The 61,413-nt window shown below is 35.3% G+C and overlaps 4 protein-coding genes and 1 long non-coding RNA gene across 6 annotated transcripts; 1 reads left to right on the plus strand and 4 right to left on the minus strand.

The window, feature by feature from the left end:
- Positions 1-6,958: 6,958 nt before the first annotated feature.
- LOC131801940 (GATA zinc finger domain-containing protein 15-like) lies at positions 6,959-7,612 on the minus strand. The gene has a single exon (XM_059121074.1). The coding sequence runs from the start codon at positions 7,610-7,612 to the stop codon at positions 6,959-6,961; it is 654 nt and encodes a 217-aa protein (XP_058977057.1).
- Positions 7,613-17,082: 9,470 nt separating this feature from the next.
- On the plus strand, positions 17,083-27,335 carry LOC109613383 (uncharacterized). 2 transcript variants are annotated; one of them, XR_002194946.2, is made up of 4 exons: positions 17,083-17,187; positions 17,236-17,396; positions 17,458-18,606; positions 26,989-27,335. It is a non-coding gene; the product is annotated as an uncharacterized LOC109613383 (long non-coding RNA). The 2 variants fall into 2 exon arrangements; XR_002194945.2 differs by having other exon boundaries at positions 17,290-17,396; positions 26,989-27,334.
- LOC101899075 (flagellar attachment zone protein 1) lies at positions 19,441-35,253 on the minus strand. The gene is made up of 5 exons (XM_059121064.1): positions 35,121-35,253; positions 34,629-35,060; positions 34,424-34,569; positions 19,840-20,103; positions 19,441-19,782 (listed from the first exon to the last, which is right to left on the minus strand). Exons 1-5 carry the CDS (start codon positions 35,167-35,169, stop codon positions 19,675-19,677), a joined length of 999 nt encoding a protein of 332 aa, XP_058977047.1. The 5' UTR covers positions 35,170-35,253; the 3' UTR covers positions 19,441-19,674.
- Positions 35,254-38,285: 3,032 nt separating this feature from the next.
- LOC131801942 (uncharacterized) lies at positions 38,286-39,395 on the minus strand. The gene is made up of 3 exons (XM_059121076.1): positions 39,263-39,395; positions 38,771-39,202; positions 38,286-38,711 (listed from the first exon to the last, which is right to left on the minus strand). Exons 1-3 carry the CDS (start codon positions 39,309-39,311, stop codon positions 38,548-38,550), a joined length of 645 nt encoding a protein of 214 aa, XP_058977059.1. The 5' UTR covers positions 39,312-39,395; the 3' UTR covers positions 38,286-38,547.
- Positions 39,396-45,504: 6,109 nt separating this feature from the next.
- LOC131800478 (solute carrier organic anion transporter family member 4A1-like) lies at positions 45,505-60,702 on the minus strand. The gene is given in 11 exon segments (XM_059121065.1): positions 45,505-48,863; positions 49,219-49,345; positions 49,417-49,568; positions 49,631-50,045; positions 50,102-50,647; positions 50,722-50,914; positions 55,340-55,440; positions 55,504-55,968; positions 56,033-56,641; positions 56,644-56,660; positions 60,403-60,702. Coding segments are annotated over 11 exon segments (3,813 nt in total). The 5' UTR covers positions 60,639-60,702; the 3' UTR covers positions 45,505-47,911.
- Positions 60,703-61,413: the final 711 nt, after the last annotated feature.

The following is a 61,413-nucleotide window of genomic DNA, read 5'->3' on the forward strand; positions in this document are numbered from 1 at the left end:
AAAGCATCAAAATACCGGATACAGGGATGTACCATTATATGGGGACCATACCAAAACGTGGACCTATATATACAATGTTTCGCCACACGAACTAGGACCCATTATGACCTACAAGTACCAATTTTCAGACAAATCCGTGAAAAAAAGTGGTAAAAATCATCAAAATACCGAATATCGGGGGTACCGTTATATGGGGGCTATACGATATCCTGCACCGATATAGCCCATCTTTGAACTTGACCTGCCTGCAGACAAAAGAAAAAGATATGTGCAAAATTTTAGCTTCCTGTTTTAATTCGCTTTGATTGTAGCGTGATTACGACAGACGGAAGGATGGACGGACGGACGGACGGACGGACGGACAGGGCTAAATCGTCTTAGAATTTTACGCTGATCAAGAATATATATACTTTGTTGGGTCTAAAATTATTATTTCGATGAGTTACAAACGGAATGACGAACTTAATATACCCTCCATATTATGTATGGTGGAGGGTATAAGAATTTAAAAGTTTGTGTCTTCGTAAGAGGGGTACGATATTCGTTGCGTTCGTTTTCGTTTGCTGCTCCTAATTCGCTCCCTTTTGCGGAACCTTTGTGTTAGCAGACGATGTCGCAAAGACAAATTGTGGTATTTTGACAATCAATTCATGAACTATTTTGTACTGCATTTTGTAAACGCAGGGCAAGCAATTGTTTAAACTTGTTTCTTCATTTTAAATAGAAAGGTATATAAAACAACGGCTATAGTCGTGTGGGGCCGACCTGTATATAATACCCTCAACGCATAGTGTTTTCGGGGTGTAGAAAAACTTCAGAAAGTGTACAATTCAAAATTGTAAGGCAAATTGAAAAAATCACATGCGTTAAAAAATATGACAAAAATTGAAAAAATATAGCAAAAAATATTCACTTTTATATGGGCATATTTCTACGTGATTTTCTTAGATTTCATCCTTTTCTGGCAATGAGATTGATGAGACTTGTGAAAATCAGTCCAACGGTTCTTGACTTATAAGCGGAATAACTAAGATATATTTCTTTTACTGTTATTATAAATAAACATGGACAGACGGACGGACATATATAACTAGATAGACTCAGCACCGCGAGATAGGAAGATCCATATGTAGTTTCCTATGTGCAGAACCAATATTTCGAGGTGTTACATAATTTTTGGCCCAACAAACTTATAACACCTTCAACACGTAATGTTGTAGAGTATACAAATCATACATGCCGTAGAATTTTCTTTTGACTCACAATCAAAGCTAGTTTTTTTCCTAAAAAATTATTTTAAATCATTTTTAAGTTATTTAAGTTATTTTTTTTCTTTTTTTTTTTTTTTTGAACCTAGTGAGTTATTACTGGGAGTGGTATTTTTTTCCTTTTGCAATGAGGAAGAATTGTCCTTTTCCGAAAATACTAATACCATTAAGTGTCTATTTCTTTATTACATTCTGTCTGCCATTCCAGTCTGCCTCCCTCCATCCCACGATGTCTGGCATATGGACTGGGTGGGCCAGAATGCTAGCATTGTAACTTATCAATTCAATAATTCATTTCGTACGCAGATTTACGCATTGCTGCACTCTTCGACCGATCGATAGACGAGTGGACTCGATATCAAAGCATATTGCAGCGTAAGTGGATTTTCTAGTTCTAGTGCATAGCTTGTCGGACGGTTCTCGAAAACTAGGCTAAATGAAAATGGAAGCAGCCAAACGAAAACAGCCCGCCGATCAAAATCCAAAATAAATAATCGAACGAATTAAAATATTTTAGGTTCAATTTAAATAAAAGCTAATCATGTCACACGCCAAGAATGTGCTAAAGCCAACCGACAACATCCATGGAGTGCAGACGCACGTACTGGCTTCTGAACTAGTTGTCTGTAAAAGCGTTTTGACATTTTTGTAATTACAAAATTTGTTTGCTTTAATGCTTTTTTCCATATTTATTTTAATTTGATTTATTTCACATCGAGACATATGTCCTTCGGTGGATCTTTTTTTTGGAAAATTCTTTAGATATAACCCTATTGCACTGTAGAGTTTGTCGAAATGAAAAGCGAGTTTATGGTGGAGTGGAAGGAGTGGAATGGGGTTCCTTCTATTTTTTTATTCGACCTTCTTTCGCCGAAACTTAAAATTTGCGTTTTAAATATTTAGTAAATAAATTGTGTTTTGAGACATATATTACGGAACATCACTAGATAAATGGTATGTTCAAACAAGAGGAACGGAAACATAATATAAAATGATACTCAAAACAAGTTAAAAAGCATCAGTCGGTTTTGCCGACAATGTATACCCTCTGCCAATGTTCGATCATTTAAATATATTTTGACTAGTATTATGATTATTCAAATTGTTGACCCGCTACGGTGTAGGTGGCGAAGGAATGGGCCAATATTGTCCATTTCATAACGGACCTAAGTAAATATGATAAACATATTGCGACGAGTCAGGTTTAGACTATATCAACTACTTCCTTGACTATATATGATATGTGCGATAATTTTAGAAAATGCTTAAATGTGTGTAATGCGCCAGAAGTGTTCCATTTTCACACTTCATCTAATACAGATAAAAATATTAGTATGGGTAAGTTATGCGAAATCATATGTTCCATATTCATCTCAGGTTTTTGGTTGAGAGAAATATTTCGATATAGCAAGTTGTAAAGAATCGCAGGCTTGTTTCGCAAGTTATGTCAGATAAAAGTATTAAAAAATTTGACCCTTTGTGGGTGAGGTGCCAGAAGGGATTCGCAGATATATATCATCTGGACAAGAGATCTCGTGTTAGGAGAAAAAATGGGATGTGTGAAATATGAAGAGAGCCGGATGCTTATTTCGGATTTTATAATCGACTTGGTTTTTCAAATTTTTGACCTTTTGTGGGAGAGGTACCAGAAGGAATGGTTCAATATGTACCATCTTTGTAACAGATTTTGTGCTGAGAGAAATATTGAGATGTAACAAGTCTGGATGGAATCGGATGTTAATTTCGCGTTTTATGAGATTCATAGGTATTGGAAATTTTGAACCTGTAATGTTGGCCTGCAACCTGTTGATGTTTTTGTGTAGACATGTATGTGTGTGTGGAAAATTGGGCCCTGCCTCAATTTGTTTGCCGGCGCCTACAAACGCCACTTGGCAGAAATGTGTATGTGAATATGTTTTTTTAAATTTTCGAAGGCACAACTAGTTGCCAGCGATTTCCAGCTCAATAAAAAGAGCTTTTTGATTTTTTAATTTTACTAAAGTTTTAAAGCCGGTTTAGGCTCTTTCTAACTTCTGAACTTTATTTTCAATTTCATCGTCCTTATATATAAAACATAACGGTACTTAATCCTAGATTTTGTTTTCTTAATATATCCTTAAAAATAACAATAACAATCCTTAAAACTACAGCTGATCTACTTAGCCTAGTTACAGGTGATCAATACAAGGGTAGTTCACATGTATTAATTTATCGTAACATTACACCCTTACCCTAAAAAAAATAATTTTTGCTTTAGTAAAAATTATTTTGCATTATTCTTTTTAATATAAATTAATTAACTAAAACTCCATTTTTTTAAAACATTATTGTGGTATTTCTTGAATTTGCCATTTATATATATTACAGTATTGACTCCATCAGTACTAATGACGTTATATGGGCCTAAATACGGTGATTGATTTTTTTCTATTCATTAATCTTAATAAAACTAAATCATCTTTATTTACTTTTAGTGGATTAGAAGTTTCGGTTTTAGCAATTCTTTTAATTTTAGATTTTTCCAAATATTCCTTAGATTTACAGAGACAAAACCTAAGTCTTTGCTTAATTTCATTTGAATATTCTTCAATATTGTAAAATTTCGATTCTTTTATAATTTCATCATTGGGTAAGTATGGCAGTTTTCCAAAAACTAACTCATAAGGAGAATAGTTAGTATCAACATGTGGTGTGGTATTGTATGCAAAGGCAAAATATGGTATCCAAATGTCCCAGTCTGCACTATTTGAAAAATTTAGTGGAAATTCATTAAGAACCCTATGAGTTCTCTCTACCGAACCCAATGTTTCATGGTGATAAGGAGTGCTAAATATTTGTTTTATTTCCAATAAACGACATACCTCAGATATTAACTGATTAGAGAACTCTGTACCATTATTAGACTTTAGTATTTTGAAATTTCCATATATCAAAATAAACCTCTCTACAAGAGTCTTTGCTACAGTCCTTGCATCTTTTGTTTCCATAGGACATGCTACTATGTATTTGGTTAAATCACATTGTATTGTTAGAATGTATCTGTAACCATTTGATATTCTCAGTGGACCTACTGTATCTATTGATACTACCTCAAAACTAGTTCCTGGTGTATCTGTTAATGTCATTGTTTCTTTTGTGTGTGTAGTTTGTTTATTGATTCTACATTGTGGACAGTTTAAAACTTATCCTTTTATCATTTTCGACATATTTTTCCAAATGTAACGCTGCTTGAGTTTTAAAGTTGTCTTTCTGACACCTAAATGTCCTCCATGCTCTGATATTAATTTTAATTGTGTATTTTTGCAGTTAATCCTTTGAAGATCTCGGTATATAATTATTTGTAAATTTGTGTTTCGTTCTTTCTGTAATTTGTTCAGTAATGTTTTGAACTCTTCCATGGCCATGGATTTGAATATTTCATCATTTTTGTTCATTGCTAGCTCTTTTATTCCTTTTTTATTGGTTTTTGTTAACAGTTTCTCCAAAGACAAATCTATGTTCATTGGATTATCGCTGTAACTCACAGTTATTATGTCTTTTCCAATCTCAATTGCTGGTTTCTTCTTTTCTTTGAGTAGTGTAAACTTAAGTTTTCTTATATTTTTTTATATCTGTGAGTGATGTACATTCCCAAATCAAAAGTTGATCAGGCTTTGGATGAGGGCTGTCATCATCTATAATTTTATTGTTTGAGTTTTTGTTGCTTAAAAGTTTTTGTTTGCCCTCTGGTAATAGCAAGAATTATATGGTCTCGTTCGGGTGTCGTGGGAATTAAAGCCTTTAAAGAATCGCTGTTAAGTTTTATTCTGGACAATGCGTAAGCATTTGTGTTCATCTTCCCTTTTTTATAAGCGATCTCAAAATCGTAATCACTGAGATCCATGCGAATCCCTGTCATCTTTGAGGATGGATTCCGATGTGAAAAAAGTAATACTAATGGTCTGTGGTCAGTAACAACAATAAACTTTCTTCCATATAAATATGGTCTAAAGAAATTAATTCCCCAGTGTATAGCAAGTAATTCTTTTTCGATAACTGGTTTCTTCAAATCGTGTGGAGGTTGTAGCGCTGGCGTAGGAAATAGGCAAGTCGTTTCCCATTTCTCCTTGGGATAACACTGCTCCCAACGCATAATTAGATGCGTCCATTGTTAGCACGAAAGGCTTTGAAAAATCTGGATATTGTAATATTGGTGGTTTCAGTAAACAATTTTTTAAAGTTTCAAAGCTTTTTGGCACTCAGGTCTCCATTCAAATTTGTTGTTCTTTTTCAGAAGTGCATTCAAACTCCTTGCTTTGTCTGCAAAATTAGGTATAAATCGACGATAATAATTGCAAAATGCTACATATCTCCTCACTTCATCTGCGTTTGTAGGTACGGGATAGTTTTTTATCGCACTATATTTGGCTGGATCAGTTCTTAACCTTTATCGGTTATGAGATGTCCCAGGGAAACCACTTCAGGTTGTAGAAAACTGCACTTCATAGCATTTAACTTTAAGTTAAATTTTCGCAATCTTTTAAAAACGTTGCACAAATTGTCGTTGTGATCTCTCAGTCCAGAGCCAAAAACGATTATGTCGTCCACATATAAAAATGCAGATGCGTCCAATCCACTGAGAGCTATTGTAAGCATTCTCTGAAAACTGTTTGACGATATCTTCAAACCAAAAGGCAAACGTTTAAATTGATAGTGACCATTCGTTGTTGAAAATGCCGTCACCGGGCGCGAATCCGTGTGTAAATTAATCTGATGGAAAGAAATCGTCATATCCAATGTGGAAAAATACTTTGCTCTTCCTAGTCGATCTAATATATCTTCAATTCTAGTTAACGGAAACTTATCATTCACAATTTTGTTATTCAGCTTACGGAAATCCACTACTAATCGCCATTTTTTCTTATCATCCTTTGACTTTTTTGGTACTACTTAAAGTGGTGAATTATATGGACTAACCGATGGTTCGATTACATCATCTCGTAGTAACTGATCGACTTGTTTATTTATTTCTTCCAACTGCGTCTGCGGAAGTCTATAATTTTTTATGTATACTGGTAAGGAATCTGTTATTTGTATTTTTTGAGTGTAAAAATTGTTCACACTTAACGGCTCCCCAGGCAAATGAAAAATATCTTGAAATTCTTCAAGAATTGAACGAATTGATTGTATAGCGTATGGATTATTTGTGCCGATGTCTAACCCATCAAGTAATGTCGAAAGAGTTTTATAATTTTTTTCTTTTGTAGCTTTAGAGTAGTATATATGGTAATTTTTTAATGAGTTGAATTGGCAATTCAGTTCTTTTAACTTTACGTCTTCATCAGTAGTATTTAACACCTTAACATGCACTTTACCATTGGCAGGAACTAAACAATTTGCTAAAAAAGACTCCTTCAGATATTTCCTTATTGAGTATACGCTATTACGTATGGGAAAATCATCCGCTACTACGTAAAAATCATGACACAATGTCTCTCCTTCAATTTCTAGCATAAGTTCTGAAGTCCCAATACATTGAATAGCTTCTTTAGTTATGCCAGTTAATCTTGCAGCATTTGTTTTGTTCACGTATGAAAATGTGTGTTTGCATATGGAGATATCAGCTCCGGTATCTATTAAGAACGTTAAACGCTTTTCCTTAGAATTCAACGAAATAAAAGCGTTTGTCATCAAAGTTACATTAAATATCCTTAATTTTGGGCCTCCTGGATAAATTCTTCCATCATCCGGCCGTCTGAGTTTCCCTGTTGACATGAACATGGAAAATCCTTATAATTTCTGTCTTCCGTATGCTTGATTCTGCCATTTTTACCATTATTGTATTCCACATTGCCGTGTATATTTTTATATTCTGCATTCTTATTGTTGTTTCCTTGATAGTTATTGCGATTATTGCTATGACTATTGCTGAATTTTTTGCGGTCACCTGGATTTCCATAATTATCACTGCATCGATTACCGATATTGTATCGTGTATTGTAATTGTTTCTGTACGAGTTATTGTAATCGTCATAATTGTATCTATAACTTTGTCTATAAGGTTTACTTTGTTCATTTGATATATTTGTTCTATTTACAAAGAATACATCCTTCGTATCCAGACCTAAACTTCTCTCAGCTGTAATACATCTTTGGGTCGCCTCATTTAAGCTTGAAGGCATATTAGCCAATAAAATTGGCTGATATTCAGCGTTAACCCCTCTCATAAAAACATTTAATGCCATACTCTCATTAACTTTGTATATCGCATCCTTGGTTTCTTGAGACGGGTTCTTTAAATTTCCTATTTCAAAACGATTCAACTCATCACAAAGTTCAGATATCTTTTCCTTAAATGAAGTCATTGTTATAAATGTCCTTGCTTGGTTGTTCCTAATTCAGTTAATAGCTGTTGTAGCGTTCTTGGGTTTGGATAAGCATCTTCCAATGCCTTTTTTAATTGTACAAATGTCGTTGGCTTGTTTGAACGACCTAAAATACTCCTTACTTGGGCTGATAACTTGAAATTATAGATGTACTTAATGAATAATTATTTATCTTGCTCTTGTAGCAAATCATGCAGCAATTCTGCTTGAGATATAAAGTCTTCTAAATATTTGAATTCGCCTTTAAATACATGAAAATTTTTGCTAACCATTGACATGTCGAATTGTGCCATATTTACGTTATTATTTACTATTTCTTCTTTTATATTCAATTCATTAATTAAAACCGAAATTTCTATTTTCAATTCATTAAATCTCGCTTTTAAAAGATAATCATTCTCATCATCACATTGGTAATCATTCACCGCATTGACCAATTCTTCTAATCTTCCTAATTTTTCTTCAACGTATATTTTTGTAAAAATCTTATTTTTACTTTTCTTTAAATTCAATTTTAATTTTTCAAATTCATTAATGCCTGCTTCTATCTCCATTTATATTATTATGCAACTAATATTAATACTTAAAATAAATTGAACAGTGTAAACGATCCTTAATAAAAATTTCAAATTTAACGGTCGCTTAATATTGAACTAATGAGTACAGGGTTGCAAAAGTAGTATTTTTACAATGATGGTTACCAATTACTTTTAAACTAATTATTTATCAATCGGTTAACAATAATCATCATTTCATTTTGTTTTGATCGACATTTTGTAAATTCGTGGTGTAATCTTGTGTTTTTTTTTTTTTTTTAATTAATAAAAATGTGAAATTTAAATATTTTATAGTGCTTTGTGTGTGAAATAAATTTTTATTTTATATTTTTATGATAAAATTTTACATTATTCGCATTTCTTGTGTACATTTTATGTTTTGCTTTTTGTAATTATTCCTGTGATGTTTCATCTGTTGTATTCTTCTTCTTCTTAAAAAGGAATAATGTTTGCATACCAAATAAAATAAAAAGAAATTTGGAAAAATTTTTATTTATGTAATTTTATTTTTCAATGTGGGTGTTTTGTGAACTTTTAGATCTCATTTGAGCTTCCACAGCATCTATTTGTAGCCAAATTTGTGTGGCTTTTTGCCAAGATGGTGGAGGATCTGCATTAACAGCTTCTTTGAGGGCTGCCAATTGTCGACGCAGGCGTACAATTCTGCCTCCTCTGCGGTGTTTAGGCTTTTCAGTAGGGTGAATCCGCGTCAGCTTTTCTTCTTTAATTTGCTGTTGGCGCTTGAAATATTCCTCCAGTGTCAACCTCTTAGGACCTTGGGGTAATGTGTCATGACAGGATTTGCTGCTCGATGCCGTGTTTGGCAGGATCGCCATGTAATGTTGGCCTGCAACCTGTTGATGTTTTTGTGTAGACATGTATGTGTGTGTGGAAAATTGGGCCCTGCCTCAATTTGTTTGCCGGCGCTTACAAACGCCACTTGGCAGAAAAATATGTTTTTTAAAATTTTCGAAGGCACAACTAGTTGCCAGCGATTTCCAGCTCAATAAAAAGAGCTTTTTGATTTTTTAATTTTACTAAAGTTTTAAATACCAACTATTTCCCTGGTAAAAAATAGTTTTTAATGGTCAAAATATCCTGCAGTACCTAAGAATACCAGAACATTGCAACATAACATTGTTGTCAAGTGCTCAGGCCTTAGAAGTCACACAGTGCATGCAGCGGATCCTGAGGAAATTTGAAATTTATTTTTCCCGACTTCACGCGAACTGGCGCTTTCCTTGCAGCGTGTACTAAAAATGAAAAATCGAAGCCATGAAGCCCTTCAACCAACCTGCAGAAGGTGTTCATCTAGCAAAGAAAGGAAAACAACACATATATGCTTAATATTTAAGACACCAATATGTTTGCAATGCACTGAAGGAATTTGTAAGGAATGCGCAAGTTGAATTTTTAACCAAATTCACCTTTGCAGGTTTTTTTTTATTTCTGTATCGGAATATATTATATTTTAAGTTTCCAAAATAAAATGAATTTGTGTTTTGCTTAAATATTTTGTATTGTCGTTATTTCACAACCTTAAATAAAATACTGAAAAAGATAACTGAATATATTTAGCTTTAAAAAACTTGTGTTGTTTTATTAAAGTTAATAGTTTTAAAACTTTTTCAAGATCTTGATATACAAGAAATATACAACAGTTATATATTAAATCAAATTTTCAATTGTTTTATAGAAATTTTATGTATTTTATATAACCGGTAAAAATTATCGGTGGTCTGTACTAACGTTCGTATAATTTGACGTCTGTAGTTAAAGGTTAGGTACGTGGTACGGGAGGTACGTGACCTAGCACTGATGGAAATATTAGTATTTGCAAAGTTGGAGTAAAATCGGATGATCCTTTCTCTTGATGACGGACGGACATAGTTAGATCGACTCTAAATGTCCTGAAACGGATTTGGTCCAAAGAGGCTAAGGGCCTAAAATCGTTATTTCGATGATGCACATTTTGGTCGTATCAAATGATATATACCCTCTCTAGCCTGAGGGTATAAAAATAACAAAAGAATTGAAAAAGAATATCCATGGACCAAATATTGGAGAGTAAAAAAATGGAGGGTATATTAACTTTGTCATTCCGATTGTAATTCCTCGAAATACTCATGTCATACTCAACAAAGTGTATATATTCTTGATCAGAGTAAACTTTTTAGTCGATTTAGCGATGTCCGTCTGTCTGTCTGCCTGTCTGTTGTAATCACGCTATATTTCGAACAAATTGATATAGAAGGCAAAATTTTGCACACATGAGCATTTTGAATTTGCCAAGGGAAGATCGACGGTAACTAGTTTATTCGAACTTATGTGCTAAATGCCAAACTGGCCGCATTTATACTGATTTCAGTACCGGGCCTTAAAATGTTATTGTAGTAAAAACTTTTATATTCATGCAGTTGTGGAACAGAGCAAGTCCTGGCTCTGAATATACCAGTCAATAGCTGTTTCTAAATTATCCCTGGTGTTTATCTGCCATTTTATTCCTAACTAATGCGGCGTTGTAATGTGCTTCCCAGCTAACATTCGAAAACGAACTCTTCAAAAGTTTCCGATTCTGATGTCGAATTCGGAAGGAACGTGGAAAAAATTGTGTGACACTGTCCAAGATTCTGATTTTTTTTTAAGAAAAAAGAAAAAAAATCGGAACATTTTGTATGTTTGATACGAAATTGTACAGATGTACAAAGGCTAAAGAAGCTGTACATAGAAGCATTTTTTCAGGCTTAAGTCTTTGGCTTGCTTTTAAAGGAGTTTTAGGCTGTCTTAGTTAAATTTTGGTCATAATTTATACTTACGCATCCAACGCTCACTTGATCTTTCACTAAAAGACCCAGCCGATGACTCTTGGCAAAACAATAGAGGTAAATCGAATATGGCAATCCTTTTCTAAAGTACTCGAACATGACATTTTTATACCCTCAGGCATATGGCTTCAGAGGGTATATATGATTTGATACGTCCAAAACGTGTCTCATCGAAAACGTCTGTCTGTCTGGCTGGCTGGCTAGTGCGCACGATAACTCTCGCATGGAGTATCCGATTTGGTCCAAACTTGGTACATCGTAATATTATTATCAAACTTAGGTTGAGTTCGCAGATGGACAATATCGGTCTTTGTATTCTTCTTATGCCAGAAAAAATCTCCTTATATGTAACTCTCTTTTCTACAAGAACATCCAACTTATTTTCTGTTATTATGGGAAGCTTGAGATAGATCATCTTACAATAAATACAAGGTAGACAGAATGCTTAAATTTTAAAAAGCTGAAGCTAGAGTTTTATTACTTTATTACGATAACTCTCGCATGGAGTATCCGATTTGGTCCAAACTTGGTACATCGTAATATTATTATCAAACTTAGGTTGAGTTCGCAGATGGACAATATCGGTCTTTGTATTCTTCTTATGCCAGAAAAAATCTCCTTATATGTAACTCTCTTTTCTACAAGAACATCCAACTTATTTTCTGTTATTATGGGAAGCTTGAGATAGATCATCTTACAATAAATACAAGGTAGACAGAATGCTTAAATTTTAAAAAGCTGAAGCTAGAGTTTTATTACTTCAAATTTAATGATAACAATTAAAAAAATACCCTCCACCATTTGGAACGAATTAGAAAATTTTCAAAAATATAAAATCCATTAAAAAATCTTTTAAAATCTTTAAAATAAATTTATCTTTAAAATATCCATCCCCCGATATATGGGGGGATATATGATATTGTGGACCTATTAAGACAAATCTATGTCTGGATGTAAAGTACTCACAAGGAACTCCTTGTGTGGATTTTCAGATAATTCCGTTGAAAAATGTGGGTAAAATCATCAAAACGGGGTACCGTTATATGGGTGATATATGATATCGTTAACCTATGTAGAATATTCTCTGTCGGTGAGTAAAGTGCTCACAAAGAACCCCTTGTGTAGAATTTTAGACAATTCCCTTGAAAAATGTGGCTAAAATCATCAAAATACCAAATATCGTGGACTTATATAGATAATTCTCTGCCGTGGTATAAAGTACCCACAAGAAACTCCTTGTGTGGATTTTCAGACTATTATATTAGAAAATGTGGCTAAAATCATCAAAATACAGAATATCGGGAGGTACCGTTATATGGGGGATATTCGATATCGTGGACCTATATAGACAATTCTCTTTCAGGGGTAAAGTACTCACAAGGAACTACTTGTGTGGATTTTAAGACAATTCCATTGAAAAATGTGGCTAACATCGTCAAAATACCGAATATCGGGGGGTACAGTTATATGGGGGATTTACGATATCATGGACCTATATAGACAACTCTTTTTTAGGGGGTAAAATGCTCACAAGGGACTCCTTTTGTGGAATTTCAGACACTTCCATTGAAAAATGTGGCTAAAATCATCAAAATACCGAATACCGGGGGGTACCGTTATATGGGGGCTATACGATATGGTGGACCTATATAGATAATTCTCTGTCGAGGTATAAAGTACCCACAAGAAACTCCTTGTGTGGATTTTCAAACAATTCCGTTGAAAAATGTGGGTAAAGTTATCAAAATACCGAATATCGGGGGTACCGTTATATGGGGGATATACGATATCGTGTACCGATATAGCCCATCCTCGAACTTGGCCTGCCTGCAGACAAAAGTGAGATCTGTGCAAAATTTTAGCTTCCTATCTTAATTCGTTTAGACTGTAGCGTGATTACAAGAGACGGACAGACGGACGGACGGACAGGGCTAAATCGTCGTAGAATTTTACGCTGATCAAGAATATATACACTTTGTAACAAGGGTATAAAAACCTCCACCATACTATGGAGGGTATATTAAATTTGTCATTCCGTTTGTAACTCGTCGAAATACTCATGTCAGACCCAACAAAGTATATATATTCTTGATCAGCGTACAATTCTAAGTCGATATGTCTGTCTGTCTGTCCGTCCGTCTTTCTGTCCGTCTGTCTGTCTGTTGTAATAAAATCTTTTGAACGAATTGAGATAGAAGGCTAAAATTTTGCACACGTGGTACCTCCCAATTTTCGGAATTTTGATGATTTTAGCGTCATTATTCACCAGAATTGTTTGAAATTACGTTTTTAGAGTTCATAATGGGAACTTCAGTCTGTGACAGAAAATTGTCTATACAGGTCCAGGTATTCGTATAGGCCCCATATATCAGTACCTCCCTATATTCGGTATTTGACGATTTTAGGTACAATACTCACCGAAATTGTTTTAGATGTCGTATTTGAAGTTCGTAATGGATGCTACAGCCTGTGACAGACAATTGTCTATGTTGGTTCAGATCTTCTCACAGCTGCGATATAACGGTACCTCCTTATATACGATATTTTGATGATCTTAGCTACATTATTGACCGTTTAATTAAAGTTTCGAATTTGAATATTGTAATGGCTTATGACAAACAATGCATATGCAGGTCCACGTCGTATACACTCCAATATAACTACTATCTTCGGTATTTTTTAAAATTGTAATAGAATTTTTTAAGGATTTTATTTTTTGAAAATTTCTAAATTCGTTCCAAATGGTGGAGGGTATTCAAAGTTCGGTCCGGCCGAACTTACTGTTTTTAACTTGTTTTATTTTCGCATTACAAACATTCACAAATCCCAATATTTTCACCAACCCAAGGTCTGGAGGTAAGATGGAATATATCGGTCCACTCCTTCTGGTACCTCCCCCACAAATGCTCAAAATTTCGAATATTTCAGGGATCTCATAAACAGCGAAAGTAATATCCGATTCCATTAAAGACTTGGTACATACCAAGATGGTAGAGATCGGACCATTTCTTTTGCTACCTGTCCCACAAAGGATTTAAGATTTTGAAAAACAACACGTTCAAAAAAGCGAAATAGGCATTCAACACTCTTCAAATTTCACACATACAAACATTTTCTCAACTTGCTATATCTCTTTGCCAGAAACCGGAGATGAATACGGAATTTATGATTTTCCATAAATTGAGTATAAATGTTCGTCGATTCTCTTGTAATATTGCCCACACCAATATTTTTATATGTATTAGATGAAGTATGAAAATGGAATACTTCGGTCGACTATATTTGGTAACTCACGCACATGTTACCATTTTCTAAAAATTATCATATATGTCATATAAAGTGAAGTCGATATAGTCCAAACCTGGCACGTCGCAATATATATTTCATATTTATTTAGGTCCGATACGAAATGGCCAATATTGGCCCATTAAAAATTTAAATAATCATAACAGAAGTAAAAATATTTTTTAAAAATCGTACATTGGTTGAGGGTATACGTCTGTCGGCAAAATCGACAGATACTTTTTGAATTGTCCTTTATGGTATTGAGAAAAATATGCATAATGAGTAGACTCTAGCAGTTCTGGAGCAGAGCTTGACAACTGCTCTGCTATATATTTTTTTTAATGGTAGACATATCGTTTCACGAGTTGATCTCTTAGTTTTACCATGGTCATATTTTTTTTTGCTAGGAGATGGGCACCAGCGAAGGTGCGCCACGGAAATATATATTTGTTATAAGAATGTTATGCTAAATAGTAACTTTTTTATGATTTCGCATGAAATGTTTAAGGATTTGAGGGATATAAATGAGTTGAAGATTACGAATCAATGATAATATGCAAATATGTATAAACATTGAACTCCCATCATAAAGGAAAAATCGTTTATCGTGGTAACCACTTTTACATTCTTGCAATTATGTCTGTCTGTTGAAATCACGATACAGTCCACATTTTTTGCCGTAGAGCGTCAAAATTTAGCTAAACAATTAGTATTGTGCACAGAATGGTTGGTATTGAAAATGAGATGCATCGGTCCAGGTTCTGGTATAGCTCCATATAACGGTACCTTTCGATATTCGCCATTTTGTTGATTTTTTCCACATTTGTTCACGGATTTGTATAAAAATTGGTATTTGTAGGTCATAATGGGTTCCTACTCATGTGGCGAAACATTGTATTTATAGGTCCAGGTTTTGGTATAACCCCTATATAACGGTACCTCCCGATATTCGGTATTTTGATGATTTTTGCCACATTTTCTCACGGATTCATCTAAAAATCGTTATTTGTAGGTTAAGACGGGTTCTAGCTTATGTGGCGAAACATTGTATGTATAGGTCCACGTTTTGGTATAGCCCCCATACAAGGGTAAATGCCGATATTCGGTATTTTGATGATTTTTGTCACATTTTTTACGGATTTTTCTAAAAATCGGTATTTGTGGGTCATAATGGGTTCAAGCTCCGCGAAACATTGTATGTATAGGTCCACGTTGTTGTATTGTCCCATATAATTGTACCTCCCGATATTCGGTATTTTGATGATTTTTGCCACACTTCCCACTAATTTGTCTAAAAATTGGAATTTGTTGACCATGATGGGTTCTAGCTCCGGTGGGGAAACATTGTATGTATAGGTCCACGTTTGGCATTTGTGGGTCATAACGGGTTCTAGCTCCGGTGGCAAAACATTGAATATTTAGGTTCATGTTTTTCTATAGCGAACATAAACCGATTCCCACCGATATTCAGAATTTTGATAATTCTAGTCACATTTACCCATAGAATTGTTTCAAATTTGGTATTCTAGAAAATTTGATAGATGACAATCCCTGAAGTATAAAATTGTCTGCAGAGGTTCACGTTTTAGTATGGCCCCATATAACGGCTTTACTCACTTTATGGTTTTTGATAAGTTTAAATGCATTATGCAAAAGATCTTACTGGTATTTGTAGTTTAAAAATAAAAATGTTTCCTTTACCTTAAGGTGGAGGATATTAAAAATTCGGCCCGGCCGAACTTAATGTTTATACCCTACACCACAAGGTGGTCAGGGTATTATGTCTTTGTTCATTTGTTTGTAACAGAGACCCATAATTCCTTTTGATGATCTGCATAGAATCACATTCTGAGTCGATTTATGCATGTCCGTCCATCCGTCTGGTCGTCCGTCCGTCTGTCCATGTATTTTTGTAAACAAAGTACAGTTCGCATTTATTTCCCTATCCAGATGAAATTTGCACAAATCATTTATTTTTTGCCCAAGGACGAGCCCTATTGAAATTGGAGATAATCGGTAAAAATTTAGATATAGCTCCCATATATATCTTCGTCCGATTTGCCTTTTATTGTGCACCAAATGTGTAATATCAGCCCAAATAGTATGAAATTTTGCACGTACGATCAGATTGGACCTGAAAATAAGTATGCCAAATTTGATCGAAATCGGTTCAGATATAGCTATAGCTCCCATATATACTGTTCATCCGATTTGTTAGATTTGTTATCCACAGCTGTAATATGCACTTCGTAACACCGATATTCAGGGAAATATGTCAAATACAGCTCAGAAATATCTTTGCCAAATTTTATCGAGATCGGTTCCGATTTGGATATAGCTCCCATACATATTTTTTATCCGATTTCAAATTAATTGTGCACCAAATGGGCAATACAAGTCCGAATTTAAAAGATACAATGCTTCGGCATATTTAGTCCTTTGAACTTTAAATTATAATTATAATCATGGCGTGTATGATTGAATTCTCCCATTAAAACGTTTAATTGTTACGCGGAGCTCTACTAAATTAGCAAAGTAGTGTAGGGTAGAGTGGATTACCCGATGATGACCGTCGAAAAGGTTTGAAATATGTGAACAACTAAATACGATACAAAACAACTAACAGAATAATCTTAAAGTTTTGTCCTGTTTTCACAACCAAAGCCTATGTTTTATTATTTACTTTAAACATTTAATTTTTATTTCATCAAGTTGGCTTTGATCTCATCAAGTTAGCCCTGATTTACCATTTGTCCATTTACTTACAATCATGGTAGAAATTCCAGGTAGCAACATAGGCGAAACTCACAACAAAGTATTTATTTGAAGTATAGAATTTGGGGCAAATTGGTTTGCACCAATCAGAACATTGGATTTTTGAAACATGGTAAATTGAGTTTTTTATTAAAATTTTAAACATTTTAAATTTGCATAGAACGTGTGCGTTGTTGTGAATTTTAATTTTTCCCTGGCTCCCTAATTGCTACAGAAGATTTCGTGAACTCGATGGACTCGCAGTGCGCATAATGTTTATCCAAAATCAATCTCTAAATCGGATATAAATGAGGGATTTAAATTGGATTAAAACTTCCCCAGGTATTAACGTTTTTGATATTTTGAGATCATTGTAAAATAATTGTCTATGCCTCTGTTGTAGACTAGTTATCAATCGTATTAATGTTGTGAACTTTGATTTAGACTGTGACAAAATTATGGTCTCTCGTGCAAATTCAGATCCAATTTGGGCTAGCTACTTTCCGAATAAGGTATTTTTGGTGCAGTCACAATTTCGGCGAGCTCCCCAAAGCGAAAGTATATCACTGACGGTTCTGAGTCTATTACCTAAACATTAAAGTAAATTCTTTTGAGGATTCGAGGATGTTTGTATCTCTGGAAACAGGATATTTCTTAAAATGTGATGTTAACATAGAAGCTTGTTAGATTTAATAAATATTGAAACGGTTAACAATTCCATTAGGGCATCTATATTGAGCAAATATTCGGTTTAAAAATTTCCAATTGTGATTGTTTCCAACTGTATTGGCATTTACACACAACTAGAGCCCAAATAAAATTGTATTCCCATTGCATTCCAGTTTATTATATAAGAGATTCAAGAAGCATAATGTTAAGGGTTTTAAGCACATCTGAGAGTTCGTTTTTTGCGCCTTAGAATAATGTCAATCATGTTCACATTGGTGTAACTACTTAAAGAATATTTCTAATGTTTCACAGTCGCATTTTCAGCAGACTCATGCAGTGTTTATCGTGGTCTCATAGTGCAAATCGTTCAAACATTTTTTTATGGGCATAGGTGTGGCGAATTCAAATTACAACAATTTTTTTGACATATCAAATTGATACCAGCTGGCGTGAAAGGGTTACCTTGTAATTCTACCATGCTTACAATAAAAATAATTCATTCATTTCTAAATTTTCTTCAGAAAAATAAACCACAAACTTTTTTAAAAACTTAATTGTTGGGATTTTATTTAACCCATGAACTCAAACAACTGCTGACTCCAGACAAAGAATACCGATAGCTGTTCAAATTGGTTACATTCGACACAAGAACTATTCATGGCAACGGGCGCTACGAATGCAACATCACCAATTGAAGTTCTGCGCTGTGAAAGCAAATCGAATCACAATTCATTATGGCTGGCGTTACACAGGATTCAACAAAATGCCGCACAATTGTCGCGTCAATTGAAAGCAATATTTTGAAGGAGGCATCAGACATAAGCGTCTGAAAAAAATATTGACGAACAAGGACGAGCTCGGCGACAAAAGGCCTTTAAAATTGGTAAGGTTTATAACGACATTTAGAAGCAGCTGTGGACGCAAAGACGCCCTAGGCAAATGAAACCAATATTGTCCGTAAGTGAAGACAGCCTTGAAAAATTATTGGTATCATTTCAAATTTGGCGAAAAGCCAGAAAATATATTGCCCCATGCAATTTTATGTCTCCAACTTCAGAAAGCTAAATGGTGCGCAGTCTTTGGTGATGGAGAGTGTACCCAAGAAGTATGTCGACTGTTTGTTCGAAACATTAAATCGAAAACCAGATATTTAGTGGATACCGAAGTAACACATAAGCCCAACCCCTAGGAATTCCGCAGACTATTGACACATTGAATTGGAATGACAATACAAAACTTACTGCCATCAATACCCCACCGCGACAGCAAACCTAAAGCTGTATTGTCGGGGTATTGATCTCCATTTGTTTTTTTTTATTGTTTACAATTTTACTACTTGACACAGGCAATTATTTATTAATATTTTGCATATTCAGCACAACGTCAACGACGACTTGAATTTCGACCTATTCCAAAAATAAGTTTAGTCTGATAGGCAGAATTGACTGGATTGCAGCACACACCACCTAATTGAATATGTGGGCCTGTGTGTTGCTATTCAGTATTTTACTTTTTTTTTTACTTTTGACGGGTAGGTCTAAATGTTTGGCCTCGTTTCAGCTACTGAACAAACAGGCTTCATTTAACATAAATTAGGCCACTCTGTACGAAGTAGTGCTGATTTAAGCTTCGCTTAATGTGGAGCATTTTAATGCTGACACACGGCAATAGATATGAAATAATACAACCACCACTAATACAAACATCAAAACAGAGCTCCAATTCCACTTTTTTATTAAAATGAGCGATTGCGGTTTCTTTGGCTTAATTGCAACATTATAAACGACTTACTATCGATTGGCACTGCGGCTATAAATATGTAAAGCAATAATGGTGCGATACTATCGAACTTGATTGAGTTCAAGTTGGAGATGATGACGGTGATGGTCCGCAATGGTGTTGGTATGACATCTTGAAAGTGAAAACACCAACCAGATTTGTCCAGTGTCGACTAGGCATCGCTGCTGGTGGGTCTGGGTGCCTGAACCGTCCTCCGTAAACGTGATCGCAACAGCTCGCGACGTAGACAATTGCTTTCGGCTTGGGCCATTTGTATAAGCTGAAAGGAAAAATGTTGATTAAATTATTGAAAGATTCTGGATTAAAAGTGGCGTACACTATCCGTAAGGGCCGCTCTCTCCATTGTCTCGGGATCCATGTCGCCCGCAATAGATTCGGCCGGCGATGAAGCTATTGACGATCTGGCTGGACATCGTTCGGTATCGTCTAATTCACTGTAGCTTGGCGGAGCATCAAATTCCTCCGAATTGTCTCGTTCGTCGGGATAAAGGTTTGCTGTCGTCCTTAGTTTAAGCTTGGCTTTCTTGTAGGCAGCCAATTCGTCCTTTAGACGTTGATTTTCCATTTCGAGTATATCAATCTGAAAGAATGAAGGTGCAGATTATGAGGAGGCTTGAAATAAATATATATCTGTAAAATCGACGAGAAAATTTGAACATTAAAATATGTTGTTAGGAACCTTCTTTTTAACCTGGAAGTTAGCCATTTTTTTGCCAACCAATAAATTCGTTCTACCGAAATAAAATTAGAATTGTATCATTTCAATTATGACTGATGAACGCCCAGACGCAATGGCTGGGGCAAGAATCTTGAAATTGTGGTTGAGGGTCACTCTTGGTCCGAAGAGTTCACATAAGGCTGGGGCCGAAATTCTTACTAGAACGGTACGAAAAGTATTAAAAGGTACTAAATATAGTAGACTTTGTATTTGAGAAAACAGAAGAGCTAGAATTCTTAAATTTGGAATGAGGTTCACCGATGGAGTGTATGTTAATGTACCAAAGGGATTTTGGAAATTCGCACTATAAGTTTACGAAAAGGTAAAAAAAGATGTTAATAGGTTTGGAAATTTGTACGTATGTGTACTAAATGTGGTACAATTGAAATTTTTGACAGAACCAATAGAATTGGAATCCTGAAACTTGGAAATAAGATTACCATTGCATTGTAGGACACAGGTATGTAGATAGTTTGGGAAATTCATACTTATGTGTACGAAGTAATACGAAATTTGGTACAACTTAAATTTTGTGAGTTGGAATCCTGAAATTTATTTGGTCTGTATGGCATGGGCAGTTATGAAAATTTTTACTTATATGTAGTAAATTTGGATTTGGGCGAACCAATGGAGCTGATATCCTGAACATTGGAAATAAGATTAGTATAGAATTGGGACAAGTAAGTAGTTTTGAAATTTGTACTTATATGAACTACAATGTACTAAATTTGGAACAATTTGTATTTACAGGGTGAGATAAAGATACAAAAAAAAAACTGCAACAAAGTCAAACGCCATAATTTTTTATGTATTGGTCATCTTTGGCACGAATTATGACCTTCAAACAGCCAATGAAACCGCCACACGCTGCCCGAATGTTGTTCTGAGGGATTTTGGCCCATTTCCGGCGAGGCGCTTGCCTGAGGTGATGTACACTTTGGTATTTTTTAGTGCCAACCTTGCTTTCCAAAATACTCCAGACACAATAGTCCAACGGATTGGTATCCGGAGATTTTAGTGGGCAATGTGCGCTGGAAATGAAGCGAGGAACCTTATTTTGTAACCATTCTTGGAAGCTGCAATTCTAAAATTTGGGATGTGAGTCACTGATGGAGTGCAGAGTAGATGCTCCAAAGTGTTATTGAAAGTTCGAACTTTAGAAATTTAGAAAATGCTCTAAAACCTTTTGGTATTGTTTGAACGAATAACGATAAAACCTTGAAGCTTTGTGTGATAATTAATGTTGGGAAATAAGGGGTTGTGGAAATTTCTACTAAGTGAGGGAACTCTACTAAATGGTACTAAATTTAGAACAGTTTGGTTTAGTGTGCACGCATGAAAATTAAATTTTGTATTGGGGCACCTGTTGGGGTAGTAGGTTCGTAATAAAGAGGTGGATTTAGATATGTGTACTATAATTTTACGAAAAGTACTAAATAGTACTATATTTGGGATTGGGTAACGTTAAAGAGCTGAAAACCTGAAATTTGAAATGGATGTTGCTGTTGTCGTAAGATCCACCTACAAATATAGAGGTAGATTTGAAAATGCGTAGTATAGTTTTTTGAACTTCTAAATATGGCAACGGGGGGAACTTAAAGAGCTGAAATCCTGAAGTTTGAAATAATTGCCGCTGTTGGTGTCTATGGTTGAGAGGGATTGAGATATAGAGGTGATTTTGAGAATGTATATTAAATGTTATTAAATTTGGTATTGAGTGAATGAATAGAGATGGAATCTCGAATTTCGATATTGAGGTCTCTTTTGGTATCTGGTGTTGAGATACGGGGGTACTTTTGGAATTGCGCACTTTTTGTCGAAAAGTACTAAATGTTTCTAATTTTGGAGAGTACAAAATGCCGGGTGTGGGAATAGAGATGGAATTTAGTACGATGTATGAAGCTACGATTAGAAAATTTTGTTAAAAAAATATGTATTTGGAGTATTAAAAAGGCCTAACACAAACTCTTGGAACGAATCTAAAATTTGAAGGTGGACTTTTCGCTGATGAAGTAGCGGGCGCTTGCTAGTTTATATATACAAATTGAAATAGATCCAGTCTCCATATGTCGGCACCGCCACTACCATTTTTAGCTACACACATACCACTTCAATGGAGTTGCTGTTATACACAATGCTTTCGGTTTTGTAATCACGCAATCTTTCGAAATTTCTACACATGTATGTATCCTTCGTCTAAATGCAAGTCAAATTTAAGTGATGTATTATTGGGCTTTTTTAGTCATATTTTCTTCGCGAATCGCCTGTCATTTGACAGAAGGATACCTATTGCATAGATCCCATAATGAAGAAGCTTCAACTCGGAAAGATCAAAGGTTTTTGTTCCTCATTACAGAGGGTATAAAAAGTTCGGACCCGTCGGTAATTGAAATATGTAGTGGGAATTTAAAAAAAAAAAAGAACAATTAAAATTTTATGTAGTTTTTTAGTTGATCAAACCAAAAACTTATTCTTATGCAAGCCACACACGACGCGACCTTAGAATGACAAGGTTCTAACTTGCATTTTTCAAAATTGAGTGTTTCATTCAATATCGTCTAGAGTATCGAATAAAATTCAATCTGAACTGGTTAAGTGTATTTGAAGCATTTTTTTTTTAAATAACAAAGTTCTATCGTACCCAATTTCTGTTATCATAGACTGAACAAGGTTCTATGTTTTATATTTAGAGCCTTGTCTCATTAAAATAAGACAAATTTGTTTTATAGAACCTTGTCATTACAAATAATGGATTTGTTCGGTTCTCTTCTTGTCCGACTGCATGTTTTTATAACAACAGTTAGAACCACTTGTTTTAAATTTTAGTTTTATCGTGATTGTTGATTGAATAGAACCGTAAATTGTGCATATAGTTCGTTATAAAAAATTATAAGCAAATCATGAGTACTGGTGCCAACATCTACAAATAAGATGTGGAAAGAATGGTAAGTAACAGTTATAATGAAAGATTGTCCTGACATTAGGACATGAAATTAAATCAGGCTCAACAGATAAAGATTCTGATAATCCCGATGCAATTTTTAATTCACTGCTGGCTTCCGTGGAAAATGAATCGATTGAAAACGGGGCAGAAAATGGAAATAATACGGCGAAAAACAAAATCAAAATGAAAACCTAAGAAAAGCGTTTCCTGGTTGCTCAAAATGTCCTCATTAATGTAACACAACGATTACAAGAAACGAAAGATGTGTTATATACTTAAATATAACACATCTTTCGTATACTTAAATATAACACATCTTTCGTTTCTTGTAATCGTTGTGTTACATTTATGAGGACATTTTGAGTAGCCAGGAAACGCTTTTCTTAGGTTTTCATTTTGATTTTTTTTTTGCCGTAATATTTCCATTTTCTGCCCCATTTTCAATCGATTCATTTTCCATGGAAGCCAGCAGTGAATTAAAAATTGCATCGGGATTATCAGAATCTTTATCTGTTGAGCCTGATTTAATTTCATGTCCTAATGCCAGGACAATCTTTCATTATAACTGTTACTTACCATTGTTTCCACATCTTATTGTAGATGTTGGCACCAGTACTCATGATTTGCTTATAATTTTTTATAACGAACTATATGCACAATTTACGGTTCTATTCAATCAACAATCACGATAAAACTAAAATTTAAAACAAGACTTAACTTTTTATAGTCTTGCACAAAACGAAAAAAAAAAACAATTTCTTCCTCAGCAAACAGAGAGAGAGAGTTATTTGTGCCAGAAAAATAAATAAAGATAATGCAGGGCCATCAAGAAGAAACTTTACAATAAAATATTTTCTAACAATCAAAAATTAGAAAGCTTCATAATCAGAAGACGGACGCTAATTCAGCTAAGCCAGAGGGCAGAGGAAAGGCAAGCAGGAGCAGCCGTTTGCTAAGTGTTTCTAAAATTTATAGTTTGTATACAGATTGGTGTAAAGAGAATGACATACAACCCGCAAAAATCAACATACCGTTGGGTTTTTAACACAGAATTTTATATTGGCTTTCACGTTCCAAAAAGTGACCGATGTGACTTGTGTGAGGCGGTTGCAAACTGCAAAAAACACAATTTAGCTATAGATGAAAGTCAAATGAGTGAATACGATATACATATTGCCAATAGATGGTCTGTTCCAGTACCTGCAAGAATCTACTAGTTTTGCCATTTTCTTCGATATCATAAAGGGAAAATCGGTTATCGTAGTAAAAACTTTTACAATCTTGCAGTTCTGGAACAGACCAAAAGATTCAATGCGGAAATAAAGAGAAGAAGACAAAAATGACAATAGGCATGTCTGGTTACCCTAAAATTTGTATCAAATGTTACAATGTGTTCTGGTAGTCATCTATTAACCCGAAAGTTCTGCAAAAAGAGCGGTCGGAGAGAGAAATTTTGACAGTTCTTTCAGTGAGAGTTAGCAAATTCTTGCTGGAAAAATTTCTTCTTGCAATCACTTGCAACTCTTCTTCTTATCATTCATCGACATTCAATCAGATGTTCTCTATTGTTTGTTTATTTCTTTTTGTGCTTTCAATTTGAAAATATTTTCTGGAACAAGCAAGACTAATTGTTTTTGGAGAACAACTTTAAAAAATTTGAAAAACGTAATAATCAATATGTAATTGGAAAATAAAAGACAATTTCCAACATTTTTAGACAAACACCATTAGCAACACGTTTAAAAGATTCCGAAGAACACATCAAATCTATCTTTCTTTCATTGCTCATATTTTCATTTTATTCCTAATTTCCTTTTTATTTATAAAACTTGTAAAATTAGTGGTGCTTCCTTTCTTTTAATTCTTTGAATAGGGGTCAAATTGGTTTGTTTTGACAAAACAGCTGATTAGTTGCAAGCTTCTGCAGGAATACCTTTTCGCATTTTCCTTGCAAAAGTGAATAAAACTGGCTTACTCTCGCAGAAAAATGTTGCTGGACAAGTCCTGCAGGAAAAGTAACCAGACACACCTATTATTCCGATACTAAGCTTTGATTTGCAAATTCCCATTAACTGTCCCAGACAGGAATTAGTTCGTTTTCTATAGACGTAAGCTAAATATTTATAATCTAACAGCTAAACTCTCATTTACTAATCAAGTATATTGTGCTATATGGAATGAATCCTTATCTGGTAGAGCTGCAAATGATATTGCTAGCGCATTGAATAAAATACTAGACTGTGCGGTCGAGGAAAACATTTTGACAGAACTTAGACTGTGGAGTGATTCTGCCTCAGAACCGAAATTCACACATGTCTAAATGCTTGATGGAGTTTATGCAAGACCATAAAGACATGGATCAAATTCTAATGAAGTTCTCAGTAGCGGGACATGCATGTATCCCGGAAATAGACACTGTGACACTTCATGTATCGAGAAAGCAATGCGCAGCGCAGAAATATATTCACCTGTTGGATTAATCCGTTTATTAAAACTGGTAAAGAGAAAAGAACCTTACAAAATTATTCAAATGCTAGCCACAGATTTCAGGGACTATAGCACAGCTTCAAAGTTTTTTTAATTATAAGGAGGTGCCATTTTCAAAAGTAACCACATAAGATTTGCACAAAGTTTACCTGAAATTCAGTACAAGCTTTCCCATCGAAAATCTGCCTTGGTAACCGTAAATATAAGGATTTCGGAACGTGCTAAACGCAACTCTTAAGACATATAAGACAGTAATGCTTCCGTTTTTATAACCAGTAGGTCAAAAGTTGTGACAACAACACCAGTATTATCAGCAGAAAAAATAGAAGATTTTTAATATAACATAAGTATAAATAGATTGAAGAAAAACAACTTTTTTATTATACAAAGAAGTTAAGTTCATTTGCAATTTGCAATTTTTTCTAATTCATTTGCAATTTTTTGTAATTGATTTTTTTTTATTGCTTTGAAGGCTTGATTTATGTTTTTCTAAATAAATTTTTCATTAGAAAATGTTTTTTATTCAGAATGAGATGGTTCTAACATACCATAGCACCAGACAATTGAATATTTATTGATTTTTCAGAAGGCCAAAGTTCTAACTGCTAAACCTTAACTGCTAAAACTCGGAGTATCTGATCAAAATCGATTTTTTTCAATCAAGCATCATATAAATAACGAGAATGTAATGGTCTGTATAAAAGTTAAATTATTTTGTACCAGAAATAAAACTGTACTCAGTTCACTTAGAGCCTTGTCATTCTAAGGTCGCGACGAAGCAACTAGTTGTACAACTTGGAGAGGTTGTATTCAAGATTGTATCGTTTGTGGCCCGGTTGTACGAAGTTGTGTCTCGGTTGTACAAAAAATCAAAATTTTTTTGATATTTGGCATGTTGTACCAACCGTTAGTGGGCATGTCGCATACAATTTCATTTTGTGTTTATTTTCGAAGAGGCAACACCATTGTTTCGCACATCAAAACAACACGAAATCCAATCAATGAAAATATAAAAAATAAAAATATATATAAAACGGAATTTCAGCAATTAATAATGAATAAAGGCTATTAAGTAAATTATAGAGCACGAAATTATTTCCCGTCTCATCTTAACTCAAATGAACTCTTCGTAAAGTGAAGTTGTACAAAGAGGTTGTATACAAAGTTGTATCGATTGTGGCCGAAGCATACAACTTGACAACCCTCCAGGTTGTACCAACGGTTGTATCGTGTGTGGCTTGCATAAAAGCTCGATTCAAATGTTTTTGTTCTAATTTGTGTATTTTTATAAAAACATGTTTTTTTTTTAATTTCAGATTTTGCTGCTTTGATACGTCAGTGTTTCCATAACCATCATTTTGTTAATTTTTTATGTAATGTCATTAGAAGGCAACACCAACAAATTTAAAATTTATCAAAAAATTGTCAAATAAAATAGATGAATGTCCAGAAAACATTTGTAGAATGTGGTCCTTTCAAACAATTCACATTTCACATCACACACGGCATTTTGGCAACCTCTTTGTACAACTTCACTTTTCGTAGAGTTTATTTGAATTATTTATTTGAGTTTAAGATGATACCGGAAATCATTTCATGCTCTATAATTGACTAAATAGCTTTTATTTATACAGGGTGAGATGAAAAAACTGCAACCAACTTCATACTGCTGTCATTTCTAAGCAACTCGTCCGACAGCTGTTAATATTATTCCAGTTACAGCTCATTATATTATTTACATGCGCACAAATGCATTTTGGCGAGAATTTTCCAGAAAAATAGTTATTCGTGATGGAATTCAAGCGTGATATTGTGATTTCTTTATATTTGGCTGGAAAACCACAAGTGGCTATCGTTAGGGCACTCTAGCATTTAAATGCGAATAAATCTTTTGTGTCTCGTACTATCGCTCGTTATCATGATACTGGTAGCGTAGCCCGACGTCAAGGAAGTGGACGGAAGAAAACAGCAACATCAGCAGAAATGGTTCAAAAAGTAAAGAAGCGACTTGATCTAAGCCCGTAGTGGCCGAAAAATGGCTCCTGAACTGAATATATCGCAATATTCCATTCGGCAAATATTGAAAAATGAGCTCGGGGTAAAGCCATTAAAATTCCAAAAAGTGCAAGAATTTACACCGCAACAGAAAGAAAATAGACTGAAAAGAGCTAAAGAGTTGCTTCACTTAGCCGAAAGTGGTGAACTGCCGAATTTGGGTTTCTCCGATGTTTGTCAACAAACAAAATGATCGTGTTTACTTGCCAAAGAGGTCAGCTGAAAAAGTGCACCTTCGGTTGGCCACCAGAACTCAAGCGCCGGCCATGGTGATGGGTCGCCATAACATAACAGCCGATGGTCGCTCTCCGCTCGTATTAATCGACCGTGGCATCAGAGTAAATACCCATTAACTTAACGGCAGTTAGGACAATAATGCTACTCTTTTACTCTCAAAGACTCAACACGTATGCAAAAATACCTATATTGCAAGTCAATACCTACTCAATTTCTTGTTGTAACATACCTTCTAACATATTGCCTTACCAAAATAGTAGTTAAGTTCTAGACAATGTAATGATTTAACTTATGCTTAGCTGGTCATAGACATGATAATGCATCTTTTTATTCTGTTGATAATGCATCTTTCTAATTTCATCTAGGTCCGGCTATCAATACGACCTGCACTTTGTTTACAGAAATACAGGGACACAATATGTTTCTATACAGATCATGAAGAGGAACTACGATTAAGTTCGGCCGGACCGAATATACAATACCTTCCACCATTAGAAATTTATTTTTAATAATTGAATATGAACTAGAACGTATCCCACTTTAAACCGCAAATTCCAGCGAGATCGGTTGGAGAATACAGTTAAAGTTTTCAAACAACCATAAAGTGGGTAGAACTGTTGTAAACATCCCATGCCAAAAGGACACCGATATAGACAATTTTCTACTACAAGGATTGTTATCTGTTCCGATATTTTTGAATACCACATTTGAAACTATTCCGTAGAAAAATTTGGCAAGATGGAAAACATGACCAATACATAAAAAGTACTTGAAATCGGAGTTATCCTTAGGAGACTATTCCGAAAAGTAAGCAGATATGACCCAATGAATCTGGATGCAATCCTAAGATCTCTATCAAACGTCATAGCTCTATCTTAAATATTGTGAAATAGAAGTCATCAAATTATGGGGGTTCCTTTGCACATTGTCAAAACTATATAAGAGCCGTATGAACATGTGCCCTAAGAATGCAGAATTTCTTTGGGGGTTTTGATCTAAAACAAGAGTACTATGAAGTCAACTTGACATCTTCCACAACTCAAACTTACCATTGTACGAGGGCAGTTCGAATACTCCTTAGCCTAGCACAAAAGGGCGGTATAAACAGAAAAAAGTTAAGTATGTTGGAAACTTCCATCTCTGTTATGAACACATGTTAAATTTTGTTTCGCTCTGGCAACTCCTTCATATAGAAACAAGTGTTCAAAAAAGACACATCCGCAATTTGTTTACAATGGAAAAATTAGAAATGCGTGCTGTAATTAAATATTTACATAAAGATGCTTTATCGGGGCGCGAAATTCATAATGATATGGTGTATGTGCTCCTTCATATGCAACAGTAAACCAGTAAAGAAAGTCCTAAAGTCGGGCTGGGCCGACTTTATGAAACCCTACACCACTTTGCAAATTTAGTAGAGCTCCGCATAACAATTAAAAGATTTTTTTGGGAGAATTAAATCATACACGCTATGATTATAATTATTATCTAAAGTTCAAAGGAGTTAAAATGCCGAAGCATTTGTATCTTTTAAATTCGGACTTGTATTGCCCATTTGATGCAAAATTAATTTGAAATCAAATATTGATATATATGGGAGCTATATCCAAATCTGAACCGATCTATTTGATATATTTCCCTGAATATCGTTGAATATTACGACTGTGGGTAACAAATACAACAAATCGGATGAACAATATATATGGGAGCTATAGCTATATCTGAGCCGATCTTTACCAAATTTGGCATGCTAGCTTCTAGACTCAATTGAGTCGCATGTGCCAAATTACATCCCATTTGGGAAAATATTAGACGTTTGGTGCACAATAAAGGGTTAATCGGACGAAGATATATATGGGAGCTATATCTAAATTTTTACCGATTATCTCCAATTTCAATAGGGTTCGTCCTTGGGCCAAACAAATGTTGTTTGGAAAATTTCATCTCAATCGGATAATAAATGCGACCTGCATTTTGTTCACAAGAATGCATGGACAGACGGACGGACAGACGGACTGACATGCATAAATCAACTCAGAAAGTGATTCTATGGAGATCCTCCATGTTACAAACAAATCCACAAAGACATAATACCCTTACCACTATGTGGTGTAGGGTATAAATACAGGGTTGCCCATATTCGACGGACCCATCTGGCAATGCCATAGCTTTTGACAGAGATGTCACATCGCTTAATGACATACCGCGTTTGAAGCGTCAGTCCAAGCAGATTTTTACCATGAACCAATACACGCCACGCGAGCGCTCTGAAATAGTTGAAATTTACATTCAACAGAAGAAGTCAATTGTGAAAACTCAACGTGCCTTTAAAACATTAAAAAATGTGAGAAGTGCGCCTTCTAAGAACACCATTAAGCGTTTATACGAACAATTTTCGACTGGTAAGGCTCTTTCTAATCCGAAGAGACCATATTAAAGTCGACCAAGGTGATCGGCCGAGAATATCGCTGCCGTACGAGCCAGTGTTGAGAGGTCCCCAAGAACATCCCAAAAACGCCGTTCTCAGCAGTTGGGCATGGCTCGGTCCACTTTACAACGGATTATTCGCATTGATTTGCATTTGTTCCCGTACAAAATTCAATTGACGCAAAGAATGTTGCCTGCGGATAAGCCTTGTCGATTGGAATGGGCGCAAAGGTCCGTCGAATATGGGCAACCCTGTATTGGTTTGCTGAATTTAAACGTGGTCGTACAAGAATTGAATATGAACCACGTAGTGGACGTCCAAAAACAACAACAAAGCTAGGATTGCAGCCAAAGTACATGATATGGTATTAAATGATCGACGAATAAAAGTGCCTGAAATTGCTAATACTCGTATCATGGGCATCTCATATGATTGAGTCCATTTAATTTAGCATGAAGAACTACAGATGAAAAAGATTTCTGCAAGATGGGTGCCGCATTTAATAACAGTCGATCAAAAACGCATAACAATGAACATGTCTCAAGCTTGTTTGGATCGATTTAAGCGAAATAAAGTGGATTTTAGGCGCCGTTTCATAAATGTTGATGAGACATGGAACCTGGATGGATCATGGATCTCGACTTACAAAACAAAAAAAAATAATAATTCTCCATCAAGACAACGCACCAGCTCGCAAGAGTGTTTTAACAAAGGCTAAAATCAACGAATTACGAGATGCTTGACCACCCACCTTATTCTTCTGATTTAGTTCCCCGTGACTTTTACTTGTTCCCAAATCTAAAAAAAATCCTTGCTGGCAAGGGTTTTACCTCAAATAAAGATGTAATTACAGTTGTAAACCAGCATTGGGAGTTTTAGGAGATTATATTGAAAAATAATAATAATTTTGAAAAACTGACTATTCTCTTTCATTGATAGGCTAAGAAGATTCCGAACCGCCCTCGTACAGTGAAATTATAAGAAATTTTGCACCGAATTGGATAAAAGGGCAAACATTTTCAGAAATAAACAAGGTTTTTTTATTAACAAAGATTGATTATATTTTTCCACGGTACATATTGAATATAAAAAATTCTTTTGTCCCGAAACACATATTGAAATTCGATCTAGAGTAATACGTTTAAAGTCTAAAGAAAAATGTTGACTTGGATTGGATACATGTTAAATTAACAGTAAAAAGCAAGGTCATAATTTTCAATTGTAGTACATACATTTTTGAGTGTATTTTTCGTAAAAGGTATGTTCCTAAATATATGGTTTATTCTGAGATTTATAGTGCAATTTTGTGTAAAATATTTCTTTTTTTGGCACCTATCGCCTGGAATTTAATTTTAAACTGATTTTAAATTGATGTAAATATTTTTTGATATAAAGTGGAAACAGAGAATTTGATTAAATAAGGATGACGCCAATCCTTGCAAAATGATGCTTTATTGGAGATTTTTGTACAAACTCCCACAATGTACGGTTTTACCTCTAAAATGTATTTTTAACACATATGAATTCTTGACGTTTATGTAAGATTTAAACTTTTGACGTCTTCTAAGACCTATGGTAGATAGTTGAAATCTTAATCCGAAAGTTTGGAATAAGAAATTTCCCCCTCTATTTTGGTTATTTTTCGATGTAAACATTCAAATCTTCTTCACCGTAATTATTGAAAATAATATCATTTGAACAAAAATGTGTATACCCTACACACACCACACTGTGGTCGTGGTATTATTTCCGAGTGCATTTGTTTGTAACATGGAGAAGGAAACGGGATAGACCCATAGTTACCGTTGGCATAACTTTCTGAGACGAATTATGGATGTCCGTACGTCAATTGCGATGATATTGATGATAATCGGTGCGATTTTAGATATAGCTTCGGCTGCGATATATACATATTTTTTTAACAAGATCCTTCTCGAAATCCTATAGCAATGTTATTTGGTATGAGGGATAAATATGCCTTTGTCAAACTTGGTGAAAATCAATTCAGAATTAGATATAACTCCCATAGGGTAAGTGCGCCTAAGGTCGGCATGTCCCAGTAGTCGGCAGTTTTGAAATTAAAACTTAAATAACTAAGAATAGAATTGACCAAATAATGAAATAATTGCAAAAAAACGCCAACAGTGTTCTCTGCACTCTTTCTGTAAAAAAAAAACAATGAGCTCCGATCATTTATTACGAGAGAATAACGGTTTTCGTCAGTGAGTGTCTTCCAACGCGTGCGATAGTGCTTGTTTGTAAAGAAAAAATTAGTGGTGGTGTCAACTTAAAAATCGATTTAAGTAAATTAAATTTAATACTTTTGGAATCAGAAATATTTTATTAAAGTAAATAACAGTCTGAAGATCATTTTATAACTTAAAAAAATTACAAATTATTATTATTTAATGCCGACATTAGGAACAGAAAAAAAGAGATTTGCCAGTAGTCGGCAGGGGGTGCCGATTACTAGAAAAATATAATTTTTGACCCATTTTACCAAAACTTGAGAAAACTATTAAAAAATTATCCAAAAACTACACAAATAAAAAAATATTTTTGTGTCGGCTGTTGTTTTTATTTGTGCTTTCTGACCAACTTTTCTGAGTTAAGTAGGTTTTATAAATCAGCTATTTGACGTTTTAGATAGCGGTGGCATTTTTGAAGAAAGGAAAGAGATCAATTCACAAATTTCAAATATAAGAAAGGTACTTTTTTCTTTTTTATTTAATCTCATTTTTATTTTAACTGAAAATCCATACTATTCTTGATTTTCCACCTATATTTGGTTTCGAATGATAATTAAATAAAACACTATTTAAAAACGAAATTAATTAATTGAACTGTGAATTAGTAATATAGCATTGTTTTATACTATTAGAAATAAAAAAATACAAAATAATACATTTTTTTACTGAAATACTATATGCCGACTACTGGCAAATAGACATGCCGAGCATTAGAAAATGATGCCGACTACTGGCAAAAAACTACGATTTTAGTAAAATTGCAAATTTTGCCAATTTAATAAAAACAAATTCAATTGTTGTTTATTATTTCGAAAACTAAACAAAATTTGGAATCTGAACAACTTTATTTTTCTGCAATTGAAAGATTTCACTCAGAATGTTGAAAGATTGAAACATTGAAAATTCTAAAAATGCCGACTACTGGTACACTTACCCTATATTAATTCCCTCTAAATTCAAATTATAACTGCTCTAAAGCCATGATACGCATTCAAATGAGGTTCATAGTTGGTATTATCTATTAGCTCTACTAAATATGCATAGTGATTTAGGGTATCATATAGTCGGCCCACCCAACTTTTGACCTTTCCCTATTTTTTATATTAAAGAACAGTAGACGAGATTAATGTCCACTTTTGGTTTTTTCGTGCTCTGTCCCAAACGAAAAATACAATTAATGACAAGTAAAAAAGGAATTAAGTTCTCGGCTGGACGAACTTTTGATACCCTCCACCATTAGGGGAAAAATATTTTTTTCTTAGGAAAAATGTCAAATTATAAAAATATATAATCCAATTAGATCCATTATTGCATGATGAATATTGTTTATTAAGACTACCGTTTAATATTAGAAACAGGTCCATGAAAATGTCTGGCCGAATGCATAGAGATGAGGTAATACGCGAACTTAGACATGAGGTAATACGTGAACTTAAGGGAAGAAAATTCCACAGAAAAATGGACCAAAATTGACAAATATCTGGGGGGTAGTTTTAAATTCGTAGGCCTATTTACACAATTGTTTCACATATCGAATTCTAGACAAAAATGTGGCTATAATTATTTAAATACCGAATATCGGGGGCTATACGATATCGTAGACCCATCTTCGAATTGGACCTGCCTACTGGCAAAAGACTAATCTGTTTTTATGTGTTGTATTTCTTAATTCTTTTCGACTTTAGCGTGATTACAACAGACGGCCAGGGCTAAATCGCCTTAGAATTTTACGCTGATTAAGAGTATATATATACTTGGTAGGGTCTACAATTTAATACTCACACTTTCTAACTCAAATTCTAGTTCGTCGATTATATCGCGGGCCTCATCCAGTTCGTTTTGCAGCTTTGCAACATGCTCCTGCAAATTGGCAACTGTCGCATTATTCTCCTTCGGTGAAGCTCTCTTTGCCGATTTTATATTTTGTTCTAGAAAATATCGAAGGTTATTGGAATCTCGCACACCCGTAGATAGCCTAATGAAATACCCTTGTCCTTTTGGACTATTGCCGACTTAATGACTAATCCGTTTAGTGTTTTCTGCCGATTGAAGACATCTTCGAGTGCCTTGCAACGTTGGACTTTGGCCACAAATGCCGCATGCAGCTGGTTGTATTTGCGTTTTATTTTCTCAAGTTGTTCGAACAGATTGTCACGTTCATTTTCCATTTGGAATGCCTTCAGTCTCGTCTCCACATTCACGATAGATTTCGATTTATCGTCATTGGTCAAACGCTGGAGATCTTGTCGCAGCTGAGCATTTTCATCGACCAAAAGGGCTCGTTCGCTTTCCAGTTGGAGCGTCTTCATTTTCAGCTCCGCATTGAGGGTCGATTTTGATCGCTCCTCGTCAGCTAAACGCTGCAGTTCCCGTCGCAATTGTGCATTTTCCTCAATCAGACGTTCATTTTGGGCATTGGCTGAAAAGAGAGCAGATTTCTTGAAGAAGCAAATTTAAAGACTACAATATTCGAAGTTACCTGCATTTAATTCGGTTTGTAAGAAATTCAATTCGGATGACCTTTCCATTGGATGGGGGTTTGAGTGAGCAACGCTGTATTCTATGTTTCAACAAATCTACTACTTCGCCGCAAGGTTCAAGAAACAAATGACAAAAAGAGTTAAGCATTAATATTAAATAACAACAACAATCGAACGAGCGAAGATATGACTGTTGGCCAGCTATTTAATAAAGTAGTCTAATTAACAAAAACAACGCAAACCTGCTATATTACACATTGACGTGGAGAATTTTAGTAAGTCCCATTTGAATGGTACCAGCGAATCAAATATCGAAATGAAATACAGATAAGACTTTGTTTGTTTATTGATCATTCATGCGTTGTTCAAGTTTCAGATATTTTTATACCCTCCACCATTCTATGGAGGGTACATATTAACTTTGTCATTTCGTTTGTAACTCCTCGTAATACTCATATCAGGCCCAACAACGTATATATATTCTTGATCAGCGTAAAATTCTAAGTCGATTTAGCAATGTCCGCCTGTCTGTCTGTTGTAATCACGCTATCTTTCGAACGAATTGAGATTGAAGGCTACAATTTTGCATACATGTTTATTTTGCCAGTATGTAGGTTAAGTTCGTAAATGAGTCATGTAGGTCCACGTTTTCATATAGGCCCCATATAACGGTACCTCCCGATATTCGGCATTTTGAAGATGCTACATTATACCCGTTTATAATATGGTATTGGTTTATAACAAACAATGCCTATGTAGGTCCACGTCGTTAGACCCCAATATAACGGCTATGTTCGGTATTTTTAAGATTTTAACAAAAATTTTACGGGTTTTATTTTTTGAAAATTTCCAAATTCGTTCCAAATGGTGGAGGGAATTCAAAGTTCGGCCCGGCCGAACTTACTGCTTTTCAACATGTTATATGTGAGTGCGTACAACCACGTACATGCATGCATTCAATACACACTAAATTACCATCTACCTACCCAGCGAACCAAATGTCGTATGTCCGACACTCCCGCTCAAAGTCTGAAGTTTTGTCCAGCGTATGTCCGAATGTTAAGAGATTTTATTCGTTTTGTTGCATTTTTTTCTCTTCTGCATTTGTCGTAAGCAAGTGAAAAAGAGACAAGTAAAACTATGTAAAGTGGTTTCTCGTCGGCTGAGGTAAGCTCAGCTGTTGCCAGGGTAAGATTAGATTTCTCCCATTTAATTATTAGTACTAAATTTCAATCTACTCGGGTTGAAATACGATAAGATATGGAATGGATGGAATATATGATGACGAATGGACTCCGGAGATGTTTGGAAATTCAAAGTAGTGTTGTTCAATTCATGATCGGGAATTCACAATGGATACTCTGGTGGTTGCTGTGAAGTGTGATTAGCCGAGGATCCGGGGGTGATCGGGTACTTGTGAATGACTATCGGATGGTGATTGGTGATGCTACGGTGACGCTGGCGTTGACGATTTGAAAGTAATCGAGAACTTGTAGTCGTCTGTTGTCGACAGTTTGACTGTTGTCAGGAATTACGATGTTTGTGTTCGGGTGATGCGGGATGTTGATGATTTGAAGGTTATCAGGAACTTCATTAGGTTGACGAGCGACGAAAGATCGAGGTAGGCGATGTAGGTGGTTGGGATATTGATTTGCAGGTCTTCGGAGACGTGGACTCGGGTTATTAACAATAGAGAACGGCGGTTCACTGTGGAGGTACCTGGGAAGAAGATGTCTAGGTTTTCTAAGATATATCGGGATACGTTCGGTTTCAACAGCACTTTGAGAGTAGATTCGACCACACATGGCTAGGTCTTTGTAGATAGATAGAGACTCATTTGGGATCGGCAGCTCGTTGCGGGTAGGTTCGGCAACCGATGTCTAGATCTTTGTAGATGGATCGGAATTCGTTAGGGATTTGCAGTTCACTGTGGGAATGTACGGGTTTAGCTAGCGCTACGTTTTATACCCAGCAAGCATTTGGAAGTGAGTCAGTTACTCCCTTTTTAAGATGCCACTTCTGCGACGCTTCTAATCCTAATAAATGCGATAGTATGCACATTTACAATAACAAAACTACTGTTGTCTACTTTCTATCGTCACGTAGTTACTACTTAGTGGCGCAAGAAAATTAAAAGAAGGTGTCTCGTGTGCAGACACTATCTAGTGACTGCCATCGGATAAAACAGTGATAGCTTGCCATCATTTACGAATTGAATATAAATAAGACTTTATTCTAATACACTGTGGTACAGTGGTAAGCATGCCGGCTTTGCTCTCTGAACACGTCTGTTCGATTCCCAATCCAGACATAACATTTTTAAAACGAAAAAAAATGTTTGAGTATTTCACCTAATAAGTAAGAGTTCTATCCAAATGAACATTGGAAAAAGTAACAATAACAATAAAAAATAAATGCTTAAGTCTGAAGTAAAAAGAAAATTGTTTTTTTTTCTCTTCCAATAACTAACGAGGAAGTGACTTCCACGATTATTAGAAAACTATCGCGGGCGTGGTTCATCTCTTCACGAAGGATGCTCCTTCCGGGATGAGAAAGCGATATCAAACGCGATGATTTATATCGCTGGTACACTTACCCTATATTAATTCCCTCTAAATTCAAATTATAACTGCTCTAAAGCCATGATACGCATTCAAATGAGGTTCATAGTTGGTATTATCTATTAGCTCTACTAAATATGCATAGTGATTTAGGGTATCATATAGTCGGCCCACCCAACTTTTGACCTTTCCCTATTTTTTATATTAAAGAACAGTAGACGAGATTAATGTCCACTTTTGGTTTTTTCGTGCTCTGTCCCAAACGAAAAATACAATTAATGACAAGTAAAAAAGGAATTAAGTTCTCGGCTGGACGAACTTTTGATACCCTCCACCATTAGGGGAAAAATATTTTTTTCTTAGGAAAAATGTCAAATTATAAAAATATATAATCCAATTAGATCCATTATTGCATGATGAATATTGTTTATTAAGACTACCGTTTAATATTAGAAACAGGTCCATGAAAATGTCTGGCCGAATGCATAGAGATGAGGTAATACGCGAACTTAGACATGAGGTAATACGTGAACTTAAGGGAAGAAAATTCCACAGAAAAATGGACCAAAATTGACAAATATCTGGGGGGTAGTTTTAAATTCGTAGGCCTATTTACACAATTGTTTCACATATCGAATTCTAGACAAAAATGTGGCTATAATTATTTAAATACCGAATATCGGGGGCTATACGATATCGTAGACCCATCTTCGAATTGGACCTGCCTACTGGCAAAAGACTAATCTGTTTTTATGTGTTGTATTTCTTAATTCTTTTCGACTTTAGCGTGATTACAACAGACGGCCAGGGCTAAATCGCCTTAGAATTTTACGCTGATTAAGAGTATATATATACTTGGTAGGGTCTACAATTTAATACTCACACTTTCTAACTCAAATTCTAGTTCGTCGATTATATCGCGGGCCTCATCCAGTTCGTTTTGCAGCTTTGCAACATGCTCCTGCAAATTGGCAACTGTCGCATTATTCTCCTTCGGTGAAGCTCTCTTTGCCGATTTTATATTTTGTTCTAGAAAATATCGAAGGTTATTGGAATCTCGCACACCCGTAGATAGCCTAATGAAATACCCTTGTCCTTTTGGACTATTGCCGACTTAATGACTAATCCGTTTAGTGTTTTCTGCCGATTGAAGACATCTTCGAGTGCCTTGCAACGTTGGACTTTGGCCACAAATGCCGCATGCAGCTGGTTGTATTTGCGTTTTATTTTCTCAAGTTGTTCGAACAGATTGTCACGTTCATTTTCCATTTGGAATGCCTTCAGTCTCGTCTCCACATTCACGATAGATTTCGATTTATCGTCATTGGTCAAACGCTGGAGATCTTGTCGCAGCTGAGCATTTTCATCGACCAAAAGGGCTCGTTCGCTTTCCAGTTGGAGCGTCTTCATTTTCAGCTCCGCATTGAGGGTCGATTTTGATCGCTCCTCGTCAGCTAAACGCTGCAGTTCCCGTCGCAATTGTGCATTTTCCTCAATCAGACGTTCATTTTGGGCATTGGCTGAAAAGAGAGCAGATTTCTTGAAGAAGCAAATTTAAAGACTACAATATTCGAAGTTACCTGCATTTAATTCGGTTTGTAAGAAATTCAATTCGGATGACCTTTCCATTGGATGGGGGTTTGAGTGAGCAACGCTGTATTCTATGTTTCAACAAATCTACTACTTCGCCGCAAGGTTCAAGAAACAAATGACAAAAAGAGTTAAGCATTAATATTAAATAACAACAACAATCGAACGAGCGAAGATATGACTGTTGGCCAGCTATTTAATAAAGTAGTCTAATTAACAAAAACAACGCAAACCTGCTATATTACACATTGACGTGGAGAATTTTAGTAAGTCCCATTTGAATGGTACCAGCGAATCAAATATCGAAATGAAATACAGATAAGACTTTGTTTGTTTATTGATCATTCATGCGTTGTTCAAGTTTCAGATATTTTTATACCCTCCACCATTCTATGGAGGGTACATATTAACTTTGTCATTTCGTTTGTAACTCCTCGTAATACTCATATCAGGCCCAACAACGTATATATATTCTTGATCAGCGTAAAATTCTAAGTCGATTTAGCAATGTCCGCCTGTCTGTCTGTTGTAATCACGCTATCTTTCGAACGAATTGAGATTGAAGGCTACAATTTTGCATACATGGTTATTTTGCCAGTATGTAGGTTAAGTTCGTAAATGAGTCATGTAGGTCCACGTTTTCATATAGGCCCCATATAACGGTACCTCCCGATATTCGGCATTTTGAAGATGCTACATTATACCCGTTTATAATATGGTATTGGTTTATAACAAACAATGCCTATGTAGGTCCACGTCGTTAGACCCCAATATAACGGCTATGTTCGGTATTTTTAAGATTTTAACAAAAATTTTACGGGTTTTTATTTTTTGAAAATTTCCAAATTCGTTCCAAATGGTGGAGGGAATTCAAAGTTCGGCCCGGCCGAACTTACTGCTTTTCAACATGTTATATGTGAGTGCGTACAACCACGTACATGCATGCATTCAATACACACTAAATTACCATCTACCTACCCAGCGAACCAAATGTCGTATGTCCGACACTCCCGCTCAAAGTCTGAAGTTTTGTCCAGCGTATGTCCGAATGTTAAGAGATTTTATTCGTTTTGTTGCATTTTTTTCTCTTCTGCATTTGTCGTAAGCAAGTGAAAAAGAGACAAGTAAAACTATGTAAAGTGGTTTCTCGTCGGCTGAGGTAAGCTCAGCTGTTGCCAGGGTAAGATTAGATTTCTCCCATTTAATTATTAGTACTAAATTTCAATCTACTCGGGTTGAAATACGATAAGATATGGAATGGATGGAATATATGATGACGAATGGACTCCGGAGATGTTTGGAAATTCAAAGTAGTGTTGTTCAATTCATGATCGGGAATTCACAATGGATACTCTGGTGGTTGCTGTGAAGTGTGATTAGCCGAGGATCCGGGGGTGATCGGGTACTTGTGAATGACTATCGGATGGTGATTGGTGATGCTACGGTGACGCTGGCGTTGACGATTTGAAAGTAATCGAGAACTTGTAGTCGTCTGTTGTCGACAGTTTGACTGTTGTCAGGAATTACGATGTTTGTGTTCGGGTGATGCGGGATGTTGATGATTTGAAGGTTATCAGGAACTTCATTAGGTTGACGAGCGATGAAAGATCGAGGTAGGCGATGTAGGTGGTTGGGATATTGATTTGCAGGTCTTCGGAGACGTGGACTCGGGTTATTAACAATAGAGAACGGCGGTTCACTGTGGAGGTACCTGGGAAGAAGATGTCTAGGTTTTCTAAGATATATCGGGATACGTTCGGTTTCAACAGCACTTTGAGAGTAGATTCGACCACACATGGCTAGGTCTTTGTAGATAGATAGAGACTCATTTGGGATCGGCAGCTCGTTGCGGGTAGGTTCGGCAACCGATGTCTAGATCTTTGTAGATGGATCGGAATTCGTTAGGGATTTGCAGTTCACTGTGGGAATGTACGGGTTTAGCTAGCGCTACGGTTTATACCCAGCAAGCATTTGGAAGTGAGTCAGTTACTCCCTTTTTAAGATGCCACTTCTGCGACGCTTCTAATCCTAATAAATGCGATAGTATGCACATTTACAATAACAAAACTACTGTTGTCTACTTTCTATCGTCACGTAGTTACTACTTAGTGGCGCAAGAAAATTAAAAGAAGGTGTCTCGTGTGCAGACACTATCTAGTGACTGCCATCGGATAAAACAGTGATAGCTTGCCATCATTTACGAATTGAATATAAATAAGACTTTATTCTAATACACTGTGGTACAGTGGTAAGCATGCCGGCTTTGCTCTCTGAACACGTCTGTTCGATTCCCAATCCAGACATAACATTTTTAAAACGAAAAAAAATGTTTGAGTATTTCACCTAATAAGTAAGAGTTCTATCCAAATGAACATTGGAAAAAGTAACAATAACAATAAAAAATAAATGCTTAAGTCTGAAGTAAAAAGAAAATTGTTTTTTTTTCTCTTCCAATAACTAACGAGGAAGTGACTTCCACGATTATTAGAAAACTATCGCGGGCGTGGTTCATCTCTTCACGAAGGATGCTCCTTCCGGGATGAGAAAGCGATATCAAACGCGATGATTTATATCGCTTAGGCGTGACTTCTAAGTGATTCGGGGGATAGTTTTTGTTTGCTGGGAAGTTCTATGTAAACGTACATTGGAAAAAGTACCACCCAGCAAGCAAAAACTATCCCCCAAATCAATAAGAAGTCACGCCTAAGCGATAGAAATCATCGCGTTTGGTATCGCTTTCTCACCCCGGAAGGAGCATCCTTTGGGAAGAGATGAACCACGCCCGCGATAGTTTTCTAATAATCGTGGAAGTCACTTCCTCGTTAGTTATTGGAAGAGAAAAAAAAAACAATTTTCTTTTTACTTAAGACTTAAGCATTTATTTTTTTATTGTTATTGTTACTTTTTCCTATGTTCATTTGTATAGAACTCTTACTTATTAGATGAAATTTTCAAACATTTCGTTTTAAAAACGTGATGTCTGGATTGGGAATCGAACCGAGGTGTTCAGAGAGCAAAGCTGGCATGCTTACCACTGCGCCACAGCGTCTTATATTCCTCAGATAGAATATAGTCTTATTTATGTTCAATTCGTGAATGATTGCAAACTATCACTGTTTTATCCGATGGCAATCACTAGATAGTGTCTGCACACGAGACACCTTCTTTTAACTTTCTTGCGCCACTAAGTAGTAACTACGTGAGGATAGAAAGTAGACAACAGTAGTTTTGTTATTGTAAATGTGCATACTATCGCATTTATTAGGATTAGAAGCGTCACAGAAGTGGCATCTTAAAATGGAAGTGAGTTACTCACATCCAAATGCTTGCAGGGCAATAACAAGAAAAATAATTGCTTAAGTCTTGAATAAAAAAAATATTTTTTTTCACTTCCAACAACTGTCAGGGAAATGACTTCCACGATTTTCAGAAGTGACGCTGTAAACGCTATTTAGACATGCTTAAAACTATCGCGGGCGTGGTTCATTTATTTCGAAGAATGCTCCCTCTGGGTTAAGAAAGCGATATCAAACGCGATGATTTCTATCGCTTAGGCGTGACTACCAATGTAAAATTAATTTGCGGGATATTTTTTGCTTGCTGGGCAACTACCTATACTCCACTGTCAATGTATTTTCAGCTACCAGTGGAAGAACTCGTTTCAAACTCTCAATACCAAATTTGGAAAAATGTGACTAAATTATCAATATACCAAATGTCAGGAGGCACGTGGACCGATATGTCTCAATACCAACCATCCAACCTTAATTTCAAAGCTCTACGTTAAAAAATGTGGACTGTGTCGTGATTTCAGACGGGCATCTTTACATCGATTTAGAATTTTATGCTGATCATGTACCATATGTACTTTATGGGGTCAACGACAAATATTTAGAGGCGTTACAAACAGAATGAACTTCCTTGCGAGCTCGGTTTGAAAGAAGGCTTTATTCGGACGTCAACCACTCCATATAACATTCGTTCAAAAGCCGGATCGACAGTTTGGTTCGCTGGGTACATACATCGATTGACGACTAACTAACAATTTTGATTTTATTGATAAATGTCTTGAATGTTTTAATTAAAATTGTTTGGGAACGACTTTACCAAAGCTTTTATATTTTTTTAGTACGGACAAAAACCAACCAGGCAGTGCACAGTGGTGGCCGAAACGAATAAGTCATTGGCCGTCTTGGCACAAATTCACATTTGAAGAAGTAAAAAGCGTTAAGTTTGGCTGGGCCGTACGAGTAATACCCTCCATGGGGTAATGAGAACATTTATAAATAAAAGATTCGTGATTCAATATTCGAACGAGTTCCATTTCCAATTCGGTTGAAAAATGCAGTTGAAGTCTTCTAAATAGCATTTCGTGGGTGGTACCATTATGTGGGGGCGTCACCCAATATGAACCATCATAGAACGAGGGTTGTTATCTATTGCGAGTGACAAGAATCAAATTTAATTTGAATGTGCCGTTATATGGATACTATATAGTTGGAATGTATTGCAAACTTCTAAACCCCGAACTTGTGTTAAAAAATATTGCTAAAATTATTAACATAAATAAAAACCTGGAGGAACTGTTGTATGGGACGTGGAATGTGGAAACAACCTATCTGCCAAATTTCAAAGCTCTACAACAAATATTGCGGGCCGTATAGTGATTTCAACTGACAGACGGACATCGTTACATCGACTTAGAATTTTGTACTGATCATGAAACATATACTTTATGGGGCGACAAATATTTAGAGTTATTACAAACGGAATCGTAAATTAATATACCCTCTTTTTCATGGTGGAGGTTATAAAAACTCATTTTATGAATTATGCCACTCTTTGAGTAAATAAGCGTTATGAAATTGTGCTATCGCAAAACATAAGGCATTTGTAAGATATTTCCCTTCGGAATACTAAACACTAATTTCTCAATTTGTTTTTATCAAAATATATACCAAATTTGAATAATTTCTTTAAAATCATCAAAATACCGAATATCGGGAGGTACCGTTATATGGGTGATATACCAAAACCTGGACCTACATTCCCATTTTCAATACCAAAAGTCCTGCAGACATAATATACATTTGAGTAAAATTGAATCAATCTACTACATTTCGTTCGGAAGCTAGAGTGATTTCCACAGACGGACAGATGGATAGAAGGACGGACATCGCCAAATCGACATAGAATTTTATTCTATTCGTGGGGTCTAAAATGTATATACTATGGTGGAGGGTATAAAAACGCAGAAAAATACTCCTAAGATCATAAAAGTAACGAATATTGGGAGCTACCATTATTTGGGCCTACATAGGCATAGGAACTTCAAAATTTGATACAATTCCATTCAATTGTCGCTAAAATCATCAAAATATCGAATATAAGGAAGCACCGAGATTTTGGGACTATACGAAGACATAAACCTGCATAGACAATTTTCTGTCGTAGAATGTAGTACCCATTAGGAACTTCCAATTCAGAATTTGAAACATTCCCCTGAAAAATGTGACGCAAATTATCAAAATACCGAATATCTGGAGATACAGTTATTTAAGGACTATACCAAAACTTAGACCTATATTGAGGGTAGTATGCAAGGATGTTTATTATATAATGGGAACACATGCTTCCAATTTGCAGCAAATCCGGGTTAAAATTGTGACTGAAACACCCAAAAGAACTAAAATCTGTCGGTACAGTCGTACCAAAACGTGGACAAAGTATAATTTTATTAACATATTTTATTCCGTTCGGAAATTAGATAGATTTCCACAGACTGTCAGGGAGACGGTTGGACATTGCTAAATCACCTTAGAATTATAATTTATCATTTGTGAGCTCTAAAATGTACATTTCAAGGTGTCACAAACGGAATGATAAACTTAATATACGCTCCGTACCATGGTGGAGGTGGTATGCGAAAGCCATAAGACGTTCTCACGTTGATTGGATGGAACAATTACAGAAATACACTACAGCTAATCTGTCATAGCAATATTCGGATCCAAAGATTCTTTTAACATCCCTTCTTGGAAATTTGTTTTGTTTCTTAATCGAATTATCGAATCTATGATACAATTCTTTTTGAACATTCGGGACCTAATTCGAATCGGTCTGCTATTTAATAGTACAGTTCAGGAAAAATGCGAATGCTCAAGGTTAATTACAGCTTCTTCTTTACAAGATTATTACGCATCATATCCTCCAAATTTCAAATAAAACAAAATTGTTTGTTGGCTAATGTTGCTCTTAAAAATACATTTATTTCCTTTTTTAATAATTCATATAAATTAATTTTCATTAAGGCATAATTTTCAACTAATTACAAAGTAGCCGACGTTATGTGTATGTATATATTCATTCTTTATTTATATATTAATGTGTGTACGTGTGTGAATGTGATTCATTAATTTAAAAAGAACATAATTTGTTTTTATAATGGGCTTGTATATCTGTTCAATAGATCTAATTATCAATTCATTAATGCTAAAAAATATTGATGTCTATTAAATATATCTTCTATCCGATAAAATCATATATCATTCAGTGTTGAAAATTGATTACATTTATGTGTGTAATATATTGTTTTTATTCATTATTTTTAATCGACTGGTTAAAGTAATTTAACGCAGATGTCTTTTCACAGCACATTTTCATTGACAATTGTATCTCTGGTTGTTGTTGTTGTTTTTTTTTTTTTTTCTTTCTACGTACATATGTATGTGTTAGATATATATTGTGTTTCTTCTTAAATTGAAATTCGCAATTTTTATAACAATCGTGTGTTACTTAAACAACAAAATCGGAGCAAAAATAAATATTTCTTCTATTACCATTGGACATGAGTTCTGCAGCAGCGTTATTTATAATTTAAAAAATATTTATTTGATAAAAATTTCATTTTCTACTTAAACATCTAAAATATCTTCATTTAAATATTTATATCTTATTTATGGATTATTTTTCTTGTGTTTTTTCTACAGATTTCTGTTGTTGGCATACATACACACCTATGGATTAGACGAATTATTTCAAATTGGCATAGCATAGTCCCACGTAGTCATATTGTACCATGTAAACCAATTGCATAGATAAATAAATAATAAATACCCTGCCACTACTCCGCATACACCCTGCATTTAAATGAAGAAAAAATATTTGTTTTGTTGTAGAAATGAAAACACAATCGAAATATGACGTCTTGTACAAGACTTTTTCACAGCTGTTCATTTCCAGACATTTTATAGTATAATATAGGAATTGTAAAACGACTTTACACCATTGAATATGTAGTGTAGAATTTTTGACTATTTATACACCAGTGTGTATGTATTATCTGTAACATGTGGTTTGACATTTTTTTCCATTTGCTTGATACAACATAATTTATTCTAAAATGTGAAATAGTCATTACTACTACTATTATTATTTTTATTGTTAAAAATAATTTATTGCAGATTTTTAGTGTCTGAATGTGTGTCTGATCTTTTGCTAATTCTTTAAAATCAATCGCATTCTATGTAAAATAGTCTCAGTTTCATTTCTCATTTATCTAAATTGTTAATATTGTTATTTTACTTTCATTTTTAACTTGGTATATGTATCACACAAACTGGCTCATACAAATAACTATATTTGAATATTACAATGGGTCGCATTCATAGGAATTTATATTTTCCATTTAAATTCAAAAGAAAGAAAGAAGAAATTTCCAATAGAAAACCTTCACAAATAATGTCCCACTAGTAACATCAAGCTCATTGTATTAACCAGTATTCGTCCTATTGTTTCTTAGGTAAAATTGATTATTGTTGATGTACATAAAACAGTCATAGACTCTTGTATCTAAATACGTTAATTGATAATAGTTTTATTCTTTTTACTACACCTAAGTACTTATTTAGTTATTGTATGAATTGCTCAAACAACTATCTTCCAGGCTTCTTCTTCTTCTATCATATGTATGTATATTCCACGTACAGTCTAGAAATTTGGTATGAATCAAATTTCACTTCATCTCAAGTCCATTGTCGACGCCATCTCAACTCTCCGACATTTTATTTTCGAAAATCAAAGTTGATGAGAATTGATGTGATTAATGTATTGTTTCTAGAAGAATGCTAAATTAAATAAGTACAGATCATCCGATATGATGTGCATTTAAAACGATATTAGAGTCCTGAAATTAGGCTTGGCAGGATTTAGCCTAGTGAAAGCCTACAAAAATGATATGTAACAGAAATTATTGATAACGCATGCGGCGTGTCTGTATGGATAGTTTCGTTGCAGATTTTGTAAGCTAGACATATTAATATGCCAAAAGCAAGGTAGTAAATAGCTTGATCTTGTTAGAGAGATATTCAAAACCCATTCATCTATTTTCACAGCATATTTAACGTTAATCTCGACACATTTTAATTATCTGAATTCTGCTCATTGCAAGTTGTGTTAACTTAAAGCAAACATTTGAATATCCACAACTCTGCGAGAAATGTCATTATCTGTCCATAAATCGATGCATAAAATAAAAGGGAATGTATTATTGCACTTCTATAGGAAGGATTCTTAGCATAATAGTGTTTAACTATAGGAAACCGTTGTAGAGACAATTTGATTGCAGCAATTCCCTCCCTCTAAATACTGACAACCTTTTGTTGAGCCCCTTCATTGTCGTCGTTGTCGTCGTCGTCCTCGTCATCCGGACCAATCAATCCGCTACGGTCGTCATCGATTTGTATTTTCTGATGGGAGGGATTACGTGAATGTTTCTTATGGCTTGCGGATGAAGTGGCGGGTACCGCCGGTGTCGCCCCGGTGTTTTCGCCAAGATTTGAAGCAGTTGTACTGTTATTTAAGTCCTTGGAGTTGGTGCGACGATGTCTTAGAATACTTAAAGCTGTTGTATCATTACCTACGTTAGTGGAAGTGCTGCTGTTAATAGTAGAGCCGGGGGCGGTTTGAGCAATTCTTATATTAAGATCTTTCGAATTGTTGCGCGAATGACCTTGCGAGTCCAAGGCAGTGGTTAGCACCGCCTCATTTGTTTCATTGGAGTTCTTCAATTTATTTTCCATTACCACATTTTTGAGCAAATTTACGTTCTTTTTATTGTTGTGATGGTTATGATGACCTCGCAGAAACTCCGGATCAAATCTGATGTTGTTCGGCATGTATATCTGGTCATAGGAGTGGTTGCGCGAATGTTTTCGCACGAAATGACCACATCCAGTTGTCAGTTCATCTTCGTCTTCTTCATCTGCTTGCGGTTTTAGTTGATTTTGTATAAAGCGTATGCTGAAATTTGGATCATCCCGTGAACAGGAATTGGAGTGTGCTACCAATTTATGGCGGAACTCAGAATTAAGGTCACTTGAATTATTGCGGGAATGTGTGTGAAGTTTTTTCAAATTTTTGAATTTGGATGTTTCACAGGCGTCCATGGGATTGTTGGTGTTGGTATTGTGATCCTTGGCAAAACTTCGTATCATCTTCACATCACACGAAGCACTACGGAAGTGTTTCTTTGATTTTGTCTGGGGAATGTTTGGATTGTTGGCCGGCAATGTGTTACTGCATTTATCGTAACTATAAAATGGAAAGAGAAATCACACAAATAAATGGAAAAGTAGACAGAAAAACTATATCTCCTAACTCATCAAGACTTCTCCTATAGTTTTTTTTTATTTCGACACCCAGTCAACAAATTGATATCCCTCTGGCCTTTTAAACGTTTATAATCGTGGCAAAGCATTATCTCTACAATTCAATATAATTGACCCTTATAGGCTAACCCTGTATTGATGTTTAAAAATGTTCACTAGTTTCCTTATTTACAGGAGGGGGACAAAAATGCATACATTTATACTGCTTTTCCCTTGTTATTTTTATCAAACTATTTTCTTTTTAAATGGGTATTATTCCGAAAAAAAAATTTGCTTACCCATATTCCAGTTGAATTGTACGTGAATTATTACGAGAATGGCGATATGTATCGGATTTCAAAGCCAGCTCACCGCTATCATCATAATTCAAGTTGGATTCATTGACAGCCAGTTTTTCTTCAAACACTGCGATTAAAATTATAGATATGGTTATTTTAAAACCTTCTTACATATCTCAGCAGAAAATAAAAACTTACATTTGTCCAAGCTAATGATGGATCCTATTACTGGATCGCTTGGGTTCAATGGTTTTGTTTTGTCCAATTGCTTGCGGCGCCTAACGAGCCACCAATCTATGATGAATATCACCAGAGCTACTATTTTGACTGTTGCGCAAAGACCCACATATCTAGAAAGGTATTCGAATATTTTTACACTTTTATTCAAATAGAGGGGCCCACAATAACTTACTTGTAACGGAACTTTTCAATGTCGTAAATAAGACAACGGCCTCCTTTCTCGCCACACGAAGACTTCCACAAAAGGCAAGTGGAATCGATGAGATTGCCGAACAGAATCGGTGCTGGGATATAGCCAAACAAACGGAATATTACAAATTGCATCCCGAGAGCAAATGAGCGCTCCTCCTCGGACACGGAGCGCAGTACAATCATAAGAAGCGGCATTTGAGTGGCTGCCACAATAAATGTCATAAAGAAGAGTAGAATAAGGAACGGATAAATGTTGCGGCAGGGATTGGCACAAGGTCCGGCAGTGGCAACAGGAACTACAGTGACTTCTGCAAAGTTTTCATTGGCATTCAGGGCCTCTGCATGGCTGCCACCAGCTCCCATGTAAATGCTGCTAGAAATGTTGGCATGGACACCTGCGAAACAAATAAGTTACTCCAATCGAATGGATTTTTACCCAACATTCACTTACATGCGCAATTTGTGTAATTGGAACTGGACGAAAAGGCAGTGCATCCCGCATGACATGGGCTGAAATATGTCAGGCCATTATTGCCACACACAGGTTCAACATCACTGGTCAAACATTCACAACCAAAATTGCAGGCAGCCGTTAAATTTACTTGGAATGGTTCCAAGGTTCCATGCTTAGAGTTATTGTAGTAAGGCATGGTTGTGCCAGCCATCTTGAGATTGTCGCAGCCCAGAAAGAATAGCAGAGCATAACATCCCAAACAGATGATGTTGGATATCAAGACAAACGTAACTGCTCCTTTTGGTTTCAACTGGAATCTCTTAAGAACACACCCGCCAATAAAGATGCCAATGCACGCTCCTGGTATGGCAATAGATCCAGTGAAAACACTTGCCTGGCTTTTGCCGACACTGAATTGTGTTTCCAAATACTTGGGAAGAAATACCACAAAACCAGAAACTATCATCAATTCCATGCAGGCGCCTAGACATGTGACAATATAAACTGGATTGGTAACTAATCGAAGCATGGATTGGGGTATATCTGAAAATTAAAAAAAAAAAAAAAAAAAAAAACTGTAGCTACAAACTTATTTTAGAGGCTTATATCATCATTACCTTTAATATCTTTGCCATAGCCCGTATCGACTTTGGGTTTTTCCGGTTCATCTTTGGGGGCCACCGATACAATTTCCTTTTTAACTCGACCAATTTCGTCAGTGGTTCGCGGTAGACTGTTTGAATTGTTTGGTATTGCTGGCTGCACGACAACAGAGGCTTTGCGAATTTTCTTCTTTTCGTGTGTGAGAACCTAAAACAAACAGGATCAGAAAAAAAGAGAAATAAAATCTTATCTCTAATATATAGAAGTGTTTTGAATGTGTGGTCCTATTTGTATTGGAGGTTGTAACAAAAATATTTATGATCTATATGATATTATTATTATTATTATTATTATTATTATTATTATTATTATTATTATTATTATTATTATTATTATATTATTATATTATTATTATTATTATTATTATTATTATTATTATTATTATTATTATTATTATTATTATTATTATTATTATTATTATTATTATTATATTATTATTATTATATTATTATATTATTATTATTATTATTATATTATTATTATTATTATTATTATTATTATTATTATTATTATTATTATTATTATATTATTATTATTATTATTATTATTATTATTATTATTATTATTATATTATTAGTATTATTATTATTATTATTATTATTATATTATTATTATATTATATATTATTATTATTATATTATATTATTATTATTATTATTATTATTATATTATTATTATTATATTATTATATTATTATTATTATTATTATTATATTATTATTATTATATTATTATTATTATATTATTATTATTATTATTATTATTATTATTATTATTATTATTATTATTAGTATTATTATTATTATTATTATTATTATTATTATTATTATTATTATTATATTATTATTATTATTATTATATTATTATTATTATTATTATTATTATTCTTAGTATTATTATTTATATCTTAGTATTATTATTATTTTATTATTATTATTATTATTATTATTATTATTATTATATATTATTATTATTATTATTATTATTATTATTATTATTATTATTCCTTATATTATTATTATTATTATTATTATTATTATTATTATTATATTATTATTATTATTATTATTATTATTATATATTATTATTATTATTACTAACCGATTTGTAAGTAATTTTGCATATGATTTGTAAGTGTATAGAATATATCCTGTGGCCACCCAATTTGAGGGTCCGGCTCTATTTATGGATCTTAACGATTATAGCAATATTCTGTATACCAATGCCCTTATAAATTATAATAACAATGTTAAAATATCATTTTCTAACCAATTAATTAGAAATGTCAATTGAAAATATACAAATACACACAAGGAGAATAATTTGCCGGGGCAGATAGGGGAAGGTAGACGTTTTTTTTTTTTCATCATAAACTAGACACTACACCCTGCATTGTAAAAAAATATGCAGAACGAAAAATACGGAGAAAAACTTACGGACAACATTTACTCAGTAAAAATTATTCAAAAAGCACAGCTGCTTTGTGGCCGATGCAAACATGTTTACAAATTGTCGACAATAATTTTATTATTTTTCATTCCGTTTAAACATCTCTAAATTTTAGGCACATTTGCAATGGATAATCTTTGTAGTAAAAAATTATCTATACATGTTCACATTTTGGTATGGCGCCGACTTAACGGGTATGCTTTTGAACCGATCTCACTAGTATTTTTAGTTTTAAGTGCAACAACACGTTTGAATATTAAATCACTTTTTTACAAATGTTTTTAACTCGTATTGGAGGGTTTTGAAAGTTCAGTCCTGGCGTTCAGTTCTTTTCAGGTAAAAAAATCATCGTTTATTATATCATTTAAGAACTTATTTTGCACTATGAAATTATATATTTTTATTTGTTTTTTTTTTTTAACAATTTAAAAATGTAACGCGTATACAGGGTGAGATGAAAAAACTGCAACCAACTTCAGACTGCTATCATTTCTAAGCCACTCGTCCGACAGCAGTTAAAATTATTCCAGTGACAGCTCATCATATTGTTTAAAAGGGTAAAAAATAATTTTGGTGAGCCTTTTTCAGAAAAAACAAGTTATTCGTGATAGAATTCAGGCGTGATAGTGTGATTTCTTAATATTTGGCTTGAAAACCACAAGTGGCTATAGTTAGAGCATTCCAGCATTTAAATGTGAATAAATCTTTTGTGTCTCGGACCATTGCTAGTTACCGTGATACTGGTAGCATACCCCGACGTAGAAGGAAGTAACGAAGTAAAGAAACGAATTAATCGAAACCCGAGTCGCAGTGGCCGAAAAATGGCTCGTGAGCTGAACATATCGCAATATTCCATTCGGCAAATATTGAAAAATGAGCTCGGGGTAAAGCCATTGAAATTCCAAAAAGTGCAAGAATTTACACCGCAACAGAAAGAAAATAGACTCAAAAGAGCTAAAGAGTTTCTTGGCCGAAAGAGATGAACTGCCGAATTTGGTTTTCTCCGATGAGAAAACATTCGTTGTCCAAAAGTTTGTAAACAAACAAAATGATCGGTCTGCTGAAAATGTGCATCTTCGGTTGGCCACCAGAACTCAAGCGCGGGCCATGGTGATGGTGTGGGCCGCGATAACAGCCAATGGTCCTTCTCCGCTCGTATTAATCGACCATGACATCAGAATAAATGCCGAATATTATCGCGAAAATAATCTGGAGGGTGTATTAAAGCCTGGGGCACACAAACCTTTTGGCCGCAGACATTGGACATTCCAACAGGACTCAGTACCATCTCACTTAGCACGCGCCACCAAGAATGGCTACAAAATTAGGTTCATCGCTTCATTTCCAGCGCACAATGGCCACCAAAATCTTCGGATACCAATTCGTTGCACTATTGTGTCTGAATATTTTGGAAAGCAAGGTTGGCATTTAAAAATACCAAAGTGTCGATCACCTCAAGAAAGCGCTTCGCCGGGAATGGGCCAAAATACCGCAGAACAACATTCAGACAGCGTGTGACGGTTTCATTGGCCATAATTCGTGCCAAAGGTGACCAATTCGAACACATCTAATCCTATTCTTTATTCAATAATATTAAAAAAATGTAAAAATGATGGCGTTTGACTCTGTTGCATTTTTTTCTCACCCTGTATTGCCTTCACAGTAGATTCTTGCTAAATTTTATGAAAGTTATCGTAAAAGATAATACTTTTTACAACATTTATACGCAAGAGAGACAACTCTTATTATTTTCATAAAATTATAAAAAACAATCTGTCTGGTGATTTTTTCTGCAGTAATTGTTTAAACTAACAAAAATATAGACGGAACTATCCTAAAATCTGTACATTCTTTACTTTCGTAGTTTGGATGTGTATAATGACACAATAATAAGTGTGTCTGTTTTTTTTTTTTTTTTTTTGATATCTTTAACAATTGTTATCAAATTTTCCGAGAGAAGAAATTTAAACAGTTGTATTACTGAGAGTTGCTGGATGCAACTGATAGAAATTTGTCCAGCTAGTTCTATCAAGCTCAACTGGCTTTTATTTTCAAATTTGAAACCAGGGCCATCCCCTGCGTAAGTTTCGACTACAAATCATAGGTTAAAGTATAGACGCATTGTTTGTTCGTGGGTGTTTTCGTAGCTGATGTAATATTTACATCAGTTCTAGTTTTGGATATACAGCGGCACCATTATATTGTCAAGGCATTTTTAGTAATAATTTGTCATGATACTTAATACTATTCCAACCCAGTATTTTTATTACAAATACTTTCACAAAATTGTTGATAAGCATTTGTGGAGTGAAGCGGATGGACACTTGCATTTGTCTCTTAAATTATTTATTTATTTATTTTTGAGCAATTACTTTTTACGGTGTAAACAATTATTATTTTACATGAGATACTGATATTAAAAATACAAGCAGTTACAGATGTCAAATTAATTTCCCAATATAGTCAAGGGTCGTATCAATTACATGCGAATGCAACAGACTTATTAAATCATCATTTTCAATGGGGTATTGTTAAATGATACAGAAGTAAAGCTCGAAATATTTTTATAATTTAGACATGCGTCAACATCACCGCGATATGTATCTTTTAATAAGGCTTTTAAATGTATATCAACAAAACCGTACATTGAGTTTTGTAAAGCTCATAAATGCTTCAAATCATGCTGATGATCTTACAGAAAAATTTAGCGCTATCTGGCGGACTCTTTGCAAATAATTGTCTATGATGCTCTGTTCCAGAACTGCAAGAATGTAAAAAAGAAATCTATTAGTTTTGCAATTTTCTTCGATTTCATAAAGGGAAAATCGGTTATCGTAGTAAAAATTTTTTAGATTCTTGGAGTTTTGGAACAAACTGCCTAGTACCTTGTTCCAAAAATCTGCAAGAATCTACTAGTTTTGCAATTTTTTCAACATCATATAGGGAAAATCCGTTATCGCAGTGAAAAGTTTTACATTCTTGAAATTCTGGAACAGACCCTGTGTAAAAAACTTTTTATTTCGAGATGTCAAATTTCAATCGAATCTTAAAATGAATTTTTCTCGACACTGAGGTGTGCCACTCTTTAGGTAAATGAGCAAAATGTGTTTTGACTGCAACTTACCTTTGGAAATGAGAAAAATGGTATAGCAACTATGAGCAACAAAACTCCACACAGAAGAAAACCTCCCCACCACATACCAACCCAACGGCGATCACCCGGGTCTGCAAAGAATATAAAATATGAATACTGCAAAACTCTCTGCGTTTTAATGCAATTGATCTTACCAATCGAAATTATCGACGATGACAGCGAGTCCATGTGGAAAGACAGCAAATAGGCACCCAAAAGGAAACCTACCACAGGCCCAAAGGCAGCCATGCTGTACATGCAACCAATGTACATGGATGAACTTTCCGTTTTCACGTGATCGTCGACATAGGTCGTGCCCAGTGTGAACAGAGGACTGCCACCACATCCTAAGAGCAGTTGAGCTATGACAAATAACAGTACAGGGCCAAATGTAGACAATTTGCCTTCAAGACAGTTGTCTTCTCTCAACGTATGCGGTGCCAAGGGAGGATTTGAGAGACCGCTAGACAGTCTGCCCAAATCCATGTCTTGATTTCGCACCAACGCACTGCGACAAATATTATCCGTAGTCTCATTGGCGATACTAACACCAGGATTGGGCTCGCCCGTAAAATGTGGAACCATAAACACCAAAGAGCCAATGCCCATAATGACTGCACCTGGTGTAGAGAAGACATGAGAGAGATTAGTTGTTTGGTGACAGTCACACATCAGGGTACTTACCAATGCCGATCCACACCGGTATATGACGTCTGCTTCCCAAATAGCTCACAAATATAACGGTAATCACATTGCCAATCTCATAACTGGACGCTATTAGACCAGAATAACTGGACGGTATTTCGAAACGCTTCTCAATGGTTGTTATCACCGAATTGATGTAGCCGAACTCAATGCCTGCTGCAGGGTGACAACATCGACAACAGCAGCACAAAATCTTGATGCGGTGCGAACTTTGTACGCCTCTTGGCCGGCACGCCATTATGCCACAGTTCTTGGATCGCAAATCGTCGTCATCATCATTAAGGCCACAAGTTGCATTGTTACTTGCCCCAGCGTAGGCATTTTGGTTTCCATGTAAATTGTTATGACTGTGGAGGGCATTTCCCAGAACAGCCGACGACTGACGGCTGTGACACTTAATCACCGAATCGGAGCAGGATGATGTTTTGGCTTGAAGATTTCGGGCATTATTCGTAAGTACTGTGGACATTGTTGTAGTTGCAGTGCTGCCGATAGGATTAGCTGGACCACTGGCCAGTACACTATCCTCGGCTAGATCAATGCTGCTGTCATCGCCGCTGTTTGTCTCGGAATAGAGGCCGGTCATTGATACATTGACTCTTGCCGTCTGCAATGAGAATGGACATTATATAAATGAATGTGTATTTAGAAAAGAGGATGCATAATCTGAAAGCGTTTCAATTAATTTACAAGTTGTTATGCCCTCAGCTTATGGCTTCACAGGGTGGTATTCACTCAAAATTTACATCGACAGTATAAAGATTATCTAGCCTAGCCTCCCTTATCCAACAAGGTGGTGCGTACGAAAATGTACAAAAATTCAATTTTTTACCTTCTGGGAACTTGTAAATAAAATCTCAAATAAAAAATGTAAGCCGACCTTGTGAAAACCTACGCCACTCTAAAGTTTCTGTAAACCTGAAACCTCTTTGACTGGAATGAACGAATCCATAATTTTCCAATGTAAGGGGTATAAATAATGTATTAATAATACCTATACATTTCCGAAAGCCTAGATTTCTAGAAAAACATTCCAAGTATTTGATGCATATATCAGCGTTTGGTCAATTGTATTTTTGAAATAATAGCATATAGTACTGCAAAGGGATTATCTCGGGTTTGGAGCGGAGCCGTAGAATCAGATCCTCACTATATGCCACGTCAATGAATGTGCCCTTTCACAAATTTGTGATTTCGCAGGGAAGAGGCTTTCGGATTTCCATACAAAGGTTATAGTCCATTTCTGCTGCTAAATATTATCCGATGATTCTACCCGTCATTTGGTCTATAACTGTGAACTCTATAACGAGGTCTTTTATAATGCCCTCAACACATAATGCTGGAGAGTGTAAAAATCCGGTCAGAACGTGTCAGACGATCGTGCCGACAGCTGAAATAATCGTTCAATCGCGAATACCTTTTTGCTTTAGGATAAACAATATGTTTGTTTCCTTCAGGAGCGTAAACAAACAAATCGATAGGTCTGCCCTCACGTGGAACATTTCACGTACGGCTGACAACGAGACAGCAGGAATATGCTAAATACGAAGAGTTTGCCCTTGGGATTTATTAATTGTCATAGCAAATTCCAACCGTACAGGAACGCAATCTTTTCAAGTTAACGACAATTTTTAACCTATTGGAAGGATTCTGGGTAGCAATACATACCAAACTACATACATACTTCCCCGTTATAATCGTAGCCTCAGTTAAATTTTTGTAATTTTTTTTTAATGATAGCCTAGTGCCATAGACGTTGTGGCTCTAGGCACCTTAATCAAATAATATCCGAATGTAACCGCTTTCAAATAAATTGACAAATTTATTGTTATTACTGTTCCGTATTTGGTGTATCAAATACAGGAAATCCGAAAAATATATATATGTAGGAACTATATCCAAATCTGAACCGATTTCAATATAATTGGACAAATTTATTTCCAAATTTCATTGATATTGGGGATACATAGCGTGTCTCGGGCATCAAATTAATGAAATCGATCTAAATATATATGGTTATACCTCCCATCTGAACCCGATTTCAATATAATTTGGCAAAATTATTTTTGTTCCGAGTTCCATTACACAGTTCAGATTTCATTGAAATTGAATATACATAGCGTGTTTGGTGCATCACATACATGAAATCGGCGAAAATGTATATGGGAGCTATATCCAAATCTGAACCGATTTCAATACAAGTAGCATATCTGGAAATTTTCAGGAATAACAAACAAACCATCAAGCGTAATAAACAATTTCGTCTTTTATAGATATAGATATGATTTCTTGGTGGTACCAAAAATATTGAGATGCGCGAAGTTTGAAATAAATCGGTGAATTGAAAAACGTTGTTTTAGAGCTAGAACCTTCACCATACTATGGAGGGTAACTCTTCGGAATACCCATGTTCGACCCCTCCTATCCTTAATCAGTGTAAAATTCTAAGTCGATTAGCGATGACCGTCTGTCTGCCTGTCGCTCAGTGTATCAAGAGATAGAAGGCACTCATGTGCATTTATCAGTAAACAGGTGAAGTTCGTAAATGGGCCATGTTGGTCCACGTTTTCGTATATATAACTGTACCTCCCCAATATTTGGTATTTTGACCGATTTAGATCACATGTTCTAAGATAATTTATTAAAATTCATACTTAGAGTTTGTAACGGGATCAAGCTCATGTGGCAGGACATTGTCTGTATAGGTTGACGTTTTCTTATAGCGCCCATATAATGTACCTCCCGATATTCGGTATTTAGACGATTTAAGCCACATTCTCAAACGGAATTGTTTAAAATTTTGAGTTGACTCTCTTTGTTGGTTGTTAGATGGGCTTACTTGCCGACGTCGTAGATTTATCATGTTTCCATTGGAAACCTGACACGATCTGATCCATTCACACGGCACCATTCGTCATTCACAGTTAGAAGATTCATAAGTTCTTATTTTTTGTTTCCATTATTTTTTCGATAAATACTCTCATTTGTTTGCAGATGGGGCATATATTATCTTTATTCTGAGAGTAATTTGATTCGAACAATGTACAAATATGCATTTTCGCTCAGGAAATTTTGCGTGAAGAATTAAGTCGTTTTCCCCATAGTTAAGGGTCGGTCAATCAACGAATAGAGGGCGAATCAAGTGCAGTGCAGAAACGCCACAACACAAAGAAAAATAGAATTTGATTCAAAATACAGTTGTTTTGGAAAAATCAAATCTTGTAATATGGATTGAAGACTTTGCCCACACACTATTCAAGCGCACACATATACGAAAGGATTCAGAGGGTATAAGGCTAGTTTTTAAGTTTTTCAATTTGACAGGTATATGAGCGAATTGTTCCCTTTACTTTAACATAAAAAAGGTTGTTGAAAGCTTGTAATAAAGGTTCGTAGGCCGAGGAGGGTATACATATATTTGTCAGCAAATCAAGTTATGCTTTCTAACTTGTTAACATTTGGCTGCCTAAAAGTATTCTCACCAATTTAGGTTTCGTTCACAAATCTTTGTTTGTCCAGTGCCAATTGATGGCGCTCTGTGTAACGGATACTCTAAACTTCTTGTCTGCCTTATTTGCCACTTTTGAGCCCCTACCACTATTCTCAATTCGGAGCCTCGGCATAGATCTGCGGTTTACACTGAATAGTCGATATATGACATAATGCGTGTACTTTAATGATGGTTAATTTATTTTCAAGTTTATTGAAGTCAACTAGAGTAGTTGGAGACAAATGGACAATACAATGGGTCTTAATTTATGCTTGTAATTTAACGTTGATAATAGGTCTAAACTCATACACACACACACACACACACACCCATACATATCCCTTAAGACATTAATTGTTACCAAACTCGCCTTCTTGGTCGGGAACCGGCAAATGGACAGCAGTAATTCGTTTAATGGAAAATTTAAATGAACTGTAGTTTGGTTCGTCCAACAACGAAACACACGTTCACGTGCTTCCACCAAAACGACATGCACGAAATTCCAACATTAAGGACAGTCTAAACGTTTTGTGGCGGAGCCTAATTTCTTATCGTTTTACACATCACTGTCAACACACTGTCACGCTTGGGCTTCGAGCTGGCTGCGCGGAAGTCAATCGCCCGACTATTATCCGCGGTGTTCATGTTTATCCTGACACATTTAAAATACTGGCGAGCCCGGCTGTCGGTATCGTGTGACCGACCCTCAACAGAAGAGTTATTGATTTTACAACACGTCAATTATTTACAGAGGGTAATTGGCAGCCAGTGGGTAAACACTCGGCCGTGATGGTCACCTACAATACTAAATGCGGGGGCCCTATTTGGGGCATATGTACGAAGTTGTTTCCGAGCTTACCTGTGACCCTTGCGATGTGAACTAATGTTGCTATGAACGGCACAACTGCCATTCTCTGCGGCCGCATTGCAGGAACTGGCACATGCAACTTCCCCAGAATGGCCCAGATTGTCGCTGTACCGCCGGGAACTGTACGAAGGCCCCACATTGGCGTCTTGTTCGAACGAAGGATTCACGTACTGTTGGTCCGTGTTGCAACTGCAGTGGCCGGTCTTTTCCAGTTTCTTTCCGGTCATGATTACAGCATTCGTGTCACTGCCTCCAAACTGATGTGATGTTTTAGTTTCTCCAATACTCCAACTATAATCTATAACATTTCCTGAAACGATTGCAAAAAAAAAAAAAAAAAGAAACAACAATCAAATTACTTTGCTGCCATAGAAGTGGGTTTATCGTGTCCGTTCTAGACTACAAAAACCCACAATTAATTAATAAAAATTAGTTTATATCGTATATGCATCATTACACAGTCGAATTGTTAATTTAATCTACAACTGCAAAAAAAGCATGTTTTTTTTTTTTTTTTTCCTTTCCTTTTTTATTTTATTTGAACAACCGCCATGACAACTAGACGATAACAAATCTACGAGTAGCTGTTAGCGTTTTGCATGCATCTAATTGCCCAGACTGACATGTGGAGTTTGTCATTGCATTGGGCTCGACCCTAGAGAGGCCCCGTGGCACCAAAGTCATTAAACCCAGTCACTGTGATTGCCAGTGGACGGACTCTGTGTCCCGAATGCCTTGTTATTTACTGGCAGGCAATGTTTCCCACTCCCGGCGAATGGGACCCACAGACACACGCCCACATGGAATTTGTTTAATTGCTTCTGTGCGTTACAAAGGCTACGTATGTATGACTGTCAGTCGGTCTGTCTGTCAGTCAGTAATGGACGCCAATGATATGTATCGCCGATAATTGGCTCTAAACTCATTAAATTACTTTTGACTATTGTTAGGAGTGAAAAAAAAAGAAAATATATTTTCGTGCAAATGATGACGGTGTAGTGA

Source organism: Musca domestica, unplaced genomic scaffold, assembly GCF_030504385.1.
Source record: "Musca domestica strain aabys unplaced genomic scaffold, Musca_domestica.polishedcontigs.V.1.1 186, whole genome shotgun sequence".
NCBI classification, from domain to species: Eukaryota; Metazoa; Arthropoda; class Insecta; order Diptera; family Muscidae; genus Musca; species Musca domestica.

Bases quoted from the DNA above. Each gene is read 5' to 3' on its own strand.
- LOC131801942 (XM_059121076.1), bottom strand. From the start codon at position 39,311: ATGGAAAGGTCATCCGAATTGAATTTCTTACAAACCGAATTAAATGCA. The intron at 39,203-39,262 runs GTAACTTCGAAT...CTCTCTTTTCAG, and splicing joins ACAAACCGAATTAAATGCAG to CCAATGCCCAAAATGAACGT. The intron at 38,712-38,770 runs GTATTTCATTAG...GATATTTTCTAG, and splicing joins AATAGTCCAAAAGGACAAGG to AACAAAATATAAAATCGGCA.
- LOC101899075 (XM_059121064.1), bottom strand. From the start codon at position 35,169: ATGGAAAGGTCATCCGAATTGAATTTCTTACAAACCGAATTAAATGCA. The intron at 34,570-34,628 runs GTATTTCATTAG...GATATTTTCTAG, and splicing joins AATAGTCCAAAAGGACAAGG to AACAAAATATAAAATCGGCA. The intron at 19,783-19,839 runs GTACGCCACTTT...TTTTCCTTTCAG, and splicing joins GAGCGGCCCTTACGGATAGT to CTTATACAAATGGCCCAAGC.
- LOC131801940 (XM_059121074.1), bottom strand. From the start codon at position 7,612: ATGACTTCATTTAAGGAAAAGATATCTGAACTTTGTGATGAGTTGAAT.